Below are 72089 nucleotides of genomic sequence, written 5' to 3'. Positions count from 1 at the left end.
ATAAGAATTTCTATCGAATAAAGAAGTTATCTTTCAAAAGGGTTGTTTTCATCATTTATATGTTGTGATTTAAATTATGTGAAAAAACACTATGATTAAAAGGATTAACTAAGGAACTTGATTTTTATGTGTACAACTTAAATTTTTCTTGTAAGTAGACAACTAAAACTACCCAACTAAGGAAAGCAAGAGGGTAATATCCTTGATGAATCTACCCTAAGCTAGGGTGCTCTTGGTAAGTCAAGTCCTTCTCACAAATTCAATACATTAGAGTATATGAAAAATTTACTCTTAGAATTAATTAGAACCTTGACTCTGTATCGTTTTAGGGGAAAGAAGTGAGACTTTGCCTTACGAGAAAAGGGGCAATGTAATCATACTTCCCCTCATTTCTCACTCTCCTTAAACCAAGTGTGATACGAGTCAGCTTCAGTTCAAGCAATCTAGCACTAGTTGCTCAAATATTGATTCTAGTTAACCCCAAATAGGATACTTTAGCTTACTTAGAAACTGAAACTTAGGTCTATTCTCGTGGGAACGGCCAAGATCTTCTATTGTTGCAAAGTGGACTTGAGAGAGTCTAGGCAGCAATACTGGTGTTATTTGAAAGAGTACCAAGCAACATTGCTTAGAAAATCATCTCGACGAACCATTAAATTGTGTTGCTAAATGGATGTCTCAAGCATGCACATCATAGCTAATTTGGCCTTTTGTAGCGCGTGAACACACACACACACAAAAGAATATATAAATTGTTATGACTTTGTAATCTCTTGTTTCGCTAAAGACAAGTATAAGTAGTAGAAATTAAACCAAATGAGAACAAGTAAGAAATTAACATAACATGCCTAACAATGAAACCAAGGGAAAGTGATAGCATAGTTGTACTTGCCAAAAATTACTCACTCTAGAAATTTGTCGTTCATTAATCTAGACTATCCTAAAGCCTTACTTTTGAGAACGACTAAAGAAAATAAATTGTGTTATACTAATAGAGTTTGCTTCTAAAAGAGAGCATGGCATGGACAACATTAATACAAATAGCTCTTCCCAATATGGCAAAAACAAAAGTACTCTTTGCAAGAGGAAGTCATGAAAATACTCCCCCTATTGCTACATAAACCACCTCTATGAGGCCACATCTCATTTACCCAAAATCAACCAATGTAGCTTTAGCCATGTCTTGAAGATGGAAGAAGATCTCTATTCCACCTCATCGCCACCCCCTATCTCCTCCATTTTGATAATTTCCTCTTCTCCCTACCATGGTGCCTTAGTTCTTGACTACTTTTTTCTTCATTTTCAACCTCCTTATTGCCTTAAGCTCTCTATCACAAGCCTTGTTTCTTGACCACATTGTTTCTTCATCTTTGATCCCCTTATCACCATACACTCTATATCATTAGCTTTCACACATATCTTATGAAGCCTCACTTATGAAAGTCTCTATTTCTACACATGACCTTTTAGACACCTTTGAAATAAAGTAAGACCCAAAGAAAGAAATAAATAAAACATTAGAAGTGGTTGCTTGGATAGGCACAATGAAATGAAAAAAGCAAACATGGATTATTGCACTTTATGGAATGCTTGTTAATGGAAACTATTAAATTCTACTTTTGGAATGGTTACTTTTGTTTGTGAGTACAATAACTAACCCTAGATCGATGGTCATGATAGCTAAACAATTGACGGGATATTACAGAAAGGACGGTTGGGATCCCCACCCCAATAACTCATGAGTACCTTGAGTGATGCCATAAACTCATCCAATAGTATGAGGGATGAGAGTCTCCACCTTGTGGGGTGAGCATTTTTTAGACTACTTGAGTATCTATTAAGGTAGAGGACTAAGTGGTACTACCCCATAATGAAGAATAGCTCTAGAGATGCAAGAGACTTTAGCTTAGCTTTAAGCTCATAAATCTTCCATGACCTTCAAAGCCTAACCGTGCAAGGTTAGAAGGTTCTATTCTAGGCAATATATTTTTTTGCACTCTTGCAAGAGTGGTGGTTTTATTATAAAATTTTGTTAAACATGTTTTTGAAGTGTTTGAGTAATATGTTTTAATCATGTCCACCCATCCATAGATACCAACCATGGGAATTGGAATCTCCCACTTCCTTGACATATTTATTTTCATTATCTAAGTATTACATGGTGCTGGATTGTGAGACATATAAAAGTAGTCACCTTTTAATTATCCTGTTAAACAAGGTTCAAATAATTAAAAGGTGACTACTTTTATATGTCTCACAATCCAACACCATGTATTACTTAGATAATGAAAATAAATATGTCAATGAAGTGGGAGATTCCAATCCCCATGGTTGGTATCTATGGATGGGTGGACATGATTAAGTCAATAGCTTCACTAGATACATTTGTTAGAGCATGACCCCTCCAATTGGATAAAACTCAACTTAATACCACTTCACGTTAATGAAGAATGGTTGAGTGGTATTGGTGTCCTAATGGCTATGGAAGTTAATGATAATGCCACTCACTATGAACTAAACACTATATTAGCCACTCTTAGTAGAACCAAAACTCCCATGCTCAACTAAATATGTTATTTCACAAGGGGAGATTGGATAATGATGAATGTGGACACCATGCATTTTAGTTGGCTACTTGAGGACTCCTCTAGGGTTATAGCGGAGGAGCCTCTCATAACTAGCTATCCTTGATGGCCTAGCTAGATAACCACTAAGGATGGATAGGATCAAATGCTCTCACATCCTTTTTACACTAACATGGATCTAGATGACCGAGAGAAGGCCCCTTTATAAGAGTTACATAGATGCACAAAACAAGAATCGTAGATTACATGTTAGAATCCTTACATCTCATTTTGGATATATGGTCTTTTACCATGTCACTATTGCAATAGCTATAGATCATACCTATTTTACTTTCAACATCACTTGTCGATATGGTTTGACCCCAAAAAGGAGATGCCCTTAGTAATACCAAACATAACATTTTACCAAAGAGACAATAAAGTTAGAGCATAAGTCTTCTCGACTATTCTTGGTGTAGGACAACAAGGTTGAATGGAAGGTATTCCAAGAGCCCATACTCCATACCCCTATGATTTCTCCAACAACATGGCACACATATGCTACCTTGCTCTACTAAATGCCTAGATAGCATCCTCTCTCTTGAACACCAAAAAGTAGACCACTCCTCCAACTTCTTTAGCACAATTATGGTCTAAGATGCCATTGAAAATCTCCAAAATGGTCAAGCTCAAGACCATGAAGGACTAGTAATAGATTACGTCTTGCATGCGAGGAACATGTTGTTGGTGCTTTTAGACCATATGTTCAACAAAACCCTTTGTGAAGGCTTCCTTTCCACTTGGTCCAACTAACATTGGAGGACCAATCTTGAAAGCTAGAGATACTATGGTGCCCATTGGCTATAAGACCATCATGGTTGACCAAGCTTTATGGATTTGTAGTAGAGTATGAACTTAGACCATATGTTCAACAAAACCCTTTGTGAAGGCTTCCACTTAAGCTAATCCCCTTCTTCCAAGAACAAGCTATCTCTAAGCTTAAGCAACCTCGGTACTTACATACATGAATCAATGTATGCAAAAATATATTATTGAGCAATCTAGAAATCAATTAAACTCCCTTAAATCTAGCCACTATTGTGGATATCCAAACACTTCAAAATCAAGCTATGAAATCCCCCAAACTAAGCCTCCATGGCTCGCTTAATCGAAGCAGCTATTTGACTTCAATGAGAGGTCAAATTTCTGCATTACAATGAAGCTTGACTCCTTGAACTCATGACTAAGCTTGACTCCTCATGCTCCTCACTTCAACCACAATTCCCCATGAATGACATTCTAATACTAATTAAGAGAAAGTGATGGTGGGATGCAAAGTCAATGGAATGAGAGGTGGGGGGGAGGGCAAGAGAGAGAGAGCAAACAAGGAAGAGAGCAAAGCACACACAAGATTTGATGGATACTCAAATTTACCCTTATTCTTCATTATCTTTATGTATATATGGCTATACAATGTGTACTAATACACAAGGTGCTCACTCGTTCATTGGTCATGGACCTTTGCCTAAACATTTTGGACCTTTGGGACATGATTTTCACTAAACAAGAAAGAAATATTCCAAAAGTAGTTGGGTAGAGAACTTTTCATGAGGTATCCCATGCATCTTCTTGATGAATCACATATGGTCCAAAACATTAGCTTTTCTCCTCTCATCTCAGAGCTAGTAAAATGAGAAGAATATCTCTCCATACCTTGTACACTACTTTGCAAAATGACTTTGAGGAGTAATGTTCACATGTCATAGGGTGGTTGTTCATGCAATCTCTTATAGAGAATCCTTATTGCTTTAAAGGACATGAAATATGATATATGTAATTCAATATGTGAACCTTGTCACACTTCCTGCTAGAGAAAATTGAACTATTAAATGGCATTTGTACACTTAGTACCACTAAAAATTGGTATAATTGATATAATAAGATTCAAATGTCTAAAACATGGCAAAACCCAAAAAATAATATAGGAACATCCAACATTGAACCCAAGAAAAGGCATTCGCATAAATGCATTTGTCACAAAATGTAACTTTGTGATTTATTGCATGTAAATCTTATACTACTAGTGCCCTAGACTAACATTACATGAATTAGATAGGAATGCACTTTGCATAGGGTTAAATATTGAGAGGTTTTGAGACAAAAAAAAGAGTGGAGGGGGGAAAATTCAATTAGATTTTGCAAAAATAAGGAGAAGGGTGAAAATGCTATTGGTTTTTAGATACACAACATACAAATGCTAAAACTCAAATCAACTTTTCCAATTTTGGGAAAAAGCACGATAACTATTGCAAAAAGCATGTGGTGCTCTATGTTCTCTCTTCTCTATATAAGCATACCCCATTAGTCAAGTTCTCATAAAGAGTGAATCATCATGTGCCATATCTTGGAGATTAGGCAAGCTCATCAATGGTCTCAAATCAAAGCCTTGCATAGATTGGGACATTCTTCTCTATATAAGCATACCCCATTAGTCAAGTTCTCATAAAGAGTGAATCATCATGTGCCATATCTTGGAGATTAGGCAAGCTCATCGATGGTCTCAAATCAAAGCCTTGCATAGATTGGGACATTCTTCTCTCTCTTAGCATCTCCTAACATGGCACCCTATTGCTCCCCACTTCCCTCCAACATCTCTCTGAACTTTTCACATTACACCAAACTTTAAGGTCCCTCATGCTCAACTTTCTCCTCCCCATTTCTCTAGCCACTACACGGAAAGTTTGGGAGGCCATTGGGATGGGTAAACAAAGCCAATTTTATTTCCAAACAATCCAATGTTTTTGTTGAAGTCTAGGTCAAGCCAATGTAATACCAAAATGATGTACAAAAGTAATATTTTTGCACACGTATAAAAGGCATCTTGAAAGCTTCCATGACAACGAAGCAACATAGAAATAACATACAAGAAATCATCAATAAGAGGCCCATGGCTAATATTATAGGACAAAGTAAAGTGGAAGCACAAAAAAAGGAGGTTGTGGAAACTTCGCAACCCAAAGTTGTAACAATGGTTGGCCCAATGATGTCAATCAAGCCGAGGAAAATTAAGGATTAATATTACTTCACTAAAATCTAATTTTATCTTCTCAAATTCCTCACTTGATTTAAAAACATCAAACTCGCACAAATTAAGAAAATGAAGGATTATGAATATGACAATGAGCACTATTGGGCCATGATTTTGGAAGTAATCATTGGCATGGTGATAAGAACTTGAAATGACTAAAAATTTGGTTGAGCTCCTCCATTTGTATCTTTTTGAAGTCAATCTTAGTTTCTTAGGCTAGGAAGGGCATCTAAAACATAGAAATATTTCAGGTGATGAGTTACTTTGCTATCAACACAATGTTGAAATCATTACAAATAGCTATGGATCATGTGGTAGCAACAAATCCCAAAATACATAATACCATCCCATTTTTACTAAACTACATAAATTTTTTCTATGTGAAAAGCCTTTGGTATTCCAACTTTTGAGCATAATTAATGTTCAATATTTATTTCAAGAACAACAATGGCATCAATGAGGGGCATGTTGGAATAGAGATCATTTCTTGAGAATCAATTGCGTGTTTGCTAGGATAAGAACATAATATTGAGAAAGTCATCCATTGGAAAATTGATTGCATTTAATGTTGCAAATGTGTTTGTATTGAATAGAATATATAACCGTGTCATGCCAAAGTACATGACAACATTATGTCAAAGAATTCAATAATTATGTGTTAGGTTACTCCAAGCTTACAAAGGAATTGAATCTCTAGGACTATAGAGCTCAATATGTGCATCTAAAACAACACAACTACATTTGTAGTTTCCTACTTTTACTTTGCATTGTTTGGTTGGTATTCTACAAGGAGAGGAGTCTATTTTGTTGGATTAACATTACATTACAACTTGAGTTTGTTATGGTTTGTACTAGAGCTTTGGATAGAACCTTTAGAAGTTTCAAGATTTGTTATGCATTTCTTTTAACGATGTTAGGATGAAACCTTCCTATGGTCAATCCTTCATTCGCCCATGAAAACTAGTTTGCATGTCTCCCAAACATACTAGATAAGTAAACCTAAGGTAGGGACATTACTTGTTATCTTGAGAGCACAATGATATTCTACATACATTGCATGATTTAAGTTGCACAAATCATGTGTTGTTTTTGTTCAATCAAAGCATTCACATATCTTATTCCAATGAGAGCCATCATTTTTGCTTTAGGTAATGTTGCAAGGGCATTGTATCTAACACTATAAATTACCTTTCCATGGAAATTGGAATTCTTAGGTATATATACTCTCATTTTGTCATGTAAACATTTGAACATTTATTTACTCTATTTTCCTTAGATTGATATGAGAAAAAATAATGTCCATTTTTTCCATTTCATTTGGTTTTTAAGTCTCATTAAGGGACCTTTACTTTGGCACATCAATTTTACGTATATTAAACACCTCATTCAATAACAATCAACATATGCAATGATAGTCTACAAATATGATTGGGTACACTCAAAATGCTCATTATATACTTAAGAAATGGCCTCAAGGTCGAGTCCTTTGCTTATGTATTAGCAAGTTGCACACGTTAGTTTCTCTTTTCATTTTGTCCAGTTGTTCACTAGTTCCAATGATGTCACCTACTTGCTTTACTTACATATTGAGCAATTGAGTCTTTCTCGTTATAGAGTTGACTTGGTGTGATGCCCATCTATCTTATCTCAAGGAGACGAATGTGATTGAGTTTTCCTTGCACATGTTACATGTAATAGTTGATAGTAACATAAACTAGCTAGAAATACATTTGTGAATGATGATTTAGACTAGTACCAAGTTGGGGTATTACATTCTATACGAGTTGTTATTTTTCCATTGATTCAATTGTTTTTCATCTTCACATTCTGATGGCATCACATCGACTCTTTCTTTCATTATATAATGAGCATCATTGTTCTCAATAGGTTCACGATTAGAGGATAACATGGGATTACTCGCACACTTTAGTTGCTTTGTTTATTTCAATAAAGTGTTTGCACCATCTATTTATTGGTATGAAATTAGTTAGTTCTACACTTGAATATTGCATATTGTAGGAACTTTCCCTAAATACTTGAAAGCTATCACTTGCACAAAATATAATAATAATTTTTAAAATATTGCACCACTTTAAAGTATGTGTAGCTACCTTTTTCACTAGTTTTGAGTACTTTTTTAGACATTGCACTACTTTTGAGCACTTCAATGTACTTTTTCAAACATTACACTCACAAACCATTTGAACACGACTCTTCGAATTTATCCACCCACCTACCTGCCCAAATATATGTATATATACAATGCCCAAATGACCCAAGTGACTACCTTTCAAATCCTCACATTAGTCATTACTAGATAGTATACGAGATACCTTTTTGTCTTCACAAAGTATTTATATAAATATCTATTGAAACATGAACCAACAAACAAGCAAGCCCTAATTTTTCATACTCTTATGATCATGGCATCTTTAGAGCAAGAGATAGTTTGATGACTATTTAATGTAGTGTTGTGATTATATTAGAAAAATAAGTTTCATATACAATATTGAGACATTGGCTAGTTCAAAAATCTGACCAACCTAGCCAAGCCTTCTTTTTATTCATCCTAACGCATAGAAGAGATCTTAGGATGTTTTTCTATTACCCATATATATCATATTGAACTAATATATGAAATGTGAGGTGTCTCCACAATTACTTGGGCATGCAATATCTCATTCTACTTTACAAAGTATAGTGTGAGACCATCACCCCTAGCAATAGTCTAATGTCCACCTAAGAAACATTACTTTGCAACCAATCAAAGGTGAGAATGGACTAACGCTACGCTTAGTTCTTAAAATGTGGAGTTGTCTTTTAAACTTCCACAGCCATCAAGACCGATACTCAATTGCAATGTGTAATGCCAGAAGGAAGTTAATTTGATTCTATCTAAGCAAAAGGTAAAGGTGGCATTCTAGTAGCTCTATCAAGTGTAGGAGAGCTATCCCACTTATCAAGTCCCCCAACCATAAATACTTAAATCATTGAGATTGAGATCTCCAACTTTTCACGACATATTCGTTTTAATTATCTAAATAGCAAAGCATACCACCACATTGTAATAACATAGAAAACCAACTTCCTTTTACTATTCTGTTACACAAGGTTTCTTTACTCAACTTTCATGCATAACATAAATGCTTTTAAAACCCATTATACATCAATTGAATAGTTTTTTACAAAACCATCAATCCCATAAGAGTGGCCAAAACTATCTTGCCCAGGACCTTCCAACCCTGCAAGGTTAGGCCATATGTGATCAGACTTCTTCCATAGTAACACACGATTTATGAGCTTGGAGGTCTCCTAAGCTCTCCTACGCCTCATAGCCATCCTACATCACAAATCAATCTATTTCTCTAACAAGTACTTAAGACATCATCCAAAAAAAAGTAAACACCCATCTCCTTGCAAGGTTTAAGATCCTTATCCTACAAGAGTTTCTATGGCATGCCATAAGATATGCATTTCTTGAGAGAGAATGAAATATTAGATCATTTGCATCATTTATGAACTACTAAAAGCTAGCATAAGCGATAGAATTTAATGTATGCAGCTAAAGCATGGAAACATCCAAAAAATAAAAATGGGACATCTAACATTGAAACCAAGCACAAAAACTTGTGTAGATGCATTTTGTCCAAAAAATAACTCTCTATGATTTTATAGCACATTAATCCAATACCAAAGTATCCTAGACTAATCTTACAACAATTAGATGTCAACATGCTTCTCGTTGCATTAAGTATACAAACGTTTTGAGAAAAAAAGAGTGGAAAGGTGAAAATACATTTAGCTTTTGGAAAATAGGGAGAGGTGTAAAAGATACAATTGACTTTTGGGTGCACAACATATAAAGGTCTAAATTCAAATTAGCTTTTCTGATTTTCGTATTAAAAACAAAGTAATTTTTTAAAAAAACATATAAAGCTCTCTCTTTCCTCTTCATTATGTGAACATATCGCATAAGGCAAGCCAATTAGCATGTGGCCTTCCTAGTGTGTAACTTCTCTCCAACATCCCTCCAAACTTTCCATGTTACATCAAATAGTAAGCCTCTTCATACTCAAGTATCTCCTCTCCACTTAGGATAGCCACTATTGCTAGATAGAGACTTTGGGATGCCATTAGGATGAGTAAATGAAGCAAATTCAATCTCCAAAAATTCAACATGGTGTTACAACCCTACTTAGGCTAGGGCAATCAATGTAAGAATATATGATAAACCAACAAGAAGCAGCCAATGGTCGATGTTGTAGTGTAACCAGAAGTGGAAGCCAACCCAAGGAGGCATGGAAGCTTTGCCAACCAAAGTTGTGCCAATCATACATCAACCCAAGGTAGAGTAATTCCATACAACAATTACTAATTGGACAACGATAACTAGGTCAAGTTAAATTAATGATTAATATATCTCTACTAAAATTCACTTTTATTTTCAAATTTTCCACTTGGAGTAAATACCTCCAACATGCACGAATTAAGCAAGTACAAAAAAGCAGTCCCAAAGATATTTGTTTAAAAAATAAACTATAGTATCTAGAAGTAATAACAATTGAGAACTAAATAAAATAAGACCCAAAAGCATCAATAACCAAATTTAGAAGTGTTTTTCTTTTCTAGGAATGATAAAACAAAGAGAAGCATGTCATGGTCTGTCTAGGTGATTGATCATTTCTACTTGTATAACTATTTTGTTGTGAGCCGAGTTAACTTACCCTAGATCTACACTTCTAACAACTTGATAGTAAAGGACAGCATGGCAAAGACAATTAGGATCCCAACACCGCCAAATCTTACGCATATTGTGAGATGTCAAGAAAACTCATTACATGAGATGAGGGTCCCACACCTTGTGAGATGATCGGTGCTTGCTTTTTACACCCATATCATGCATCTGTAACACATTCTATGGATAGACCTAATTCTACATTATATAGTGCACCTTCAAAATTACTTATTTACCCATTAGTGCCATTTAAGCTTTCCAATGGATCAAGATTATATTAAATATAAAGGACCAAATTTCAAAACATCACTTCAAATGTGAGAGAGGAAAGAAAGCAACTTCAAATAAAAGTGAAGTAAGTGGGCAAATATCCCTCTTCTAATGAGCATGGATCTCCTGGTACACTTGGTTTGAAAGTTAGCTATCAAAAATTAATTAATATTTTACAAATAAATGACATCATGGTGTTGGAGCACTCTAAGATCTCATGTTTTCGAAAAATTTGAAACCTCCAATTACATCACCAATGTACATTTCATCCCTTTGTGGGCTTCTTTAGTGTGGATCGAGAGGTGGTTTCGTTGTTATAAGGGCTCCAAGACAAGTGTGGGGCTTGGGGCACCATGGGAATAAATACAAAAAATTAAAGGTCAAGAACTATGGAAAATGAAGGTTCACTACAATCCAATCCAAAAAGTCATGGCAATGAAAGATTGAAGTGTCATGATAAACGTTCACAACACACCATTAAAGGGGGCAAACATGATTTTGAAATTTCAAGATGCATACCTAAAAGACAGTTCAAAAGTTAAGTCAATATGATCATACATTCCCCCACATGCACAATTCCATCATTTTGAGATGGAACACCACCATGGTTCAACATTTAGAAGATATGATCACACACATGCACATGCATGTAAAATGGACAGCATAGTGATAATGTAGTCACACAAAGTAACATTCCTCGATGTCCCTCCATTGGGGCTTTCTTATTTTAATATCCCGCTTGTTTCAACTTGAAAACTAAAAAGGATGCTTAGATATGCTCAGCATCAAAAGCACATTGTAAATTTCAATTGAGCTTAGGATACTATCCATGATTATGAAATGTACTATAACTCTAAAATATCATTCATGGCAATTCAATAAATGTATTTACTACATGAGCTCTTACATTGGTGTTCCATTCCCTATTTAGATAAAACCTTGTTCATCTCTTTGCAATTCCTTCTTTTACCTTCCACGCAACTACATTACTTTGTGCAACACTCAACTGTTCTTCCAATTTTGTTGTGGTTAGGATTAAGCTGTGTAATGGAAATTTCAAAGATAGGCATCTGTAAAATTAATCCACCTCGGCATCTACACACTCAATCCTATCACCACCCTCTCATGCTAGCACAACCAATCCCCATCACTGGTCATCGTTGCTTCCCTCTGCAATTGCAGCCATAGTCAGCTGGTGATGACATTACTTCCTATGCATTTACCGCCATGGTCACCCCTCACATTTCCTCTTCCCTCACACGCCTTAAGCACCTAGACATCAGGCTACAGAAGGTACCTGGTGTGGGTGTAAGCCCACCCAATGAAGGACCACTCACCAGCTGGAGTTGTCACGCTACAACGAAAGATGACCGATTCACCAAAGACTAGCATCAATAAAGTGAGGTCAAGAAGCTCCCCAACAGCCCCACCCAAAAGCGAGGACTTAAGATGGGCCCCACTCTTCCCCTATCATTCCTACCCATAGCCCTTCTCCACTAGGTGACAAGTTTCAACCCTTGGTGGCTCAACCCTCCACACCAAAGAGAGCCCCTCGTGTTTAGCGGGAGGTTCCATACCATCTACAACCAACACATTCCCTTACCACTCCCAGCTTCTTCCATAACAGTCCTATCTTTGTTGGGCTCCATGAGATCTGTCAATCACAAAGAGTTCGGGTTCTAGTGGAGGTGTAAATTTTCATGATTTGCAAATCTCAAAAACAGCAAGGTGGACCCTCTAGAAAGGGCAAACTACTCAATCCTACAGACTGCCAGTGAGTGGGTCTCCACTAGTGTTTCCGTACTCCCTATGACCTGACACTACTGCTATTCCATCTTTACCGTTTTGCAGCACGAGATGCCAGCCTCAAAGAATCTACTATACTCCACAATAAACCTCTTCATAAAACCATGTCTACTTTATATCCAATGGCTGTTAGATTTTCTTTATATATTGGGCTTCTAGATTTTCCACAACAATGTATATTAGTAAACCACTCAAGACTTGCTCAAGCTCAAGCAGCTACCAAGCAACTGCAACCAACTGCTTTGACAGATGCCTCATTTATGACCTGAAGGGCCAGAGAGATTTTCTAGCTACAACATGCACAATACCTGCACCATGAGCAATATTCCAGTATTCCAAGTGAAACTCCATCAATACCCTATTTCAACCAGTATTGCACCACAGAACATTTCACTTTCAGAAACACTAAGAACTTTCGTAGTTCCAAACAGCATGCCAGCCATCAGGCATTCAGAGTGCAGCTCCAGTCAACATCACCATAAAATGTCAGTCAAAGCGAGTCTCAGTATTCTTGGCCATAGTGGTAGCCATATCATGGCTGCAAGGTAGCACAACTGGGAATCAGCCGTATTCATTGTGGGCAAGGATGAGTTTGGTTATAAAACAATCAGAGGGACCCCACTCCCTATTACGAAACCAGAAGCCAGCCATGATGCATTCAGAGTGCTTCTTTTTTCTTTCTTCTTTTGTTTTGGGGGGGTTTTTTTGTTGACAAATCGTTAAATGTCCAGGCATTTCCAACCCAAGATGAAAATCAGAAACAATGACGTGTATTCATGGCCATGGTTGTAGCCGTATCCTATGTAATACAACCAAGAGTCAAACAGCATTCAGTCTGGGCAAAGGCTGCATTCAGATACAAAACAATCAGAGTCACTACCATGAAATGGTTAACGACAACCCATATTGAAAGCAAAATATTTACATTATCAAACAGCAAACAGAGCACAAGATACAAGATTCCATTTACGTCGTGTTTAAACGGAGGGTGGGCCTACAAGTAAAAGGGGTGGCTTCTTTGTAGTTGGTTCAGGCTTTGAGTCACGCATTGCAGCCCAAGCTCGTAGAGAAGGCTCGAAAGTTTTGCCAGGAACATCTGGTGGAGGCTCATCATCACCTGGCAAGGACACCAAACCATTTTTCCGGAGAGAGGAAGGCTCATTATAGCATGCTTGCCACAAGGAATCTAGCAGTGCACGCTCTTCCTTCACTGTAACCAGCTCTTCAGGCGTCATAAGTTGTATTTTTTCAATTTGGGACTCCAAAGCTTGCCTGAGCTGAGCACTATTTTCTGAACCAGAACCCTCTAGAGTGGCCTTTCCACTCTGAGCAATCTCCATGAGACTCTGTAATGCTCCTTGGCGAATATCCGCATCAGTGTTGTTCACAAGACTTGTTAGCAACCTGAGAAAACCTAGCTCCGTTGCAACACTGCTGTCATTAGGATTTTCATACAAGAGATAATGCAATACTTGCAGGCCTTTCCTGCATTGTCAAAAAAAGGATAAATCTCCCCAAACACTCCACTCCTCATATGCTAGCTCAATAACACAAACAAATAAACTTCTCTTGATCTCCACAAATATGTGAAAGAGAGGAGTACAGCAAAAGCATAACAACCATATTAGAATCCTTTCAAAAGCAACCAAAACAAATGATTTTATACCACTTCTCACATGCTAGCTCAACAAGGCAAATAAATAGACTCTGCTTGCTCTCTCTAAATTTAGCAGACAGAAGTATAGATAGAAGCCTACCATTGAGTTTGGAATCCTTTCCAAAACCACCAGACAAATTATTTCAAATAACAATCTATATGTAATATAAACACAGGCACATGGACTGCCAACACATTCCAAAACCAACAAGGCTGATGCTTGCTCTCTACATATAAGACAGACAGAGAAATGTAGCTAGAAGCAAAGCTTGGAATCCTTTACAAAGACCATCAAACAAATTATTTTAAACAAAAATCATTTCCAAAGACTATGTAATATCTTAAATAACAATCTATATGTAGTACCAACGTATAGGCACATGGACTGCCAACACTAAAAATGCTGATGCTAAAAAAGACACAGAGGAAAAAAGAGAGGCTATGTGATTGTACAAGATTAGGTAGAGGGTGCAGGGTGCACAACAAATAGGATTAACTAAACATCTTTTAACAGGATCAATCCTTTGCGAGGTGTGCTGCCACCATACTTTGCTGTGTGCCACAATATCTACTGCCCAGTGTCTACATCAATGTGGAATTTGCTAAAAGTTCACACACAAAGGAGATCTTTAGGCATAGGCCACAGGGCTCAAAACAAATTAGATGAATAAAGTCCTTTTAATAGGATCTTCCTTTAAGGTAAGGAAACTCTAGGATCCGACTGCAGAAAGCTGCACACAGACCCCTTCGCATGTGGTCATTGCCACATAAATGGAGGCACTGGACTGCAAAGACAGGAGCAAATAAATTGAACCTAAAACAATTTGGAATCATCCCTAATAGCTGAAAGGATTAACCTACTTAAACAGACGGACGGGGAAAGATCAAACTTAACTTAGGTTTATTAATTCCCTATACTTACTATAATATTTTAATCATAATACTCTAAAAGCTGTAACACACTTGGAAAACAGTACTATGTGATTGCGCATGTCAAGACAAGGGTCTTTAGCAGACAAGGTCCATATGATAGCTCAACTGTAGTGCTAATCGCAAGCAACAGGCCGATATGCTAAGGCATTGACAAGATAAAGGGTTCAAGGGATAGCCTACATTGGGGGCCCAAAGGTATTATTGAGCTAAAAATGCATTAGCCTCACTTAAACAGCCCCAAAACATGCTTAATTAAGGGAGAAACCTTGTTTATTTAAAAGAAATGTGTTCCTAGAGAGTGTCTGCATCCCATAAGCACAAACCCACTTGGGAGGGCCCAAACTTTCTATAAATAGGTATGCTTCCCTCCACTCAGCCTCAATCTCGTTTTTGCAGATTTCAGTGTTTTCACCTTGTTGCCCACACCCCATTCGCGGAGAATATTGCAGCCCAAGGTGTCCATTGCAGTCTTCACTCATCTGGTGCCTGTTTCCAGCCCTCCATCATCATTTTGCTGCTGTTTCCAGCCAGACCACTGCTGTTGTCCACACAACCAGCTGTCGTACAGCCTGCCACATCAGCATACTGCCGCGTTTGCACGCCCCAACTGCCACCCTGCCAGATTTCTCTCCTCCAACTGTCACCATCACCATCTCAACCTACGTTGTGGATTTTCTCTCTCCTCAGTCTATGTTAACTGTTGTTCAACACTCGAAGGCTGCCTTGCTATGATTCGGGATCTATTCAAAGTACGACACACTCTCCAACTCATTACCCATGCCCTTATCCTTGAGATACAGGAGTTTGAGGTTCAATATTCATTCACTACATAGTGTGTTTATTACATGAGCATTGTATATTTAGTAGTCATATCACTTCATTCATTCTCTATGTTCATGGTCTCTGAGTTACCCTAACCCTAACTATGTTCTTCTATCAGTCTGTGCTTTGTCGTGCGGTGTTATTTGTGTCTCTTTGTTAGGGTATTTCTTCACATAGTATCAAAGCTGAGTTCTTTGAAAGAAACCTAGGCCTTGATTTAAAAGCTCTACACAGGAAGTAGGAACAACAAAAGAGTAAATGACTTCAAGCACTACTTCCGCACCACTTCACATCTGAGCTAAATCCATCGAGGAACGAGTCGAAGTGGACCTCATAGCTTGCTTCACAAGCTACCGACATGGCCGAATAGACATTGGACTACCATGGAGTTCCACGACCATACAAGATCACTGCACGACCATACAAGATCACTGTAGTTGAGTATGAACTCATTTTGATGCATAGAGCCCAACAGTAGATAGAAAGTAAGTCTGAATTTCACCCTTTAGATTCGATGCATCGATCACCTGACTATGCACGAAGGGCAGAATCTCCACTTATGACTAGCCATCCACAAGTGGAAACTCGCATAAAGGACACTCCATTGCCTTCATACTTATTCTCTCCAATGCCAAATATGTTCACCATTTCACATTCTATTAATGATGATTCCCCTTCTCCTATTGCTATGGATGGTGAATGATGTATGTAAAACAATTTCTGGTTTATAAGTAATGAGGAAGATGGATATTTCTTTATGAACTCAAGACTAGATAAGCAGTTGAAACAAGAAACTATGAGTACTCATTCTCTTTCTTTTCCTTCAAACAACTTTGTTTTCAAAGGTCAAAATAAAGTTGGTGCATCTTCATCATCATCATTTCAATTTAATACATTTAATGAAGAAAAGGAACCCACAATATTTTCCACATCTACACCTATCACAAATCTATTTAATCTCCCTCCCATCCCACCCTCTTATTCCGCTGCCACATCCTTTCAGCCTCCATTAAGTGCACTACATCTTGCATCTCATGTAGGATCATATGTGTTTTCATTCACCACACCGAGGGGTTCTTCAAACTTAGGCAGAGTCATTAGGACCTCATCTCTTCCTCAACCGCGTAGTGTTCCACATTTTCCTCACACACTTTCGGGATCATTGCAACCTAGATAATCCCCCTAATCTCTCTGGGGTATAGATCAGTTTATGCTACAGTTTGCCTCCATGAAATTACCTAATTAATGAACCCTTTGGTCATTATATTTTGTCTAAGCAGACATTTGAACAGGGCTTACGTATCCCAATGCCTCCAACTCCACCGGCACCTTATGGAAACATTCATGTTCCAATGTCTCCACATTAATCGATACTTGTTTGACACTCACAACCTATTTTTACCTACCCACCTCTTTCCCCTTCTTTTTATCAGACACCACCACCATCTTATCCTCCACATCCATCTTACCCCACATTCCCAATACCTCATTTTTCTACCTCATCTTCCGCCAAGCATACATTCAATGACAAGTCTCGTTTAACGGATGAAACTTTACAACTTGGTCGAACTTGATGAGACATGTCCTTGACTCACATAACCTATGGAATCTTGTGCAAGGACTGGAACCCCAATCCGATCCCGCACTTATTTCAAACGAGTTCGTCCACTCATGGAAGGCTATGAGTGCCTCCGCTATTATCGAGCTAATACAAGGCTTATTGTCTGAGTTTCATTCTCAGCTCCAACATTTTGACTTAGCGTCAAAGCAATGGGCACACTTGACTGATCGCTGTGTGGCTTGGGATAGAACCAATCGAATAAATCTTGACCATGAGCTTCAAAAATTCAAAATCTCTAACAAGGATGACTTGAAAGTCAAGTTGGCTAAGTATCGGCGTCTCCTTGCCAAATTCTCCACTACAAGGACTCCTAAGTCCTCTGACAATTAAGTCACATTGCTTCTTAACAAGTTGCCACATAAATACTTCAATTTTGTGCAATAGGTAGTTTCTCTGTCCAATTTATCCACATTCTATGAATTTGAGTATCAGCTATTGTGTTATATACGACTATTCGATCAGTTTTATATGAATAATCCCTCAAAGGGGGCTCTTATTGCTCATTCTCAAAAGGGGCACCAAGGAAAGGGTAAACAAAATCAAACTTCAAATCAAATCAAAATCAAGTAGGGGAATCACAAGGAAACTCCCAATCTCAACTCAAACCTGGGTGGCAGAATGTACCTAAGAAGAATAGGTATTATCAACATTGTCAAAAGGTTGGCCATTTTAAGGAGGAGTGCCAATCAAAGACGAGGCACAACAACAAAACCCAAGTCACAAACCCCCATCTCTCAGTCGGGCAACCCCCATCAAGGGAGGTAGGGTGATGGCAAAGGGCAGTAAAAAGGTCAAATCCCCACTGCTATCAGTCAGCTATCTCAATCAACAACGTTCTCAACTCCAAAGGGCTTGTTTGACTACTCTACACAGACCCACATCATCTCCGTAGAGACATCCGATGCAAGTCCTGTCCACATTTGTGAGTTGCCTCCTGAAGAGGTTACCGCAGAGACCCACTCGTCACAGCCGAGCACATCAGTACATATTTGGATTGTGGACACTAAAGCTACACGTCACATGACTTATATAAAGGACATCTTCCGTACCTGAGCCCCTGCAACCGAGTGGGTCCATGTAAAAAACAACTCCTCGATCAAGATCCAAGCTCAAGGTTGCATTAGTTTTACCACTAACAAGGGTCTGGATCTAGCTTTGCTAGACAATGTATACTATATCCCTCATCTTGGCGTGAACTTGTTATTTGTTCAACAACTTTGCCAATTGGGACAAGTAGTTTTCTTTACATTGACCACTCCACTGTCAAGATTCTTGATTCTCTAACTAGTTTAGTAATTGCTCACAATGAGGCACAGCCTAATGGCCTATATCATATGACCCATTTTCTTACCCAGCCGACAATCAAGGGCTCCGTATTCCATCACTTCCAGGCATTAGCCACCTATCGGGAGCATACGAACAATTAGTGTCTTTGACATTTCCGCCTAGGATATCTTGGCTATGAATCTCTTTATAAGTTATCTCGTCGTGAGACGGTTGAGGGCCTTTCTCACTTGAAGCTAGCTCCATATATCTATAAAGTATGTTAGCTCGGAAAGCAGTATTGTAACCCATTCTCTCAACAATCTACGCATTAAAGCTGAGGTGCCACTTGGATTGATTCACGTTGAGGTGCCACTTGGATTGATTCACGTTGATCTTTGTGAACCAACATCCACTATCACCTTGAATGGCGCATTGTACTTCTTTTTTGATAGTGGATAATCATTCGAGTTACACGTAGGTGTACTTCCTTGAGCATAAGTCCAATATTTTCACATATTTCTTTGCTTGGATACTGCTAATTCATAACAAGATGAGTCGCCGTGTTGGCTGCATGAGGAGTGATAGCAATGGTCAGTTCATCTCCCACAAGTTTTCTGAGTTTCTACAACAACATGGCATCTCTCGCCAGCTCACCTCAAATCACTTTCCCTCTCAAAATGGAGTCGTAGAGCATAGGAACCGAACAATCATGAAAATTGTATGCTCTATGTTGTTCGCAATAAATCTCCTTGAGCACCTTTGGGTTGAGCCTGCTAACGCTATAGTGTACATACTCAATTGGTACCCAACTTTGGCTCCTCAAAAGATCCCATACGAGGCATTCTTTGGCTCTTTGCCTATCATATCCCACTTCAGAGTCTTCAGGTGTCGTGCATACATACACACACACACACCCCTAATCATCAAATAGAAAAGCTCACTCCCTGAGCTGATCTCCTTATCTTTGTCAAATATTCCCCCAAAGCGAAAGCCTACCACTTGTTCAATCCTCAGACGAACAAAGTAATTGTTAGAAAATATGTCATCTTTGACGAGAGGGATATCGTGAAGTTCTCTGCACTAGATTCCAATCCGATTCCTCCTTCCACATCATTGGACATCGTGCCTACTGAGCCTAGTGTACTACCTAGTTTGTGTCCATCTATCTCTCCCTTTTCTCTCTACAAACTTATTTTCTCTTTGATCCACACATCATGTGCACCTTGAGGCATCATCCTCCATAGCTAAGATTTGAGCTTATGAGTAGTGGACACCACGTTCTCTAACATGCATGTCATCATGACCCTTTGATCGAGTCTTTGCTCAACCCAAATACTCTACTCCAACACAACCACACATGAAGATTATATTTCCTTGTCTTCAATTCTGGGGCTATTGGCATAATTGGATTACTGTAATCGTTAGAAGAGACGTCATCTTTGATGAGAGGGATATCGTGAAGTTCTCTGCACTAGATTCCAATCCGATTCCTCCTTCCACATCATTGGAGATCGTGCCTACTGAGCCTGATGAACTACCTAGTTTGTGTCCATCTATCTCTCCCTTTTCTCTCTACACACTTATTTTCTCTTTGATCCACACATCATGTGCACCTTCAGGCATCATCCTCCATAGCTAAGATTTGAGCTTATGAGTAGTGGACACCATGTTCTCTACCATGCATGTCATCATGACCCTTTGATCGGGTCTTTGCTTAGCCCAAATACTCTACTCCAACACAACCACACATGAAGATTATATTTCCTTGTCTTCAATTCTGGGGCTATTGGCATAATTGGATTACTCTGAATGCTTTTGTTTGTTATTTCGTATCTAGTGTTCAAAGACACATTGATAAGCTGAAAGATTTGCTGCATTAACAATTCGATCTTATTCAGCACACTAATCTTCTTTCCAAGGAGAACTTTGCCCCTTACAGTACGGTAATTTTTGTTTCTTCTTTGCCATGACTTTTGCACTCTTTAAGTCATGTGACTTTCTATAATCTTGTAATCATCTAATATAATATAAATTACTCATTACTGCCTCACAAGGAAAAGAGGGGAAGGGAGGGGAGGGGGATTTTATTTATTTATTTATTTTAGAGAGAGAGAGAAAGAGAGAGAAAACAAGTCTTAAAAACCCTAATTTCCACATGATATGCCTATGACAAAAGCCAATGCCACAAACAAAGGATCAATATAGACAATGTATCTCAAAAGCTCCAAGCATCCTCACTAAACTTTGTGAAGGCTACCAAAGAAGAGATGAGCACAGTAGAAGACTAAAAAATACATGTCTGCCAACAAATTGTATTCTAAGGATGACTTGACCCAATTAGTCAACTCTAAGTGGTCTAAGGATAGAAAAGTAAACATAAGATTCATCAATAAGATTAGAACCCAAATCAGCTCTATTTTAGGGGACTATGATGGTGACTATACCCTATTCAAGAGAGAAAAGAGCATCGCCATCTTTGCATTGTTGGGTGTAAAGGCCCTTATGCAACTCCTATGTATATATTACTCTACGCATGTGAACACACCCTTGTGGGTGTAAGTGTACCATACCCTAAGTATGAATATATTCTTTTATTCTTTGTGTGTACCACACTGGTACACACCCATCCCTCGACTCTTCACTCTCTCTCACTACACTGAACAACTGCACACACCTTGATTGACGTGCACATTATCTGAGTGCTTCCTCTCACACTCTTCAAACTCGTATTAGAGCATTGGAAAACGTGTCTACGCTCTCAAGAACCGAAACAAGCAATCATTGTCAATCTGACCAACAGTTGTGACCAGCAAGTATAGGCAACAAGAAGTTATAGCAATCAAGACCAATACTACTGCTTATGCAGTTTGGGAGAAACTCAAGGCTACGTATGAGAATACAAAACCTGCCAATTAGGTACGTCTCATGCAAAAGTTGGTCAACTTAAAGCTTGATGAGTCTAAGCCCGCCTCAAAGCATTTAAATGCTTTCACTGGTATTTTGAGTTAGTTACAGGATGTAGGCTTGCCGGCTTTTGATCCTAACCTGAGGGCTATCTTCTTGCTCATGACTTTGCCCGATTCATGGGAAACATTGATCATGTCATTGAGCAACAACCCCAACTTGACATTTGATGGTGTGCATGGTTCTATTCTCAATGAAGAGATTAGACGCAAGGCAAGTGGGAAAAACAATGGACCAACCTACAATGTAAAAGAAAGAACTTAAAAATATCAAATGCTGCAAATAAGAACAAAAACCGCAACAAAAGCAAGGAAAAACAACAAGATGTCACTTGTTATCAGTGTGGACGCAAAGGGCATAAAAAGCCGGACTGCAGATACTATAAAAAAGAGCAAGAACACAAGAAGCACAATAATGCAACAAGCAAAAAAAATGAGAAGGATGGCAGCTCTACCCCTAAAGAAACAGAAAAGGAAAATGTGGTATCTAATGTTGTTATTGAGGAGATAGAAGAAGATAAAGATGTTGATTTGTTGGTTGCATCTTCAGATCCACATACTATGATAGTGAAAGACATGTATATCACTAAAAAGGATGTGACAGATGCCTTGTTGTCAGCTCATGATGGTTAGTCACAATCGTGGATTGTTGACAGAGGTGCTTCATTTCATGTAACTCCATCTTTTGAGTGTTTTTCTTCTTATGCAAAAGGTAACCTTAGGAAAGTCTATCTAGGCAACAACGATACATGTGATATTGAAGGAATGGGCACCATACACCCGACTCTTAAAAATGGTCTGGAATTGATCTTTCTTGATGTAGGTATATACCTGGCATTAAGAAGAGCTTGCTTTCTGTTGGGTAGCTAGACAACAGGGGTTACTTCCCTACCTTTGGTAGTGGAATGTTGAAGATACAGAAAATGTCTATGCTAGTCACTAGAGGTAGCAAAAGGAGAACTCTATATTATCTCTATTGTAAGGAACTTCTTGGAAAGTTTGTTGCAGTTGCTGAAGTGCAACCCCACATGGAGTTATGGCACAAGCGTCTTGAACACATGAGCCAAAAGGATTTACATTCACTTGGAAGAGTTGATGTGAAAAACTCAAAGCTTGACTTTTGTGATGACTGTGTTTTAGAAAAACACGTAAAGAGTTCATACTCTCATGGAGCTCTAGGAAGGCATGTATCTTGGATTTAGACCATTCTACCGTATGCACCATACCAATAAAAACTCACAGTGGTTTTCGTTATTTTGTATCTTTTATTGATGACCATTCTAAAAAGCTATGGGTTTACTTGCTTAAGCAGAAAAGCGAGGCATTGGACGCCTTAAAAAAGTTTTATGCATTTGTTAATACTCAAAAGGATTTAAAATTAAAATACATAAGAACAGACAACGGGGGAGAGTACGTATCAAAAGAATTCAATAAGTTTTGTGATGTCAATGGGATTAAACAGAAGCTTACAGCTCCTTATAATTTGTCATCAAATGGTGTGGCTGAGCGAACGAATCCCACGTTATGTGAGAGGATTCGGTGCATACTGTCAACAACTAATCTCCTGCAACCATTTTGGAGAGAGACACTTAAAACCACGGTGCATATTTGCAACCGATCTCCACACCATACACTTGAAAGTGGCATCCCTAAAGAGATTTGGTTTGGCAAATCTGCTTCATATGACCACTTAAGGATCTTTGGCTATGAATGCTATGTATATATACCTATTGATAGCAAAACCAAACTTGACATGAGATCCCATGGAGGCATCTTCATGGCTTATGGAGATGAAGTGAAATGGGCTATAGAGTTTGGGTTCCAAGAATGAAAAAGGTGCTAAGTAGCCGAGATGTGGTATTTAATAAGTCAAAGCTACTGAAAAATGTCACATCTAATGACTTGGACAAAAAGAAAGTAAAATTTTAGTATGATCAGCCACTTGAACAACCATCAACCACTGAAAATTCAGCTCCATTTGATGTTGGTTTTGATAATCAGCATATCATTATTGAGCCACATGACAATGCGCAACAAAGAGATGCTGAAAATTAGCTTGGGCAACAAGATCAACATGCTAAAAATGAATTACAGCAGCCTGAAAATATATTATAGCAACTTGAAAATGCAATTCAACAGCCAAATAATGAGGTCATTGACATTCCTTTGGATGTGGATCCAGTACCTAATAACATAGATCATTGAGTGAGAAAGTCTACATGTGTCAGGAGACTTATGCAGAGGTTTGATCCCTCCTTGGACCGCATTTTACTCACAGATAAGGGTGCGCCTCTCATATATAAAGAGATATTATCATGTGAGTTAAAGAAAAAGTGAAAGCTAGCTATGCAAGAAGAAATGAAATCATTGTATTAGAATGATACTTGGGATTTGGTTCCATTACCCAAAGATAAGAAAGCTATTCCTAACAAATGGGTCTATAAAATCAAGTGTGTCGATGGCAAACCCAAATACAAAGCCAGGCTTGTGGCTAAGGACTATATACAAAAAGAGGGGATTGACTTTCAAAAAGTATTTTCACCCGTTGTCAAAATGACCACTCTTTGGGTATTGTTTACTATTGTAGCCTCTATGGATCTTGAACTTGATCAAATGCATGTTAGAACAACATTCTTACATGGTGACTTGGAAGAAGAATTGTACATGAAGCAGCCAAAAGGCTTTGTTATACCAAGAAAGGAACACTTGGTGTGTAAGCTTAAGAGAAGCTTGTATGGTTTGAAACACGCTCCTACAAAGTGGTATAAAAAGTTTGATACCTTCATGCTCTCACATGGGTTTAAAAGAAGCAATACAAATCACTACTTATATATAAACAAGGCTGATGATGGAAGCCTTATTATACTCGTGCTTTATGTAGATGATATGCTTATTGCTGGTAAGCATAAAAGCCAGGTTAATGCATTGAAAAGACAACTGAATTCAGTCTTTTTCACGAAGGATTTGGGTGCAGCTGAACACATTTTGGACATGAGTGTGACAAGAGATAGAGAGCAGTAACTCTTATTTCTCTCACAAGAAAAGTACATCGGCAAAGTACTTGATCATTTTTCTATGGCCGATGCTAAGCCACTTGGTGTTCCTTTACCACCATACCTTAAGCTTAGCAAAGCAAATTGCCCAAAAGATAATAAGGCAGCCAACTTTATGAAGAGTGTTCCTTATTCTTCAGCTTGTGGTTCACTCATGTATACTATGGTTGCCACTAGACCTAACTTTGCTCATGCAGTGGAAGTTGTGAGCAGGTTTATGTCAATTCCTGGCAAAACACACTGGAAAGCAGTGAAATGCATCTTACGGTACCTAAAGGGCACACAAAAAAAAAGTACTTGCTATGGAAAGGGTGCGTTAGATCTCCAAGGATATTGTGATGCAAACATGGCAGGTGACTTGGATATCACAAGTCTACTAGCAGGTACATATTTACCTTAACTAGAGGGGCACGTTCTTGGAGCTCTAGATTGCAAAAGACAGTAGCACTTTCTACCATCGAGGCTGAATATATTTCAACCATTGCAGCTTCGAAAGAAGCTATTTGGCTTGGTCGTTTGGTCAAGGATTTTGGGCTGACCACCAAAACACCTATACTTGGATGTGATAGCCAAAGTATCGTATGCCTAGCTAAAAATGCCGTGTTTCATGCACGTACCAAACATATTAATGTGCGGTAGTACGTCACACGTGCATGAAACATGGCATTCTTAGCCACACATAAAATATTAATGTGCGGTATCACTTTATTAGACAGATTCTAGACGATGGTCTAGTCACACTAACTAAGATCAAAACACAGGATAACCCTACAGATGTTCTCACTAAAAGTCTTGCAAAGGCTCAACATAAGCATTGCATTCGACTAGTGGGAGTTGGTTAAAGGTTCGCTTGGGGGGGGGGGGGGGGGGGGGGGGGGGTTGTTGGATGTAAAGACCCTTACGCTACTCCCGTGTATATATTACTTTACACGTGTGAACAAACCCTTGCGGGTGTAAATGTACGGTACCCTAAGTATAAATATATTCTTTTATCTTTGTGCGAACCACATTGGTACATACCCATCCCTTGACTCTTCACTCTCTCACTACATTGAACAGCTGCACACACTTCGATTGACGCACACATTTCCTGAGTGCTTCCTCTAGCACTCTTCATGAACCAAGAGCAAAATTGGTGGTTCTTGACTCTTGTGGGGCCCTAAGTCATCTAGCTTGAGCTTCAACCACTTACTAGGCGAGCCCCCTCAATAGGTCAAGAGCAAGTACCTCGAATTAATTGTGAGTTTACCCCTTATAATTTTCTTCAATATAGTATCATTTAAGAATGTGGAGTGGCACAACACTCTCATTGAGATGGCTCGATCTTTGCTTGATCATTCTCTTTCAATTGAGGTAGTATCCACACAGCACATATTTGTAACTAATGTCATATTGAGATGGCTCAAGCTTATACTTCAGCACAATGACCTCCTCATGCTCTTTTGGTGGAGTTAGTCTCCACGACAGTACATATTTGAATTGATTTACTACAATAATAGTTGGAAATACAACTATTTATTTTGTTGCTCACTTTTAAATGTGATTATCACATTTATACATAGACTCAAGGGTCAAAACAAGTTTGATGCTAGGTCTAAGACTCACACCTATGCATAAAAGCTCCATGGCTTAGAAATGGGGCAAGAGATGCATCAACAAAGATGTCACATTTTTAAAGGACCTACCCCCTCCAACACCTTCGTCCAAGTCTCGGTCATGCCTCAAAAGAGGGACAACCTGTCAGAAGTGGAGCAGCGGTGGAAGCATAAACATGTGCTGAAATAAACTGCTGAAACACAAGACAAAAAGAGAAAAGAAAAAAACACGATACAGATGAGAACTCAGATGTATGCACGGGAAATGGAATCCATATATCTGAACACGAGACAGTCGCATACAACAGTGAGTCACTGGCTGCGTGGGCACTGGCACTGGCTCCTCTCTCCACAGAGTCTGCAGATGGTGAAATGAAGTGACTGACTGAGGAGGAGCCACTCAGTATAAATAGGCTGAAAAAGTGGGGAGCAATAATGCTGGTCGGACAGCATTAATGCTGGCCGACTGATACATAAAAATGCCCCAATGGCATAAAATGCCACACTAGAAAAAACCTAAAATACCTAATAAAAATGCCCAGCCCAGATCAAGCTCAGACTCACACATGAGCTGACAAATACTCTGCTAACACCCTCTCTCAGATCATGAGTGATCTGATACAATACAATAGTACAATGAAAAGGGATCAGAAACTATATAACATAGAACCACCAAGTAGAACCATGGATACCCAAGCAGTGGGTGATCAAGCCACCACCAAGGTGCCTCGAAGAGAACCTGATGTCGATGTCGATCGTACCAAACACCTGAAAATAGAGAAGATCATAGCATGTCTCTGTATCCATCACCAATGTCTCGCAGGAGCATACAAGACCAGCCTGTCAAAAATGCCTCTGAACATAGGTGACCATGGATTCTCCGCCTTTGGCCAGACCACCAAAGTGTCCCCTCATGTGAGCTCCAGACGAAAGCCTCCCACTCTCTGTCGGATAACCAGCTCAGCATGAACCTGGATGTCAATCCCAGCTCCAGGATTTGATTCCGCCAGATTGAAGTCGATGCGTCAGGGACGTCCCTCTCTGGAACCTGTGCACCTGTATAAAAATATAGATGAGGCGTGGCTGCCCCATCTGAACACCCGCTCACACTCCCTCTCTGGCACAAGAGAGTCGTGAGGGATGACCTCATCACCACCACTAGAAAGCAGCCGAGAAAGGGGCCACCAAGCCCTTCCCGCGATCCGAAGAAGAGGAGCCCTTCCGCACCTTGGACTTCACCTTGGTCGGAGGAGCGGAGTCGGAGTCTGATGAAGGAGAGGACTCATCGGTAGAGTCAGCATCCCGCTTCGTCTTCTGCTCCTTCTTCCCGGAAGCCGCTAACTTCTTGCAGTCCTTCCGCAAATGTTCCTTCTTGCCACAGTGGTAACACTGGGCCTTCGACTTCTTCTTCCTGTCACCCCTCTCTGAAGCTACATAAGCCTCACCTCCATAATGTGCTGGAAGCCGCCCCTGTAATCTCAAGGATGTCTCATGCAACTTAGCATCAGGGGAAGTGCACGGAGGAGCCATATGGAGAGGATAAGAAGAGAAGTAGAGAAGAGATGGAATTTAGAGAGAAAACACAGCCAAAACACAAGCACAGACTACAGAAAAAGAGAGTTCACATGCAATATAACCCAAAATCTGATCAATAGAAGACAAAATCTGCTGCAGAAAGTCAAAAAATCAGTCAAAAACTGCCAAAAACAGAGAAAACGGCCTGAAGGAACAGCCACCCAGCCACGAGAGATGCTGAATCAGCAAAACGCAGGCTGTAAATTGGAGAAAACAGGTAGTAAACTGTCACTAGCAGCTGCAGATGAAAAACGCAGGCAGCAGAGGGTGCGTAGGCAGCAGAGGGTGCGGAGGCAGCAGGCGATGGCAAAACTGCAAAAAACGCAGGCTGAAAACAGCCCCAAAACAGGGCGCCTGGCTGCAACAGCAGTCGTCTGATCAGCAGGGGTACAAAACAGTCCTGAAATCAGCAAGAAACACAAATCCTGAAAACTGATACCATGTCAGAAGTGGAGCAGCGGTGGAAGCATAAACATGTGCTGAAATAAACTGCTGAAACACAAGACAAAAAGAGAAAAGAAAAGAACACGATACAGATGAGAACTCAGATGTATGCACGGGAAATGGAATCCATATATCTGAACACGAGACAGTCGCACACAACAGTGAGTCACTGGCTGCGTGGGCACTGGCACTGGCTCCTCTCTCCACAGAGTCTGCAGATGGTGAAATGAAGTGACTGACTGAGGAGGAGCCACTGAGTATAAATAGGCTGAAAAAGTGGGGAGCAATAATGCTGGTCGGACAGCATTAATGCTGGCCGACTGATACATAAAAATGCCCCAATGGCATAAAATGCCACACTAGAAAAAACCTAAAATACCTAATAAAAATGCCCAGCCCAGATCAAGCTCAGACTCACACATGAGCTGACAAATACTCTGCTAACACAACCCTCTTTTAGCCACTTCCCATGTCACATCTTGATCAAAAGGCACTAGAACCTAGGAGATGTAAAAATTGATGTCACAATTTAAAACAAGGGCTATTTAATGGACCAAGAAATAATCAGCTATCATTGCTCTTTCTTTTACAAAGGTGAAATATACAGCTGCATGAGCAGCAACCCAAGATATTGCAAAGATTGAGGACACTACTCAATTTCCACAACAGCAACTGAAATTACTTTGGTGCATGAAGTAAAATTATTTTTCCCCCAACTGAAATTACTTTGGTGCATGAGGGGGCAAGAGTGGCGTTGGCATTACTCCTATGCGTGGATGGGATAGCTCCCAAGCCAACTGAAAGTACAACTTGCAAACACTAGGATCCTCCTCAATTACCCACCAAGGTGGAAGACCAATTGGGGATGTAAGAAGCTCTTCCTACTAGGGGCAGTGGACAACAGCCATATTTTGGCCCAACCGACAATATCCTTTTTGGGGGTAAACTTTGTATGTGATCTAAATAGACTGCCTTTTCATACACTTATCAATCCTCCTCATGCCATTCCCGGCCAGCTATTCTCTCAATATTTCATCCTCAGCACCATCACTGCCTCGTGTGCATATGCCCCTCGTGCAAGGGATGATCACTGTGATCATATGTTTATCATCTATGAAATCCTCTATTGCCTTACATCAAATTTTCATTTCACTTGCCTATCATGCTTCTGATTGCACTAGCATTGAGCAACATTGAGCGATAGAAACTAGATCATCACAGGTTGAATTAAACCAATTGTCCGAAATTATCAGCTCTATTCACTTGAGACTGCTTAGTTTCATAACTTAGCCCTCCAAGTTAGACTTCATAGAGTACCAATAAATACAACCCATAATTAATGCAAGAGTCTGCTAAATGTCAGCGGCACTCATGATGAGTTACTGTAACAAAAGAATACTATGGTTCAACTCGCCATTATGGAGCATGAGGCTATTCCAAACTCCTACCTAGATCTTTCAAAAACTCCACTATGTTGGCAATGTCCTTAACGGCTACTCGCTAACAACAAAACAAAGGTATCGTATACACTGCAGCCTATCACTAGAAGAATCTTTTAGCAACAAAGATAACTTCCCTAGTGATCCCTTAAGTCAAATTAAGAGGTTCCATGTACAAACCGTTGCAATCTTGGGTTTTCAGACACAAGAGCTTCTTTAAGACCAGCATATCCATTTGCCAAGCGAAAGGCTGCAATACCAGGTTTGTTGTTCCGGAGAAGAGCTGAAAAAGAAATTATGCATTTATTGTATTTTTAATTGATATAAAATTGGGCTCATATCGACTCAATGCTTTTGCTACATGTTCCACCCTTTCAACAGAAAAAACATACAACCTACTGTGATGCTTTTACCAAAGATTCTGCTATGCCAAAGATAAGAACCATATTACATACATGATAAGGCACCAAGCGACTTGGTGCGCACTGTTGGGTCAGAATCTGACATGAAATTGGACATGATGGATTCAAAGCCCTTGCAATCCATGATAAGCTGCTGACATTGAGGGTTGTTTTGCACCATAGTGGCAATAACTTCAGATGCTCTTGCTCTGATCGAAGCATTTGGATATTTCAAGTAACTTAGCAAAGGAGTTAAACCTCCTATAGCATTCAGATCTGTGTGCAACACACAACAGTTAAAATGTTTTGAATAATAAAAGCAGCAACACTGAAAAATCAGAACACGTGCATTGTCAACAAAAAAGCTTTGAAAAATATGCATAACAACATCTCCGGAGGTCTCAATTTACATTCCAAATTTTGAAGATGTCCGAACTTTTATTACTTAAGTTTACAACAAGCAAACATTTTCCATCAACCACGTGATAATGTGATACAAAGGAAAACTAAACATTTAGAGACAGTAACACAATCTTCGTCACGCTCAATTAGACACAATACTTGTGTACCATTTGACATATCAATAGGCTCCACATGAGTCTGCAACTCCTCTAAAAGACCTGCAAAGTAGTAGTAGAAACTTTAAAAAAGGTTCTCATGCTCCCCCATGTCAAACAACCTACAAAGTCATGACCTAGACTTATTATGCTTGCCTTGCAAATCTTCAGCCGATACACCTTGAGCTTCAAGCACTTCTTGAGGCATGCTTATCACCATTGTGATTTCCTTCATCCGTTTAATAACATTAAGTGCCTGTGCTTGCACTGCTTCCATAAACCATTTCCTGTCCTCCTCACTATTCGATATGAAAAGACAAAAATTAAACAAATTTTTCATTTCTAGAAATATGTCAGAAATATGATACTGCTAGTAACTACAATGCCCCCTATAGTCCATAATAAAGAGGTCTGACTCACTCAGTTAATAACATAGTTACGAAAGATTGCAAAACAGAAACTGAAATTGCAAAATGGCAACAGAAACAGCAATCTTGGAGGAAAAGGAAACAAACACCACATCATCGAGAGATGCAAAAGATTGAAAATAGGAACGATAATCCACAAAGCAGTAGAATCTAAATGTGTAGCTGTAACCTACAAAGCAGTAGAATCTAAATAATAGAACACATTAAACAGGAAAAAGTATAATCCTTGTCTTACATAAAGAATCTTTGAAATGTGAGACTAAACCATTTCATAGAAAGAGCATTACCACCTACACCGATGCCCCGACTGCTTTGGAGTGGGACCTTTCAAGCATTGAAAAGAGGGTGGAGACCAATTCTCATTTCCCATAAGGTACAACCTTTTTGTTGAGCTAAAAAATGTGTTACAAACTTAAACCATTCAATTAGCTCTTTTAAAAAGCCTCAAAACATTAAATTACCAAACTTTCCTGGAGAATTACCAAAGTGTCCATGTCCCATGAGCCAAAACCCTAATTTTGGGAGGATCCACATCTATAAATAGAAGGCTGCCCACCACAGCCCCCACCCGACCTTGTCTTGCAGATTATTTGCACCCTATTCACACCTGTCTACAACCCTCTCTAGGCAGATACCTCAGTTCATGGTATTGTCCATCAGCCAGGCACTTGCAGCAGCCGCCTCCACTACTAATTTGCTGATCACAATCAGATTCAGCCGGTTCGACACAACCCACTGCCTGGCAACTGCAACAAAAGTTGTGTTTTCAGTCCAGCCGCTCCATACATCTGCACGTTCATCAGATCTGCTGTTTCCTGCATCTAAGCCTGCTGCATTTTCATTCCCTTGCTTCCACACTGCCTCCAGAAGCTGCTGCCTGTCTCAGAACTGCTGTGCACTTCATTAGATCAGTCCTCATCAGGTTCAGCCCTGCGGTTTTGGACAGAGCAGGCTGCATTGCTGTTTACAGTGGCTGATCACTGTTTGAAGGCTGTTGGCTACAATCTGGGATCCATTCAGAGGACAACACAATCTCCCACTCATCTTTGCCCCAATTCGTTCTGAAGTCACAGGAGTTCAAGGTTTTGTATTCACTCTTGCATAGTGTGTTTACTACATTGAGCATCATATTATTGAATATTCGTTCTTCGTTCTTCAGTCTTCATTATCTTTGAGTTACTCTTCACCTGTAAGTTCTATTCTTCTCACTCTATGTTTTGTCATCGACTTGTATTCATCTTCTCTGTTCAAGAATTTCTTTACACTTTTGGGCCTAAGAGGGGAATGCTAAGCCACTCAATTTAGGGGTTTTCATCAACCCATAATTAAGTCTATTTAAACCAGCCCCAAAAGCACATTAATATTGAATTATTGAAATTACATGGCTTACAAGTCGAACGTGCCCCCAATCCTCTATGAATAGAAGCTTGGTCAGCTACCATCAGCTCTCCTCAAGCCCACTAATGTCTACATCCCTTCATTGTCAACAATCTTCCTCCAACTGGATGACCTGTTTTCAACTGTTACCTGCCTAATTTGTGCTCGCCAGAGCTGATCAATATCATCCACAGCCTATGTTTTCAGTTTCCAGATGCCACCTACCTGTCAGAGCACTCCCACTACTATGATCACATCCGCCTGTGTTTTTTGCAATTCCATAGCACCCAAGCAATAGGACTTCAACTGCTGTCTCAACCCTATGTTTGGAGATCAGTTTCAGCAGCTGTTCATCTGCATTTTGCTGCCCAACAGACCACTTGCTGCCACCCATCAGAAGTGGGTGCAGCAATGGAAGCGTGAGAATTTGTTGTATTAGACTATATAACAAGAAAGAAGAGAAAAACTGTAAACAAAGGTGTAACACTACAAAAGAACTCAAAAGAAGAATACTTGGGAAATGGAATCCATGTACCAAGAGAAGAGAGAATACAACTCAACAGTGACTCACCAACAAATCTAGGCATTGGTACTAGCTCCCTCTCTAGCAGGACCTACAAGTAATGGAGTGCTAAAGATGTGTCTGAGGAGGGAGCCCTAGCCATCATCATGGAAAAGATGGCCACATCTGGAGCACACAATAAATCAGTCAACCAGTCAAAATAATGACATTCAGCCACAACCTGCCCCAAATAAACTAGTGCGAACAATCACGATTGGAATAGAAAGCCCAAGCCACCAATACAACACACATTCACACATGAACTAGCTAATTTGCTAACACCCTCTCTCAAATTATGGGTGACTTGGTACAACACAACAAACACCAAGGTGCCACGGAGAGAACCTTGAAAACAAAAAGGACTCGTAGCAGCTCTCTATGTCTGTCAACAATGTCTGTGCAGTAGCCTACATGACCATGTATACCCCAGACGATCACAATGTCCCTCCATATGAGCTCCAACTACGAGCAAACTTAAACCAATCTTCCTTCTTAGATAGGGTGGTAATATATGATTAAGCACTTAATTACAGCAATGAGTTAATAAGCATAAATTGAAATGCACACTTTACCTTAATAATCTTGGACAATAGACACCTTGTTGGCCCCAAAACTAACGCCCCTTTCAGCATTTCTTTAACTTTATTGGCTAATGGATTGAGTACAAGCTGAGATTCCATAATCTACTTGGCTGATCCAAAAGCCCTTTACTATACCAACAAATAGCAAACAATTCAGGCCAACTATCCCTTGAATTTCACAAAAGATTTGCTCTAATGGAACCCCAATTAGCCAAATGCTGCCCCAAATTCACAATGGATGGTCTGGCATCTGAAATCCTTGACAATTCCTTGAATTTCAAGTGCTGATTTCAATGTACGATACGGTTTACTAATGGCACGGGTCCTGAGGTGGCTACCAAACCCTAATTTATAGCAAAAATTCTCTTGCTATCCACCAAATCTGACCATGATCTTCTCCAAATGGCTGAGATTTGCTGAGGTAACCTAAGAATGGGCTGGAGAAGGTGAGAGAATGCCAAAGGAAAGAGAAATTTTTGATTTCCACACGAGAAAATACTGAATTCTGATTGTTGTATGTACCAGACTGCATTAGATGCAAACCTACATTCACCTGCAACAATCAATGCTGTCGCTAGCAGCTCCTGATGCCACAAATGTTGTCCCTTGCAACTCTAAGCCTCTTAGCTATTGTCTACTACCTCCAATGGCTGAAAACATACCTGATATCTGATCAACCGCACCTTCTCTCTCTCTTTCAAGCTGAAAGCTGAGCTGAATGACTCGAGCCCAAAAAAACGTTTCCTCAGTTTGCATGGGTATTTGTGCCAAGTGGTAGCCTTCTAAACCCGATTTTCAACATTATCCAACCATTAAATTAATGTTTTGAATTAATTAATTCTGAAAATTAAATTCAGCCCTTTCCTTAGATTGGTATTAATTAATGCTAGTACCTAGAACCACCACCATTGACGCATTGGCTAAACAACTATTCTAGAGTCAAAACTGCCACAAGCTAACCATGCAAACCCAGCTGATATAACTTGCCACAACTTTTGCCTTAAACACCCATTACATCCACGGGGTCATTAGCCTGTTACCATGAAATAACTGCCATGTACAACACGTGTGCTAAATAATCTTGCACATTTGATTTAGTAACTTAATCAAATGTTACTGGCAAGATTAAAGCATCTCAAAAATTTCACATCCCACATACAAAGCCCCCCCTTGAAATCCCTGCAATCATCCTTGATTGCACTACACTATGCCAAAGCAAAAGTATACTGCGTTGGAATTTCCATCAAGGATCAAAATCAATCGATTGGCCACTCCTGTCTAGCCATGCCATATGCCCAAAACTTGCTGAAAATTTTCAGCTAGCATAAAAATAGTCCAAAATTATTACTAGAAAACCATTGGATGCATCCATAACTCATGTTCCTCAATCGTTCAAACTTCACAACCATAGTAAAGCATTTTCTCAACATAAACCATGGTTGTAACTGTCAATGGCATTCACTAACATGCTATTGTTCATGGAACCTTCTGTAAACCATTGAGAATTGAGGCATAAACTCATCATTTTCTGATCCAAGAACTAATCACAAACTACTGCAAATGTGACCCCGGATTGATCACAAGCTGACTGCAAAAACTAATGTAAAACTAATCCCAAAGTGATCATAAATGGTTCTCAAATTGATCAAGCTAAGCTGAAACTCATTAGAGATTAATCCCCAAAACTAGGGCAAAAACTCATGCTAAACTGGCCATGAACTGATCGCAAACCAATGCAAAAGTATAGTCCCAAAGCCACAACAACCACCATACTCATCTACATACATCTCATAGTGGCTAGCATACTAAATAGTGAGCTCATGGCAAATATACTCTTAGCACTGTACCTTGGATGTATGATGAATACATCTAAGATCCACAATATACGAGAGCTGTCCAAAACTCGAGAAGTGGAAGTGCTACCTCCCCCTTGAGCATCAAGCACGGCTCTCGACCCTTATTCAACTGAACTTAAAGGAGCCCCGGCTCTAACTGAAAGGCATCTAGGCAAAGTTGCAACAACTAAGTGGTCTACCAAGTCATCCTCTTCCATCAAGCAAGACGGTTCACCACAGTCTGTCAACATGACATAATCAGTCACATTGTTTGTACCAGGAACAAATTTGTTAGGTTGTCTAGTAGCTCTAGACGATCTCCTAACCCAATGGTCATTGTTTGCTAGCTGGTCCTGCAAATTTCCATTTTCAACATACTGTCCTGGCATTTCAGCCTGCAAATCAACAATAACAACTTGTTATCATGGCTGTTCCTGCACATGTAGTGGCTCATTATCGTGGGCAATAGCTGGCTGATCATTTTCAGCATCATTTTCTGCATTTACAGGTTCATTTACAACAGGTATTTGCTATTGTACAGCGGGCACATTTTGCTGTCCAAAAAGTAGTTCTTCCTAAAAACCCTACGGACCTCCTCGGCCTTTTCGAGCTGTTTGTGGATGCGATCTTCCCGGAAGATAACATCATTGCTACGTACTACTTTTCTTTTCTCAGGATCCCATAATTTATACCCCATTTCACCCTCGTCACCATATCATAGAAAAATACATTTACAAGCCTTTGGCTCAAGTTTGCTACATTTTTCTTTGTGAATGTGCACAAAAGCCTCACAGTCAAACACTTTTAGGTAAGCATATGAAGGTGGCTTGCTTGACCATGCTTCTGTAAAGAAAAATACCCTAACATAGATGCATAAACGAAAACCGTACAACAAAGCACAGATTGATAAAAGAACACAATTAGGGTTAGGGTTTGAGTAACTCAGAGACAATGAACATAGTGAATAAATGAAATGATATGACTACTAATAATATGATGCTCATGCAGCAAACACACTATACAGTGAATGAATACTGAACCTCAAACTCCTGTATCTCTAGGATCAGGGCAGGGGAAATGAGCTGGAGAGTGTGTCGTACTCCGAATAGATCCCGAATCGCAGCAAGGCAGCCTCTGGATATCGAACACCAGCAAATGCAGCAGTGAGAAGCTATATCTGATGCAGACAACAGTGAGGAGAGAGAAATACTAAAAACGAAGCCTGCAGGAGAGAGAAATACTGAAAACGCAGGCAGGATAGCCTACAGGAGAGAGAAAGACTACAGCAACTGCAGACAGGAGAGAGAAAACTATCACGGCGGCAGTTGGACCCTGCAAACGCAGCAGTTTGTTGGCATGGCAGGTTGTACAACAACAGTGCAGATGAACAGCAATCAGTCGCCAAGCAGAAACAGCAGCAATCAGCGTGTGGAGCGCTCGAAACAGGCGCCAGACTGTAGGGAACAGTGATGGACAGCAAGGGCTAAGATGTCCTCCATGACCGGGGTGTGGGCAACAAGCTGGTAACACCTGCAACCTGCAAAAATGAGATCGTAAAAGAGTGGAGGATTGGCTGCCAATTTATAGAAAATTAGGGTTCTAGATCCTCTCCCACTTAACTTTCTCGATGCGCTCCCCGTTTTAGGGTTTTGGATAAAATAAGCCTAAAATAAGCATGTTTTGGGGCTATTTAAGAGGCTAAGTGCATTTCTTAGCACAACAGCTTCTTGGGAAACTTCCCCCCTCCCAAAGAATTGTTTGGTGACCAATTCATTAAGTGAACGGCTGTCATAACAGCCTCTGTCCAAAAAACCATGGGATAATGCAGGATGAGACAACATCATACGGACGTTATCCTGTATGGTCTGATTCATACGCTCTGCAACTCCATTTTGGGGTGGATTATGAGGGGCAGTGAGCTCCCTCTTTATCCCTTTGCTATCACAAAATGCCTACAAAGCCTTGGACACATATTCCCTACCATGATCTGAGCAAAGACAAGTACTTAAATGTCTTATCTGTTTGATTTTCAGTCAATGCCAAGAATTTTTTTAACTTGTCAAGCACTTCATCCTTGCTATAAACCCATACCTTTCGTCTAGCATCATCGACAAAGGTAACAAAATATTTCTTTCCCCCTAAAGATAATCCTGGCATCTGACATACAACTAAATGTACTAACTCCAGAGGGGAAGATTTCAAAGAAAGAGACTTTTTATGAGACATTTGTGCATGTTTACCATAAATACAATGATTACAACGCTCAAAATCAGCATAACGAAGACAAGGCAAGTAACCCAAACGAGAAAGCACTTTCATTTCAGTTTGACTCATGTGTCCCAACCAACCATGCCACAAAGAAATATTTGACTACTCGATCACGGCAACAACATGGTCACGCACACTAGATACATGAAGTGGATACAAAGTATCACTCTTGCAACCTCTGGTATAACTCTAGATCCCTTATAGATATTTCATTTTCCATCACCAAAGGTGGTATGAAAACCATCATCATCTAGCTACCCTGTCCTAATCAAGCTCTTCTTGAGCTAAGGTACATGCCATACATGCTGAAGTGTGAACACAGAGCCATGCTGAAACTGCAATTGCACACTGCCAATACCTGCAATGTCACATGCATAGTTGTCCCCAAGATGGACAACACCATATCGACCCCCTATATAGTCAGAGAACCACTCACAATGAGGGGTGACATGAAAGAAAGCATCTAAATCTAGAATCCAAGTATGCATATCATCATCTGTATCTGCAAGTAAAGCATGTGCACCAAAGTGTGAAGAGACAAAGAGCATGTCACTCCCACTATCACTGTCATAAGTGACTACATTCATCTCTTCAATTTTGACACTACTCTTCTTAGGCTAACCGTCTTTCTCCTCTTCCTTGCTATCATCTATCTTCTTACCCTTTCCTTTCTCTTTCTTCCATTTGTAGCAGTCGCGTTTAAAGTAACCCTTCTTGCCACAATGATGACATTAAACTTCTTTACCACGTGATTTACTGCGTCCCTTGCTATCATATTTGCCTTTCTACTATAATATCCCCCTAGTATGCAAAGCACTGGAAGACTTACTGGATGCATTGTTCTACCAATTCATTTCTTCCATAAGTAGAGCACTCTCTACATCAGCATACAAAAGGATCACATTGGAATTGCTCATAGCAGTCCTGAATGTATCCCAACTCTCTGGTAGAGTGCAGAGCAAGAAAGTAGCCTTAAATTCCTCATCAATCAACCAGCTAGCTGAAAATGGAGCTAAACTCACTCAAGTGAATAGACATTGTTGTACTCTCTTTCATACGCAAATCCATAAGCTTTTTCAGCCAATACACTTTGCTTGTAGCACTCTTCTGTGCATATTGTTTTTCCAATGGAGTCCATATAGCATATGCAGAATCCAAACCTTCAATGTTAAACAACAAGGCATCAAAAATCGATAGCTCGAAGGTTGAGCGTGCAAGCTCATTTAATTCATCCCAATCTTCATGTTCAATGTCTGCAAGCTTTGCCCTTTTGGTTTTAATTGGCTTTGCCTGCTTCTTTTGCAACAAGATATTGTAGCACTGTTTTTTGCTAAACTGCAAAGTTATGTGTTCCTTCAAGCTTCTTTATGTGCATCAAATTACTGCTGTCATTGCTGCCAGCCATGATTTTCAGCCTAAATGTGACCAAAAAACAGCAAATGCAAGCCCAAAACTGCCACCCAAGTGACCAAGGTACAAACAAGTACCAACCAACAATAAATAACCACATAGAAGCACAGATTTCAGATGTGTAATTAAATTTTCAGAAGCACCAAACCATGTGCTACAGTATTAGCCAACTGATTACAACTGTTCCAAGGGCATATGCATCACATTACATGAGAAATCCCAAATTTTAGCTGCAATTTCTCTTGTACATGTACCCACGAGCATAAAATTTGGCGCACACAGTCAAAAGCCCCAAAATTTTTGTGCTCAAAGCATCAACCACACATCTGCATTTTCTATGTCATGCATAGAATAGGTCAATTTTGCCAAAATAGAGCAATTTCAGCAAAACCCCCAAATTTTACCAAGTGTTGATGTCCAAATTGCATGGAATTCAACCTGCATGTACATAAAATGACCAAATGTTGCATAGATTTTGCCCAAACTGCAAAAGCCCCAAATTGCGCAGGGTCCAATGTGCATCAATGTCGAAAAATTGGTAAATTTCAGTCCAATTTATGCATGTACATGAAAAGCCCCAAATGTTAGGGACAAAATGTCACAAATTCCTGCAATTTCTGAGACAAATTTGTTTGTCCTGCATCACATTCCGCAAATCTAGGAAAAGCCCCAAATTTTTAGACGACAATTGCACAAATCTGACCTTTTGTGCCTAGCGCGTGAAACCCCGTCAAGAAAGGGGGGGTAGAAGTTGAATGTATTTTTTTTGTTTTTCTTTTTTTTAAACGATTTTGAAATAAGGTGTGACGGGGTCCGTTGACCCCCGTGCAGGTTGCCGACTGGATGTTGCCTATGCCTACCCGCCACAAACCCGTCGTGCAACTGCTGCCCCTGTCAACTGATGCACGCGCTGTCCGCTGCATGTCATGGCCTGCCCGCCGTGACCTGTCTCCTCACTGAAGTCTCACGTGGCCCCTGTTCACAATGCCTACAGCTATCGACTGTCCTCACTCCCTACGACTACCCACAATGCCTACAGCTATCTCTTGCCAGCTCTAATACCAGTTTGTAGCTACGGGTTAGGCACGAAGATCGAGACAACAGGTGTTCCTTAGTCGTGGAGAGACAGAGAGAGTGAGAGAGAGCAAATCAAAGAGTGTGCATGTTTTTTAGGTACAATGACGAGTGTGTACCTTTAGGTTTTCAAATCGATATATATGTGTAAGTACAAGTGCTAAGGGTGTGTTCACACCCGAGCACATTTAAAGGCACGAGCGCCTTTATTCCCAACACAAATGTGGAAGTGAGGCAATTCCTATGCTAGGCATTGTCAATTCTCCTTTAACCATGTAGTAATTTCTTTTTTTTTGTGAAAAAACAAAAAAAAAACTGATGAAATTTAGATCTCATTTCTTCTTCTAAATGGCCTTTAGAACATACATGTTCTACCATTTAAGCAAATCTGCCCCCTTGCTTGTCACACCCACCCGAGAGAAAGAAAAGACAACTGAACTGATTTGCATTAAATGCCATTGTTTGCAGTCATGCATTCTACTTTGCCCCCTCTCTCTCTCAAATCTATTTAGCGTGCATTCTCGCACACGCAATCTTCTTATTTTCGCTTGTCTTATACATTTCCCCTTACCATTATGGCTTCCCATAGTGTATCTCCTTTCAATGCATCCATTTTCACTAAACCTCAACACATGGAGAATGCCTATCTAGCTTCTCCCAAACCCAAACACACACACATAAGCAGCACCTCGAAGCCTCTTGTTCTTTCAAATCCGACAGAGATTTGTTACTTGTGGTGATTCTCCAAGCTCAAGTCAAAGAAATGCAATGACAATTGGCCAAGCTATGCATTCCCAATTTTCCATCCTGCCCGTAGTCATGAGGATGTTGCCTCTTCACTTCCAACCTGATCCCTTTACAGGGGAAAAGGAGGAATGTGATGAGACAGATATCGATTCGTGGCAAGCCAAATAGGCGATGAATTGTGATTTGTATTGTTTTGATAACGCTCACCATATTGGGCAAGTAAAATCATGGTACAAGGAAAGGCGTATGCTTGGTGGACAAGACTACGCCCCAAGCCGACTACACCATAAGCTGATATGGGCTGATTTTAAATTTGTTTTTCAAAAATATTTAATGACCAACAATTGAATTGAAAATTTTCACAAATTACCTAAGCTTGAAATGGAAAAGAAGAGCTTAGATGCATATTCGCAGGAGTTTAAAGATCTATTGCATAAAACAAAGGCCTTGGACAATCCTTAAGAGCTACTATACATGCAATACCTTTTCGGATTGCTTCATTCACTCAAGGATGTCTACAAGTATGCAAAGAATTTTGATAATACTTTGGCTATGAGTAGGGGCAGCCAATCAATAGGGGCTTCCATCGAGCTGCCTCTTGTTAGCCTACCCTATTTTGTATGTCAATCTGTCATCTCCTAATTGTGAGCTCATGTCAAGGTCAGGCAAGAGACACAAGAGCTCTATCAGTTTAGTATATTGTTGTTTTAGTGTCCATTTCCTTTACGGATTTCCTTTACGAGTGGCAATCTACCCAATTAGGGCATTTCCTATGCAGTTGGCCCATTTCTTGGGCAGTTGACCAATTTGGGGCTGCCACCAACAGGTTGGCCAAATCTAGATGTGGGGGGCTATTTATAGCAGCCTCCCTAGTCACTCTCACTTCTTCTTGCAAATTCAGCACACACTGCTCCCTCTCCTCTCCAACATTGGTGCTGCCATCTTTTCTAGCTTGATCTAGTGCCCTCACTAAGGCTCCGAGCTGCATTCAAGGACTGATCAGTCCACAGTTTTATATTCAGTGTTCATTTCAGCCAGTGCAGTATTTCTTCCTTCATTTTCTGCTCTCCCTCTCTCTCTCTCTCTCTCTCTCTCTCTCTCTCTCTCTCTCTCTCTCTCTCCGTGTTCCTTCCGTTGCGCACTCTCACATGGTATCATCGCCTAGCTGAGAGCACGGAGGAGAGCTTCCATTGCAAAGGAGGACACCAACCATCAAATCAGCCCTTTCTCCATCCATTGCAGCCAAGGTGGTGCAGCTCCAAGCTGAAACACAGCCTCTACAACCTGCGTTTTACTGATATGAAGCTCCTGGTGGTGGAGGCGACAGCTATTTTGGTGGTTACAGCCTATGTTTACATCAAACACAGCTATCTGAGGGTTTGCAACAGCAATTGAAGAGAAGGCGACTTCATCTGGAGGACAAGCAGCAGCTTTTCTCTCTAGGCGACAGATTTTTCTCTCTCCTCTTGCATGCGACAACATATATTATGGTCTCCCTTGAGCAGGCGGCTCATTCTATTTGTCTTCTATTGCACATTGCTTGGTAATTACAGATTTGGAAGATGTCTTACCAGTTTTCAAGCTTTGATGACTTGAAGGAGGAGCTTCTATTCCGACACTCTTCTAAGCGGAGACGGGAATATTGGGAGTTTTGTGATCGATGACGGGAGGAGTCTCTTCGACCCCGTCCCTCTTCTATCCATTTATCTCAGAGAGTTTCATCTATTGTGAAGGCTACGACGAAGAAAACCCCATCAAATGTTCATATGCCTTCCCTGATTAGGAAGACAAGTTGGATGGTTCCAACTATTCCCTCTAGCTGTGCAACGTGAACTGCATCCTCGATACGTTTGACCTATGGCAGCTGGTTTCTTCACCTATTGATCGTCCTGTGGTGGATCCTTCTGATGGGACCACCCTAGACCGTGTTGCCTTGTGGGATTGGCTCAACTCTTGAGCTCGATCCTTTGTCTTTATGAGTCTACATGGCTTTGTTCTTGTTCATGTTCACAGATTGAAGACTGCGACGGAAGAGTGGTGTTCAGCTCAGAGGTGGTGCATGGATAGAGACACGCAATGCTTGATAACAGTAGAGAGATAGAGAGAGAGTGCAGAGTAGAGAGCCAATGGGCTCGACTTGTGTGTGCAATAACGAGAGTGGTGTTGGGCTCAGAGGTGGCGCATGGATAGAGACACGCAGTGCTTGATAACAGTAGAGAGATAGAGAGAGAGAGAGTGCAGAGTAGAGAGACAATGAGCTCGACTTGTGGGTACAATAACGAGAGTGTACCTCTTTAGGTTTTTAGATAGATACACACACACACACACACACACACATATATATATATAAGTACAAGTGTACTAAGGGTATGTTCATACCCGAGCACATTTTAAAGACATGAGGGCCCTTTATTCCCAACAACCTCTCACCTAAAGGCAATGTGCCTTAAGAGGATAAAAGAATCAGTTAAATCTAGGTATGTACAAAGCTGAAATACATATATCTATCCAACTCCCATCATCTATCAGCAATGAGCAAACCGCTCCACTGGAAGGCCCTTCGTGAGAAGGTCTGCAGGATTATCATCTGTATGCACTTTGGCAAGCCCAATACTCTTGCTTTCAAGTACATCTCTAATGAAGTGGTACTTCACCTATATGTGCTTTGTCTTTGCATGAAAGACAGGATTCCGTGCTAGCATAATAGCACTCTGACTATCACAATGGAGAACATGTAACTTTGTAATGCCAAGCTCTCCCACCAAACATGAAAGCCATAAAGCCTCCTTTCATGCCTCAGTACTCTGCCTCTGAAGTAGACAATGCAACACACTTTTCTAGCCTGGAGATCCAAGAGACTACTCCTCCTGTAAAGGTAAACACATACCCAGAAGTGGACTTTCTGCAATCCGCATGACTAGCATAGTCCGCATCCGTAAAGCCAACAACAGATGCCTTCTGCTTTCCAAAGCATATGCACAACTCCTTTGTGCCTTTGAGGTATCTCATAATACCTTTCACTGCTTCCCAATGCTTTTTACCAAGGTTTGCCATGTATCTGCTAACCACTCCCACTACAAAGGCAATGTCAAGACGTGTAGCAACCATAGCATACATTAAATTGCCAACAGCTGAAGTATATGGTATCTTAGCCATTTTAGCTGTCTCATAATCAAATGTAGGATTGTCCTTTGCACTGAGTTTCACATACGGAGGCAATAGAACCCCAATTGTCCCCCCCCCCCTCTCCATATTGAAACACTGCAATACCTTGGAGATATACTCCTACTGAGATAGATAGAGTAATCCTTTTGACCTATCTCTGAGTATTCGCATACCAAGAATGTGATTTGCATCACCGAGATCCTTCATGTCAAAGCTGCCATGAAGGCTTTGCTTCAATGAGTCCAAGGCATGAGTATCCCTGCCAGCAATGAGCATGTCATCAACATACAAAACCAAGATAATCAAGCTGCCATCCGCTGCCTTCTTGGTGTCCAAGCAGTGATCCACTTGACTTCTATGAAAGCCTTGAGACTGCATGAATGTATCAAACTTATGATACCATTCTCTTGGTGCTTGTTTTAGCCCATACAAACTCCTTTTGAAATTACATACCATCTTCTCTTTCCTTTGTTCAACAAACCCTTCGGGCTGCTACATACATATGTCCTCATGCAGATCACCATGTAAGAATGCAGACTTTACATCCATCTGTATGAGCTCCATATCTTCAGTTGCAACCAAGCCCAAAATGATTCTCAATGTAGTCATCTTGACTACAAGAGAGAAAATCTCATCAAGTCAATTCCATGCTCCTGCTTGTATCCCTTTGCAACCAATCTTGCTTTATACTTTGGTGAGGAACCAGAAGTGACCTTCATCTTGTAAACCCATTTGCATGGAAGTGTTTTCTGCCCTTTAGGCAACTGCACCAAGTCCCAAGTGCCATTTTTCTCAAGAGATTCCATTTCTGACAGCATGGCTTTAAACCATTTCTTGTTGTCCTATCTATCCATTGCTTTCTTGAAGCAAGACGGTTCACCACAGTCTGTCAACGTGACATAATTAGCCACATTGTTTGCACCAAGAACAAATCTATCAGGTTGTCTAGTAGCCCCAGACGATCTCCTAACCCAATGATCATTGTTTGATGGCTGTTGAGCATTTTCAGCTGGCTGTCCTTGCATTTGAGCCTACAAATCAGCATTAACAGCTTGTTGTCCTTGCTGTTCTTGCACATGTAGTGGCTCATTATCATGGGCAATAGCAAGCTGATCATTTCATGCATTGTTTTCTGCATTTCCAGGTTCATTTACAGCAGGTCTTTGCTACTGTACAGCGGGCACATTTTTCTGTCCAAAGGTATTTCTTCCCAGAATACAACCCTATGGACCTCCTCAATCTTTTCGGGCTGTTTATGCATGCAATCTTCCCGAAAGATAACATCATTGCTACATACTACTTTCCTATTCTCGAGATCCCATAATCTATACCCCATTTCACCCTCATCACCATATCCTAGGAAAATGCATTTACAAAACTTTGACTCAAGTTTGCTGCGGTTTTCTTTACGAATGTGCACAAATGCTTCGCAGCCAAATACTTTCAAGTGTGCATACGAAGGTGGCTTTCCCCACCACGCTTCTTGGGAAACTTCCCCCCCAAAGACCTCTTTCGTGACCGATTAATCAAATATACGGCTGTCATAACAGCCTCTGCCCAAAAAACCATGAGGTAATGCAACATGAGACAGCATCGTACAGACCTTATCCTATATGGTCTGATTCATACGCTCTACAACTCCATTTTGGGGTGGATTATGAGGGGCAATGTGCTCCCTCTTTATCCCTTTTGCTATCATAAAATGCTTGAAAGGCCTTGGATACATACTCCCCACCATTGGCAGAGTGAAGACACATAAGTGTCTAATCGGTCTAATTTTCAACAAATGCCAAGAATTTTTTAAACTTGTCAAGTACTTCATCCTTGCCACAAATAGGATAAACCCATACCTTTCGTATAGCTTCATCAACAAAGGTGACAAAATATTTCTTTCCCCCTAAAGATAATCCTGGCATCTGACATACATCTAAATGTACTAACTCTAGAGGAGAAGATTTCAATGAAAAAGACTTCTTATGAGATATCTGCACATGTTGAACATAAACACAATGGTCACAATGCTCAAAATCAGCATAACGAAAACAAGGCAAGTAACCCAAACGAGAAAGCACTTTCATTTCAGTTTGACTCATGTGTCCCAACTGGCCATGCCACAAAGAAACACTTGGCTGCTTGATCACGGTAACAACATGATCACTCACACTAGATACATGGAGAGGATACAAGGTATCACTTTTGCAACCTTTCGCAATCACTCTAGATCCCTTACAGATCTTCCATTTTCCATCTCCAAAGGTGGTATGTAATCCATCGTCATCTAGCTGCCCTATGCTAATTAAGCTCTTATTGAGCTGTGATTTGCCCCTAGTATCCAAAGCACTGGAAGACTTACTGGATGCATTATTCTGCCGATTCATTTCTTCCATGAGTAGAGCGCTCTCTACATCAGCATACAAAAGAATCGCATTAGAATTGCTCATAACAGTCCTGAATGTATCCCAACTCTTTGGCAAAGTGCAAAGCAAAAATGTAGCCTTAAATTCTTCATCAATCAAAAACTTCAAGGCAACCAGCTGGCTGAAAATAGAGTTCAACTCACTCAAGTAAGTAGGCATCGTTGTACCCTCTTTCATACACAAATACATAAGCTTTTTCAGCCAATACACTTTGCTCCACAAGCTTTTTCAGCCAATACACTTTGCTTGCGGCACTCTTCTGTGCATACAGTTGTTCCAGTCAAGTCCAAATAGCATATGCAGAATCCAAGCCTTCAATGTTAAACAGTAAGGCATCAGAAATCGATAGCTCAATGGTTGAGCGTGCAAGCTCATTTAACTCATCCCAATCTTCATGTTCCATGTCTACGGGCTTTGCCTCTGTCAGAAGTGGAGCAGCGGTGAAAGCATAAACATGTGCTGAAATAAACTGCTGAAACACATGACAAAAAGAAAAGAAAGAACACGATACAGATGAGAACTCAAATGTATGCACGGGAAATGGAATCCATATATCTGAACACGAGACAGTCGCATACAACAGTGAGTCACTGGCTGCGTGGGCACTGGCACTGGCTCCTCTCTCTACAGAGTCTGCAGATGGTGAAATGAAGTGACTGACTAAGGAGGAGCCACTGAGTATAAATAGGCTGAAAAAGTGGGGAGCAATAATGCTGGTCGGACAGCATTAAAGCTGGCCGACTAGTGCATAAAATGCTCCACTGGCACAAAATGCCACACCAGAAAAATACCTAAAATACCTAATAAAAATGCCCAGCCCAGATCAAGCTCAGACTCACACATGAGCTGACAAATACTCTGCTAACACCCTCTCTCAAATCATGAGTGATCTGATACAATACAATAGTACAATGAAAAGGGATCAGAAACTATACAACATAGAACCACCAAGTAGAACCATGGATACCCAAGCAGTGGGTGATCAAGCCACCACCAAGGTGCCTCGGAGAGAACCTGATGTCGATGTCGAGTGTACCAAACACCTGAAAATAGAGAAGATTATAGCATGTCTCTGTGTCCATCACCAATGTCTCGCAGTAGCATACAAGAGCAGCCTGTCAAAAATGCCTCTGAACATATGTGACCATGGAGTCCCCGCCTTTGGCCAGACCGCCAAAGTGTCCCCTCATGTGAGCTCTAGACAAAAGCCTCCCGCTCTCTGTCAGATAACCAGCTCAGCATGAACCTGGATGTCAATCCCAGCTCCAGGATTTGATTCCGCCAGACTGAAGTCGATGCGTCAGGGACGTCCCTCTTTGGAACCTGTGCACCTGTATAAAAATGTAGATGAGGCGTGGCTGCCCCATCTGAACACCCGCTCACACTCCCTCTCTGGCACAAGAGAGTCGTGAGGAATGACCTCATCACCACCACTAGAAAGCGGCCGAGGAAGGGGCCACCAAGCCCTTCCCGCGATCCGAAGAAGAGGATCCCTTCCGCGCCTTGGACTTCACCTTGGTCGGAAGATCTGAGTCAGAGTCTGATGAAGAAGAGGACTCATCGGTAGAGTCAACATCCCGCTTCGTCTTCTGCTCCTCCTTCCTGGAAGCCGCTAACTTCTTGCAGTCCTTCCGCAAATGTCCCTTCTTGCCACAGTGGTAACACTGGGCCTTCGACTTCTTCTTCCCGTCACCCCTCTCTGAAGCTACATAAGCCTCACCTCCATAATGTGCCAGAAGCCGCCCCTGTAATCTCAAGGATGCATCATGGTTGTCCTCATCAAAGTCTTCAGGAAGAGGAAAAGGACGGAGAGGTCGACCAATAGCTCCAAAGACGATGTACCATAGCCGCGTCTGCACAAACCAAGCTTTCATGACAACACTCCATGTGAGATAATTAGGTCCATGTAACTTATCATCAGTGGAAGTGCACGGAGGAGCCATATGGAGAGGATAAGAAGAGAAGTAGAGAAGAGATGGAATTTAGAGAGGAAACACAGCCAAAACACAAGCACAGACTACAGAAAATGAGAGTTCACATGCAAGATAACCCAAAATCTGATCAATAGAAGACAAAATCTGCTGCAGAAAGTCAAAAAATCAGTCAAAAACTGCCAAAAACAGCAAAAACGGCCTGAAGTAACAGTCACCCAGCCACGAGAGACGCTGAATCAGCAAAACGCAGGCTGTAAACTGGAGAAAAACAGGTAGAAAACTGTCGCCAGCAGCTACAGATGAAAAACGCAGGCAGCAGAGGGTGCGTAGACAGCAGAGGGTGCGGAGGCAGCAGGCGATGGCAGAACTGCAAAAAACGCAGGCTGAAAACAGCCCCAAAACAGGTCGCCTGGCTGCAACAGCAGTCGTCTGATCAGCAGGGGTACAAAACAGTCCTGAAATCAGCAAGAAAACACAGCAGAAACACAAATCCTGAAAACTGATACCATGTCAGAAGTGGAGCAGCGGTGAAAGCATAAACATGTGCTGAAATAAACTGCTGAAACACATGACAAAAAGAAAAGAAAGAACACGATACAGATGAGAACTCAAATGTATGCACGGGAAATGGAATCCATATATCTGAACACGAGACAGTCGCATACAACAGTGAGTCACTGGCTGCGTGGGCACTGGCACTGGCTCCTCTCTCTACAGAGTCTGCAGATGGTGAAATGAAGTGACTGACTAAGGAGGAGCCACTGAGTATAAATAGGCTGAAAAAGTGGGGAGCAATAATGCTGGTCGGACAGCATTAAAGCTGGCCGACTAGTGCATAAAATGCTCCACTGGCACAAAATGCCACACCAGAAAAATACCTAAAATACCTAATAAAAATGCCCAGCCCAGATCAAGCTCAAACTCACACATGAGCTGACAAATACTCTGCTAACAACCTCTTGGGTCTTAATCGGCTTTGCCTGCTTCTTCTTCAACAAGATATTGTAGCACTATTTTTGCCAGACAGCAAAGTTATGTGTTCCTTCAGGCTTCTTAATCTGCATGAGATTACTGCTGTCACTACTGCCAGCCATGATTTTCAGCCCAAATGTGGCCAAATTTTCAGCAAATGCAGGTCGAAACTGTCACACAAGTGACCAAGGTACAAACAAGTACCAACCAGCAATAAATGACCACATAGAAGCAGAAATTTCAGATCTGTAAGTAAAATTCCAGAGGCACCAAACGATGTGCTACAGCACTCCACAACTGATTACAGCTGTTCCAAGGGCAAATACATCACATTACATGAGAAGTCCCAAATTTTAGCTGCAATTTCTGTTGTACATGTACCCACGGGCATAAAATTTGACACCCATGGTCAAAAGCCCCAAAATTTTTGTGCTCAAAGCATCAACCATACATCTGCACTGTCTCTGACATGCATAGAACAGACCAATTTTGCCAAAATAGATTTCAGCAGAACCCCCAAATTTTTCCAAGTGCTAGGTGTCCAAATTGCATGGAATTAAACCCGCATGTATATAAAATGACCAAATGGCGCACAAATTTTGCCCAAACAGCAAAAGCCCCAAATTGCACGGGGTACAATGTGCATCAATGTCGAGAAATTGGGTAAATTTCAGCCCAATCTTGCATGTACATGAAAAAACCCCAAATGTCGAATGCAAAATGTCACAGATTTCTGCAATTTCTGAGATAAATTGTCTTGTCTTGCCTCACAATCCCCAAATCCGGGAAAAGCCCCAAATTTCCGGGCCAAGATTGCACAAAAAATGGAAAGTGTGCTTATGCACGTGAATGCCCGGCAAGGGGAGAAGGAAAAATTCTAGGAATGACGAGAAAAAAAATGTCACGTCTAGCGCCTGTCCATGTCTGTCGTCAATGCTCGCTGCCCATCAAACGCCGCACACCACCTGCCACGTTGGTTCTATTTGACATTGGCCCTTGACATTGGCCCGTCAGATCTAGTCTGGTCGCACTAGCATCTCCAGCCTGTCGCATGGCTTCTATCCCGTTCGTCAATGCAGCCATGAAGTTGCCTACTAGTCCCGCCGTCTCGTCAGCTGCCGTCGCCTGCTCCGTCCGACTGGCGCGATGCTTGCAGTGACTATCACCTATCCACGATCTATAACACGCCGTCCAGCAATCCATCGACTTGGACTTCGTCAGTCCTATCGCCCATGATGCCTACAACCCAACCTACAATTTCGACTCTGTCATCTGACTCCTGCGCGACTGATGGAGTATTTAACACGTGCTCTAAAACCAGTTTGTTGAACTCGGAGGTGGCACGAGGATCGAGACACGCAGTGCTTGATAATAGCAGAGGGACAAAGAGAGAGTGTGTAGAGTAGAGAGAGAGTGTGTGTGTAGAGTAGAGAGAGAGTGGGCTCGACTTGTGGGTACAATAACAAGAGTGTACCTCTTTAGGTTTTTAGATAGATAGATATATATTTATATATATGAAAGTACAACTATGCTAAAGGTGTGTTCACACCCGAGCACATATAAAAGGCACGAGGACCCTTTATTCCCAACAAGTGGAAGAAGCTTGCATCTTTGTACCAGCACAAGATTTTTGCCCACAAGATTTCCCTTGAGAAGAAATTGCTCAATCTTGATGGTTCTTCTTCCATGAAGAAGCACATCACGAAGATGGAGGACATGAGAGGTAAGCTTGCCTCTCTAGGTCAAGTTATCTCTTCTACGGATATGGCGATGATTCTCTTCACTCAGCTACCATCTCCCCACTTCGACACCTTCTACACCAACCTCATCACCTCAAGGGCCCACGAGAAACTCTTATGGGAGGAGCTTTCGTTGCTTATCTTGGAGCATGACAAGCAACTCGAAGAGGTTGGGCTAGTGACTCTAGCTCTACCAAGGCCTTCACTGCAGGTACAGGTGGCAATAAGAAAAAGCAGCAACAGAAGGAGAATGCAATAGACAAGGAGGAGGAGGACAAAAAGGATTCGAAGGAGAAGCAGCCCAAGTGCCCACATTGTGGGAAGGGCACTCATCTCAATGACAAGTGTTGGCAGAAGTACCCCCATTTGAAGCCAAAGGAGAAAGATTCAAAGGCGCGGCCCTAGCCATAACAGAGTCCGCATTTGTGAATGTCTTTGTCGAGGAGGATACAACCCTGGCTTCTACCACTCAGGAGAAGCCTTGGCTTGTGGACAGTGGAGCATCTTCTCACATGACCTTCAGGAAGGATTGGCTTGAGAATGTACGTTTTAGAGGGGGCACTGTCACCATTGGTGATAATTCTATTGTCCCTATTCGAGGCGTGGGGACTTTACCTTTGTTCTCAACCACGTCATCTTCTTCCACCAAAGTTCTTTATGTACCTGATTTGGGTTTCAACCTCTTGTCTGTCCATGGTCTTACACAGCTAGGTACCCAAGTCATTTTTACCCAAGATGCAATCACTTTGGAGGATGCTTCTACAAGTGCAACTCTTTGGACAGGTACACAAGAGGGTGGGCTCTACAAGCTCACAGCCTTAGCCGCGAGGGCTTCTCACAAGCTTGGGCTACTTTGGCATGCTCATTATGGGCATCTAAACCTTGATGCCCTTTGGCAGGCTTCTTGGAGGAAGAATGAGGGACTTCCTCATTTCCCTCCTCTTCACACTTTATACCCCAGCTGGTTGAGGGGCAAGCAACGTAGGCAGCCTCACCCACACGTTGCTTCTAGGAGGGCTTCTTCACCGCTGGAGTTGGTTTATACCGATCTTTGCTAACCTATGGGCACGACCTCCCTTGGGAAGGCCAAGTATCTAATGCTGATTGTTGGGAACTTCAGTCGTTATGTGTGGCCGTATTTTTCGGAATACAAGAGCAAGGTGTACTCTCAATTCTACAAGTGGAAGGTGTTTACGGAGACGCAAACTACTTCCAAAGTTCGTAGTGTACAAGCTAATCACGTTGGCGAGTTTACTTCTCACCTCTTCTCTCAATTTTGCAAGGATCACGATATAAGTGGAGTATTCCTATCCGAACACACCATCAAAGAATGGTGTGGTGGAGCATGCGAATCCGACCATGGTGGAGATGGCCTGATCGATATTGGAGCATAGGAGTTCCTCATTCCCTTTGGGGTGAGGTGGACACTACTACGGTTCACATCCGCAACCATTCTCTGACTTTGGCCTTACACGACATGACTCCTTATGAGGCTTTTGTTGGGAACAAGCCTTTTGTGTCTCAATTTGACATCTTCAGATGTGATGCCTATGTCCATGTGGACAATAAAAAGAGGCAGACGAACCTCAACTCGAAGTGGAGGAGGCTTATCTTTGTGGACTATAGCACAACGCAAAGGAATATCAGCTCTACGACCCAATGACACAGAAGATTGAGGTGAGCACAGATGTGATCTTTGATGAGACTGCAGCTTCCAAGGATCCTATTGATGGTTCTCTTACAAGTGATGATACTTCGTCATCAACTGACCCTACCCCACCTTCTATCGCTCTTCTTCCTTCCAAGTTGCTTCTTAGCACTCCTTCATTGTCTTCGGCTCCTCCCCCTCCTACCCCTCCTCCTTCTTTACCCTCCACCCCCACTTCCCTTCCACCTTTGACGGACACAACTACTACTTCGTCAAGTTCTACTACCCCTTCAACCTCTCCTCAACAGTCTTCTAAGGATACTCAGCCGTCAGATACGGAGCCTTCTTCACATGAGGAGGACCTACCTTCCCATGGTGAGGAGGAGTCCCTTCCAAAGACAGGTGCTTTGCAAGTTCTAGAGGCTACACGGTCTCCCTCGCAGCAAGAGTCTCTTAGGATTCCTTAGTGGTACATGCAACTTATGCAGGATTCCGATGTTTCTCAATTTCCTACTAATCCTTCCAGTCCACACAGATCAGCCAGATTACAAGCCCAGCGGGTTCACTCTTTGTGAACTATGCCCTTATGTCTCAGATTCTTCTGGATTCCGAGCCTTCTACTATTGAGAGCGAAATCAGACTTGAGAGCTTGTACCGCATCTCAAGAAGCGAAAGGTGATAGGTGTGAAGTGGGTCTTTAAGACCAAGTATCTTGCAGATGGTTCCTTGGACATAAGCTAGGCTTGTTGCCAAGGGTTTTGCACAGCAGGCAAGATTGGATTATTTTGAGACCTTTGCTCCTACAGCTCGAATGTCTACTATTCAAGTTATTTTGGCTCTTGCAGCTCACCAACGCTGGCATGTCTATCAGATGGATGTCAAGTCAACCTTCTTGAATGGCGTCCTTGAGGAGAAGATTTATGTTTCATAGCCTCCAAGTTTTCTTGTGCACGGGAAGGAGAATCATGTCTACAAGTTACAGAAGGCCCTTGACGACCTGAAGCAAGCTCCTCATGCTTGGTACCAGCAAATTGACCTCTTCTTGGTGCAAAGTGGTTTCCGCCGCTTCGATCATGATTTTGTATCTTGATGATCTTATCATTACAAGGAGCGATACTCAAGAGGTGGATCACACTTAGACTATTCATCGATAGGAGTTTGACATGACGAATCTTGGGATCCTCCGCTTCTTTCTTGGATTGGAGATCTATCAGATAGCACAAGGTATTTTTATCTCGCAACACAGGTACATCTCCAAGCTTCTTTCGGAGTTTTCGTACAGCAAAGTGTAGGACTATTTCTTGCCCCATGGACCCTGAGTCCAAGCTTGTGGCAGATGGAGTTCCCGTTACTGATCCCACCCGTTGCCGGTGCCTTATTAGCTTTTTTATCCAACTTATCCACACTCAACTGGATATTTCTTTTGTGGTGGCTTTGTTGTCTTCTTTTATGCAGACTCCTACACAATATCACTAGAGGGCTGCCTTGCGTGTCCTTCGGTATTTGCAAGGGACTCAATCTTACAGGATCATGTATGGAGAGAAGGTCACTCTTTTTGGATGAAGTGATTCAAATTGGGTAAGTGATGTGGCTTTGAGACGATCCACTACAAATTATACTTTTTCCCTGGGATCCAGAGTTGTCTCTTAGAGCAACAAGAAGTAGCCTATTGTGGCTCTTTCTTCTACAAAGACTAAGTATCGGACCTTATGTTTGACCACTATGGAGGCCATTTGGCTCCGTCGTATGATTAGTGGAGATTGACTTTCCACAAACAAGACCTACGGAGCTACGTGTGGACAACCAAAGTGCCCTTGCTCTAGCTAAGAACCCGGTGTTTCATGCTCACACGACGCACATTGAGGTTTAGTACCACTATGTTCAAGAGCGAATCGTGGATTTGGAGTTGGCGATGGCCTACTGTCCCACGGCGAACAATGTGGTTGATCTCTTCACGAAGCCTTTGTCTCAAGCTTCTTTGCTTCATCACATGAGATTGTTGCGTCTTCAGACCCTCCTAGGATTTGAGAGGGGGTGTTAGCCTCCCCTATTTTGTATGTTAGTCTGTCATCTCCTAGATGTGAGCTCATGCCAAAGTCTAGCAAGAGATAGAGGAGCTCTATCAATTTAGTGTGGTGTTGTTTTAGTGTACATTTCCTTTTTGGGTGGCAGTCTACCCAATTAGGGCATATCCTACGCGGCCAGTTTGGGTTGCCGCCAACAGGTCGGCCAAATCTAGAGGTGGGGGACTATATATAGCAGTCCCCCCTAGTCACTCTCACTTCTTGCAGATTCAGCACGCACTGCTCCCTCTCCTCTCCGACATTGGTGCTGCCATCTTTTCTAGACTGATCTGGTGCCCTCATAACGCTCCGAGCTACATGCAAGGTTTGATTAGTCCACAGCTTTGTATTCAGCATTCGTTGTAATCAGTGCAATACTTCTTCCTTCAATTTTTGCTCTGTGTGTGTGTGTGTGTGTGTGTGTGTTCTTTCTTTTGTTGCGCACTCTCAAACCTCTATCTTTAAGTCGAAGAAGTTAGCTATTCCAACAACTTATCAACCATCTTCAAAGTTGCATAAAAAGAAGAACGGTAATTGCAAGGTCAATCACAATAAGAATTGCTTAAAGGAATATTGCTTCACTTGCCATCAAACGGGTCACTTTTGCAATGATCTAGAATGTCCCCAAAACAAGAAGACCAAGCCTTTTCTTCTAAGACTTCAATAAAATACACTTGAAGCTCCAAATATATCTTCCGGAATTTTATTCAAAGATTGTTTTGTTAATGCTACTAACAACAATCATAGTTCTATTAATAAAGCAATTTTTAGCACGTATGACCTTTTAAAGGTCACTAAGTATATAAATGGCCATGAAGTTACAAATTTGTTCGATAATGGCTCTAATCGTAATTTTATTTCCTCTCATTTGGTGGTACAGAAGTTACAACTCCACATAGTACCTGCTAATCAAATTTATCATATCCGATATGCAGAGAGATCTACTATGGATCGTTGGGATCAAGTGGTACCAGATTTGGATCTTTCGATCCAACAATACTATCAACTTATGGAATTTTCACTCATGAGCCTTGATCATGTCGATATGATTTGAAACTAGCCTTCCTTCCATGGATGGGTAGTAATTCCCTAATTATAACTTAATTATAGCAGTAACATTTATTACAAAACCAAGAAATGCAAATTAGCTTACAATCTTGGACAATAGACATCTTATTGACCCCAAAACGGGTCCCCCTTTCAATATTTATTTAACTTAATTGAAGAAGAAGTTGATGTACAATGGGATTCTCACAATCCCTTTAGGTATTTCTACTCCCCTTGCTTTCCAAAATGACCAGCAAGTCTTCAATCTCATTTGCCCGTTGATATCGGCAATCAATTGGCCTTCATTCACTTTGATGGAAATGAAAAATGCCCCAAATTCATTGATTTGTTGGTCCCTCCACCTAAATGAAAACAACTTCAACCCTATTGAATCCAAGTCTTAGAGCTTCCAATTTCTAGTACGCTTCCCGAGGCTACTTCTAAACCCTAATTTCTATTGCAAATTAGGGTTCACAACAGAGAAATTTGAAATTTCTCAGCCTCTGGTGATCTCAATGCTGTAATCTTTGAAGCAAGGCTATAGAAAGGCTCGGAGATGACAGAGAATGCTGAGGAGAGAGAAAATTCAGACTTTCTTCGCAAAGAACCTAAGAAAATCTGTCATTTGCTACTACTGCCCTATCTCAACAACTTGAAGATGCAAAGAATCGAAGAAAGTTGTTGTCTTGTCTCAACAACCTATAGATGCTATCACCTGCTGTTGATTGGTCTTCTCCTATCCCTAGGTACCACAGAAGTTTCTTCAATGGCTGCAAATCGGACTAGCAACATCTCCTCCCTCTCTCTTGCACGCTAAATACACTAAAATGCCTCTCTCCAACCTCTAAAGACGTTTTTTAGTCTTGCATGGGCATTTTTAATAAGTGGCAACCTTCCCAAATGGTTTTTTTAGCATTATCCATAATTAAATATTAATTTTTAATATTTAAATATTGAAGATTAATCTAATAGTTATTTCGATGCCTTGAAAAATAATCGCATTGGTCAATAATTAAATTGGCTAGGCAACTTCCATTCTTGAATGTCTTTGTGTCATCTTTAACCATCAAATCGACGTTAGCTACCATTAAACACCACTTTTCTAGTGTCACCAACTAACACTTATGGCCAAATGAATGACCTAGACCAACAACTTGCACCAAATACCACCAAGTACTTATGTAGCATAACTTATAGCAACTTTTGCCTTTGACATGCTATGATTTTCTCAAGTCAAGGTTCGTAAATTTACTCTAACCCTAGATACACCTCACATATGTAGCATTTACTTAACCATGTGATTAAAAATTAATCCACATGTTAAGTGAGGTTTCAAAAATACATGTCCTCATAACATATATTAACATCAATGGCATCATAACACATGTTGTTGTCCATGGAACTAGATGTAAACCATTGAAAACTTAGCATAATCTAATCTAAACTGATCACTTGTTGATCTGAGAACTAATCACAAACTATTGTAAATGTGACCCCAAACTGATCACAAACTCATTTCAAAAACTGATCAACAATCAATACAAAACCAATCCCAAAAGTGACCATAAATGGTTCTCAAGCTAATCAAAAATTGACCTGAAACTTATCAAAATTTTTGTCTCAAAATTGAGGCAAATTTCATGCCAATTTGATCATAAGCTAATACAAAAGTATAGTTTCAGTGCTCATACTCATCTGCATACATCTCACAATGACTAGTACGCTAAGTAGTGACCTCATGGCAAACATACTGTCAGTGCAATACCTTGGATGCATGCTAAATACATCCAAGATCCACTACATACGACAGCTGTCTATAACTGGAGAAATGGAAGCGCTACATCTCCCTTGAGCATCAGGCAATACTCCGGACCCTTGCTCTCCTAAACCTGATGGAGTCCGAACTAAAGTCAACTCTAACTGAATAACATCTAGGTAAAGCTACAACAACTGAGGATGATCTGCCAAGTCATCTAGCTTCTCAACCTCAAGCTAAATTTCAGTAGACATATCCTCTAGCACATCACCATGAAAAGGCCTCAACAAACTGGCATGAAAGGCATTATGTATCCACCAAAGTAGAGGTAATTTCAGCCGATATGCAACAATGTTGATCTTCTCCAACATTTGGAAGGGCCCATAGTATCTCATACTCAACTTCAGATACAATTTTTCTCTTCCTTTCATCTTTGTCAACCTTGTCTTTTCAAAACACAACAATACATAATCACCCTTTGCAAATTGCAAAGCACGTCCGACGATCAACTGTCCTCTTCTGCTTTTCTTGCAATCTCTGAAGTGCATATTTTATCTTTGCATAGGCTACATCCAAGTTTTCCACATAACGATCAGCTTCAAAGATCTTATCCTTAGTTTGCATAATAGGCGGTACCTTCTTGCCACCCTTAACCACCTCAAATGGAGCTTTGTCTATAAAACTATGCACTGCATTGTTGTAAGCAAACTCAACCAAGGGCAAATACTCCTCCCACTATGTCTTGTGTCTGAAACATAGCACCTCAAAAGATCTAACACTATGGAATTTGCATCCTCAAACTGACCATCTGTCTGCAAATGGAAGGATGATGAGAATTTCAACGTAGTACCCACATTCTCAAACAACCCCTTCCAAAATAAATTGATCATCTAAGGATCTCGATCACTAATGATCAACTATGGCCTACCATGATACTTAAAAATGTGCTGCAAAAACAATCATACAATATGATCAGTCTTTATTTTTTTCCTCACAAGAATGAAATAGGCTTGTTTGCTAGACCTGCAAATGATAGTCCATATCCCATCATTCCTTGTAGGTGTCTTAGAAAGCTCAAAAATAAAGTTCATTGCAATGCTTTACCAAGGCCTATCTGGAATAGACAAGGGCTGCAACAAACCCGATATCTTTTGCCTATCATGCTTTGCTTTCTAGCATACGATGTATGTCTTAACAAATTGTTCTACATCATGCCTCAAAGCTAGCGAATTAAAAAACTGCTTCACTACCTTGACCATGGCATCAATACCTTTGTGGCTTGCATACAGAGAAGCATCACTTTCAGCAATGACTCTAGGCCAAGTACGAATTTTTTCATAAAGTTGTTAGATCTTCATCATGTTATCTCAATTGATGGCATTTCAATTGATCTCGAAAAGATTCAAGTAGTATTGTTCGGGACCATAAGGCAAGTAAAATCTTTTTATAGATTTTACTAGATTTTTTTAGAAATTCATTAAAAACTATGCTCACTGAACCATTGACACCTTTGCTTAAGAGTATCTGAAGCAAAAAGAAGCACGTTGTCGTGCCGCTACGCATACACCGTGTAAAACAAATCTAAAGTGTGGCTTTCTTATTGATTTAGAGAGCCAATACCATTTTAGACATTAGTGTTAGTGTCCATGGTTCAAAAATATTAGATTTTTGGACAAGTTTCAGTTAATTTTTGATATTTTAGATATTATATCTTGTCAAAATCCATAAAACTGTAGACAACTTCTAGATTATGATAACATGTAAAAGAAAGCATGTAGCTTTCAGCTAATTTGAGAGGATTTTATGTAAAAAGAGAGATTGGCAAAATCGCGCAATGCACGATTACTGTTTTCAAGCAGTGAACAGCACTCTGAAGTGGGAGATGAAGGAGTGATCTGGCAGAATTCTGGTCAAGTGTCCTCGTATTTTACCCCCCTTTCGGAGCCAATGGAAGCATCAGATTGGCGATCTGAGCAGCATAGAGAAAGGTATTATTTTATACACGTTTTTGTCTATTAGAGTTTTATCTTCTCAGAATGCAAGAATAAACTGGCAGGCTTCATCTCTATTAGTATTCTTCTACATTTTCTAATTCTTTTTGGGAGTATTCTTTTACATCTTCGATTTCTTCAAACCCCTTTTCTTCCGTCTACTCCTCTCCCTGAATATGCCTTCACCCTATTGTCTCTTACCCCCGTAGTGGACTTTCAACACCAAACACTCCAACACCATGTTAGGGAAAGTTTGTGCTATCATCAGAGGTGAATTCCGAAAGATATTTGGGCTGATTTGGGGCTGATATCTTCAACCATATTCAAAGAATTAGCTACAGCAATATTCTTTTAATTTATTTATTACTCTACATAAGACATCTTGTCAAAATATGCAAGTATTATGTGCCCCTATGGCAAGGCAATGTTTGTAAATCATTCATAGATGTTTTGAGTTAAATTAAGAGGAGCTTTTTCTCTTATTTCTTGGCTGTGGTAACTTATCCTTATTAAAAACTCAATTTGAAGCTCTCTTAAAGCAAGTCTCTTTGCCCTACAAGCCTTGTAATTGGCTCATAAGCTTTTGTCCCTAACAATCTACATTGAATGTAATCATGCAAAGTTTATTCATGCTGTGGCATCATATATAAATGATGGGATACAGAGTTGTTTATGATGCATGACAGCATATTATACTTGATTTTATAATTTGTGATTGCTCTTACAGTCAAGAAAACAAGTTTGATTTGAGTTAGAACTTATGAGCTAATACTCTTGTGATCTTTGCTAAGAACATGCAATTGGAAGCTCTATTAGCATCTTCAAGAACTTGGCTTGAAACCTTTAACCCTTCTCTTATCTCTACCATCTCCAGAGTCTAAGCTCTTGAACCCCATACATTCTTCTCTCTCAAACCCCTGTGATTGACCGTGAAGTACCTCTTGAACCTTTAAACATTCACTGTAATCTACTTATCTCTTGAAGGCACATCTCCATCTATCTTGTCCAGTTTTCTTGCCAAACCCTTGTGGTGACCTTCAACCCTATGCATTGCAACAACGTTAGTCCACTAGTAGTTTGGACTAGTGAGCCCAATCAATGTTTTCGAACATTGACATAGTCGATTGCCATTGCATCAATGTTGCGGATTATCAATCTGAATAAACCTTTTGAGGTTCATACGAATACAAGTGACTATTGCTTAGATGGTGTTATTTATCAAGATGGCGAACCTGTTGTATTTTGAGGCCCATAAGCTCGCGAGTGCCCAACCACATTATACCATCCAAGAGAAGAATTATTGGTGATCATCCATGTGCTTCAACTATCACGTCATTATTTGTAAGGCATCCGGTTTATTATTTGGACAAACAATGAAGAAATACCCTAATACAAAAACATCAATGAAAGCATATGGCAAAGCATAAACTCAGAAAAACACAGTTACAATTAGAATAACTCAAAGACAATGGACGCAGTAGAATCTAAATGAATGACTAAATACTAAATATACAATTTTTCATGCAACAAACAAACCATACAAAAATGAAAAGTGTACCCCGAACTCTCATGTCTCAAGGATTGAGGCAAAGGTATTAAGTGGAAGAGTGTATTGTACTTCTGACAAATCCCAAAACGAAGCAAAGGCAGCCTCCAAATGTTAGACACCCACAAACTCAACAGTGTATGTTGCATCTGATTGCAAATGGGCAATGTGGAGAGAGGAAACTGCAAACACAACAAGCTAATAATGGCGTGGCTAGTTGACTCTAGCAAGGATGACAAGCATGATTACATGGCAATCCGTACAACAACCGCATAGCATAAACGCAACAATTCAATAGGTCACCAACTATAGCGATATGGCTGATCAACAAACGCAACAGAAATTGATGTAGACTATGCAATGAAGGTTGGGAGCAAGCACTCAATGGATGTAGACACCAACAGAAGCTTTGGTTGAGATGTCCTCCACGAACAGGATATGGGTAACAAAGCTAGAGGACCTGAAACCTACAAAAATGAGATTGTACGGAATAAAGGGCCATATCTATTTATAAAAACTTTCGAGACCTCATATTGTGCACTATTTTAAAAACTCTCTCAAATTGAGCACCATTTTAGAAATAATTAAGCATTTTTGGGGTTGTTTAATAGCTAACTCAGCATGTAATGCCTATATTAGCTCAACACCCCCTCTCAAGCCCAAAAACTAAACTAGAAAGAAAGGCAACCCAAAGTTTTTTGTTTTTATGGGTTTTGTTTACCCCAAGCATCCCACCCCAAAGCAACCAAGGTTTCAAACAAATGGTGCACAAGGGCTGCACAATAGCCTATGAAGACTACAAAGGCGATTGTTATCTTATCAAAGAGAGTCCAAATGGTCACCCCAAAGAGGCCAGCATTTGATTGACACTCATTGTCAAAGTGACTAGCCTTCTGACAATGTTAACAATACAAATTTTTCTTCGGTACATTCTACTACCCAGGCTTTAGAGATGACTAGGAATTTCCTTGGGTCTTACTAGTTTGATTTGGATTTTCATTTTAAGTTTATTTTTTTATTTTGATTTAATTTTTATTTTATTTATCCTTCCCTTGTTGCTGCTCTTGAAAACAAGCAATGAGAGTCCCCTCTACAAAGGTCAAACTATGAAATTGATCAAACAACCGAGCATAACATAGTAGCTAACACTCAAACTCATAGAATATAGACATAGTGGGCTGTGAGATCACCTACTACAAAAAATGGAAGAATTTTCTCAGCAGCTTATTTAGAAACAATATGACATGATTGTCCGAGGACTTAAGAGCCCTAATAGTAGAGAACTCGACGAGAAGGTGATGATACTCCGTGCACTTGACTTTCAAGTCATCCAAGTCAGTGATTTTAAAGTTTTGAAGCTCATGATCCAAATTGATAAAACATGTCGTATCTTGAGCGACATAGCAATCAGTCAAGTGTCCCCAATATTCGAACACTAGGTCAAAATGTTGAAGCTATGAATAAAATTCAAGTAATAGCCCTTGCATTAGCTCGACAATAGCAAAGGCATTCCTAGACTTCCATAAGCGTACACCTCATATAGAACAAGTGTGGGATCAAGTTGGGATTCCAACCCTTACACAAGATACCATAGATTCTAGAAGTCCGTGACATATCTCATCAAATTTGACCAAGTAGTGAAGTTTAACCCGTTAAAACAAGTCTCATCAAATTTGACCAAGTAGTGAAGTTTAACCCGTTAAAACAAGTCTTGTCATTAAAGGCATGTTTGGTCGATGAGGAGAAAGAACCATGAGATGTCAGATAATGAAAATAAGATAGAGACAATGGAGGGGGATAAGTAGGAGAGCAAGGTGGGTAGGTAAAAATAGGCCAATAATCTCCAATGGATGCTGATTGATGCAGAGGCATTGAAACATGAGTATTTTCACAATGTGTCGATGGAGGTGGAGGCACCGCAACATGTAAGCCCTGTCCAATGGTCAGCTTTTACTAGAAAAAACTATACTCTTCGAGGCTAATGGACCGATTTTTAGTTTAAAGAGTTTCTTCATCATAAGCATCACTAATATCATGCATAAAAGAAAAAGTAACCTCAAAAGATTAAGAATTGGTAGCATGAGTACCTGACATAGGAGTGCATAAAGGTGAAGAAGTGTGTGGAAAAGATGAAAGAGATGAGGATGGATATGATGACAATAGAGAGGAAAATGATTTGTACTCCGTGCCAGTTTCCACATCAAGATAGCCAATCCATTGTGAAGCTTCCGTCCTTCCTACAAAATCATTAGACCGGTATACCGAATCTAAAGAGAAAAACTTAAATATACCTTCAAGCTATTGTTGAACTTGATACACGAGGATGAGATCATATTTGGCTTGTCAGAGCTCCTATGGTCTATGGACTCCACGGTAGTCTGAACACTCTCCAACCATGTCACATAGAGAAGCAAGCTGTGAAGCCCACTCCATCATGTGTCTCATGCTAGACTGGAGAGCATTATGATGATATGGTGAAGATGTGTTCAAAGCCATCTTGCCCTCCTATTGTTCTTGCTTCTTTCAAAGGGCTTTCAAATTAAAAGCCAAGGTTTCATAAGAAAAAGCCTTGCTCCGATACCATGTAAAAAAATACCCTAACACAGAAACATAAACAAAAGCGTACAACAAAGCATAAACTCAAAAGAACACAATTACGGTTAGGATAACACAAAGACAATGAATACAATAGAATCTGAATGAATGATTGAATATTGAATATAGAATGCTCATGCAACAAACGAGCCATGCACGAAAGAAACCTATGCCCTGAACTTTCATGTCTTCAGAACTAAGACAAAGGTGCTACGCAAGAGAGTGTCATACTCCCGACTGATCTTGAATCACAACAAAGGCAGCCTTCGAATGTCAAACACCACCAAACACAGAAATGGCAACCTTCGAATGTCGGTATCTGCTAGTGGTAGACAAACAATGTGGAGAGAGAGAGAGAACTGCAAATGCAGCAAGCTAATGTTGATGTGGCAAACTAATTGCAACAAAAACGCATATATGATGACTTGGCAAGCTAACAACAATAAAAACGCAAATATGATGACATGGCAATCTGTCTAACAGCCACAAATCACAAGCATAGCAATTCAGCAAGTCGCCAGCTATGATGTGGCTGATCAACAAACACAACAGAAATTGATGTAGACCATGTGACGAAGGCAGGAAACAAACGATTGATGGAGGTAGACAGCAACAAGCAACTTTGGCTAAGATGTCCTCCACGAACGGGGTGTGGGCAGCAAAGCTAGAGAGCCTAAAACCTACAAAAACAAGTATGGGATGAATGGAGGACAGCATACCTATTTGTAGAAAATTTTAGGACCTCATACCGTGAACCATTTTAAAACTCCCTTGAACCGCGAGTCATTTTAGGGTTTTCATTAATTAAACATTTCTGGGGCTGTTTAAGTGGCTAATTCAGCATATAATACCTATGTTAGCTCAATACAAACCACCATATATTGAAATACATTTGTGATCAGCCCAATCTCCATGGCCTCAAGGCAAGATGGGCATGTTAGCTCAGCACAAACAACCATACATTGAAATACCTTTGTGATCAACCCGATCTCCATAGCCGCAAGGTGGGATGGGCGGAGCTTATGCAAGAGTTTGACTTCAAAATTCACTATAGAAAGGGGCAACTAATATTGTTACCAATGCTCTTAGTCGAATTCCTGAAGTTAATGCCTTATCCTTCTCCAAAATCTTGACTAGTTTCTATCTTTCTCTCAAAGGGCGTTGCCAGAACAATCTTCTGTTCAATAAGATATGGCAACTAGTTCGAATAGACCTAGTAGCTCAAGAAGCTTTGGCAATCTAGATGCCCAAAAGCTAGCTACAGAGAGAAAGATGGCAAAAAAGTATCCCGTGCATAATAGATTGCTTTTTAAACAAGGCAAAGTGTTTGTGCGCGATGATCAAGATATCCACAAGAAAATTTTATATGATGATTGGTGGACACACTGGCATACACCGGACTTTGGCCTTGGTTACTCGTTACTTTTATCGGCTGCATATTAAGACTATGATCGAGTCTTATGTGCATGAGTGCCCACAATGTCAACTTAATAAAGTTGAATGACACAAACAAGCAAGGATATTGTATCCTTTACAAATTCCCGATAGAAAGTGGAGTAGCACTTCCATGGATTTTATAGAAGAATTGTCTATAGCAATCGAGATTACAATGCAATCTAAATTGAGATCAACTGATTGACGAAAATAGCTCCATTCATTCCTACAAAGATGATAGTGAAAAGCCACAAGTTGGCTTGTCTCTTGGTCAAACATCTTTTAGACTTTACGGTTTGCCCAATGAAATAGTTAGTGACAAGAATCCTAAGTTCATTAGCCATTTCTGGTAAACAATCCTCCAAAAACTGAAAACTCAATTGTCCATGTTGTCCTCAAATCATCCTAAAACCAATGGATAGACCGAAGGACAAATCAAACCATGGAGAATATGCTATGTGCATATGTCTCTCGTAGGCAATCTAATTGGAAGTGTCATCTTCCTCAGATTGAGTTTGCTTATAATAGTGCTAAACATTCAGCTACTGGTTATAGCTCATTTAGGCTTATATATGGTTATAGGTCGAAACCATCGATTGTCACTAGGCTCCAAGTAAGGGATTGTTGTGAAAACGCGGGGGGGGGGGCCGCAAAAACGGAGGCATTGTTGTGAAAATGCAATCCATAGTCGACTTTTTGCACCATATGCAAAAGATATTGACGACTGCTAGGGAAAGCACTTAAAAGTCAAAGAACTCTAATTCAATGACTATGAGCAAGTGCTATAAATTATCTTTGAGGTATTGTGGTCATTTCTAGATAACCAAGAAGATAAGTAGTATATCCTATAAGTTAGATTTACCTTCATAAATTTGAGTTCACCCTGCGTTCCACATGAGTCATTTGAAAGAATGATTGGCACAAGACGAAGTGATTGTTCTAATTGAGAAGGTCCTGCAACTTGAGGATACTACTCATTGTGTTCCACTCGGACTCAAATTGGTTTTTAATCTTAGGATTGATTGCCATGTTTTATGCTAAACAACATCATACTCCTCAATAGCTCTAGAGGGGCATGAGGGTTTACCTTAAAAGTCCCAAAAGACTCTAATTCAATGACTACAAGCGAGTGCTACAAATTATCTTCAAGGTATTGTAGTCATTTCTAGATAACCAAGATAAGTATCATATCCTATAAGTTGGATTTACCTTCAAAAATTTGAGTTAACCTTGTGTTCCTCCTGGGTCATTTGAAAGAATGTTTCGTACAAGATGAACCAATTATTTTAATTGAGAAAGTCCTACAACTTGAGGATCCTACTCGTTATATTCCACCCAAACCCGCATTGGTTCTTAACCTTAGGACTAACTACTACATTTTATGCTAACCAACATCATACTCTTCAAGAGCTCGAGAAGGGCATGTGGATTTACCTTAACAGTCCCAAAGGGCTCTAGTTCAATGACTACATGCAAGTGCTACAAATTATCTTCAAGGTATTGTGGTCGTTTATAGATAACCAACAAGATGAATAGCATATCCTGTAAGCTAGATTTACCTTCAGAAATCCGAGTTCACCACATGTTCCACATGAGTTGTTTGAAATAATGATTGATACAAGATGGATAAATTACTCTAATTGAGAAACTCCTACAGCTTGAGGATACTACTCATTATGTTTCACTTGAACCCAATTGGTTCTTAACCTTAGGACTAAACAATTCTATTGGACCACTTATCCCAAGTATTTGGTCGAGTAGAAAAACCGCCCAAAGGCGAAGGCTACTTAGGAGTCAGTGCGTTTGTTGAAAAGTCATTTTGCTCACTTCAACCCCAAGGATATAGCTGAGGACAACGATCACTCATAAGGAGGTAAGTGTTACATCCTTGGACATCCTAATGGGGGCTGATAGCATTGGTCACAGTAGTCATGGAGTAACTTAGTACGAATGCACTAAGAACACTTCAAGGTTAGGACATCTGATCATATTTATAGGACTCAAGGCACATTCGTTGTGTGATCACCACTCTTGGACTCTTGGACTCATAATGTCCTACAACAATTTTAAAGTGCTATATTGAAAGATAACCTAATGCTCATAATCTATACAATGTAATGTAATGATCTAAAGTCATGGCTCAAAGTCCACATGCTCGAGATTCACATGCTCTTCCAATGTCATTAGAAGGAACCAAGTATTGTGTTAAGAGCCCTTGCATAATTTCATATGTAGTGGGTTACTCCTTGAAGATTGCCCTGAGTGGAAGGGCGCAATCGCCAACTCCATGGGAACTAATCAACTCATACTCATGCTGATGTGCAACAGCATAGCAATCAAAAGCTATACATTCCCCAAGACAGCATCCCCCATGCTCCGCAAGGTCAAACAAAGAAGAATAAAATAGTAACTGATACAAATACCTAGATATGACGTCCCTAGTCACCAAATACCTGAATGTCGATAAGGTCAAGGATAGCACTCATCTCTCTCACTGTCATGCGCCCTAGGAGTGTGGCTGCAAAAGCTTGAAAATTTTAGATTGCTCCGTGGCTGTCCAATGGAGGTATAAAAGCATACTCACCCTATTCCACCCTCTATTTTACAGAGCACCTAATGCGTGCTGGTCATGTTGCACCAAACACTTACAACACAAGGGCCTGGACTACCATAGAACACAACCCCCTGACAGAAAAGGTAAAGACATTGACAGGCTTCGTGTGGGAGAGAAGAGAAGGTTAATCACAGCAGCCCACTTTGCTAAATCATCTCCAACATGAAAGGTAGGCTGCACAACTTTAGGGTGGGCAAATCTCTGCAGAGGCAGTGCGTATGCAGGCTTGCAAGGAGGGTATCTCCTCTGGCCCACATGTTGGTTGCAAAGGAGAAGATGGCTGTTGATCCTCCACTACTGCCAGCTGTCACGAGATTCCATGTTCTCCTCCATTATCCAGTTCATTCAGGTCATCATGTTGTCAATCAGACAAAACACAAACCTCAAATCTTTAGTACCTTGAGCACCTTCTTGAGACTCCATCTGTATGAGTCATCATTGGAAGGTCTGCGACTGTTGGGAGGTCTCCTGATCACATAGATGTCTAAAAGCATAATATTAGAGTAAAGGGCGGTTTAGCAGCAATAATCAAGGCATAAGAGTCAAGAACTATCATGAATGACAGAAATCACCAATGGGATGAAGGCAGGAGAAGGAAATAACAAGGGAATGAATAACTATTGATAAATATGCACCTGCATCTGCGTCAAAGCCATTCAATAAACCAAAAATACACAGAACCAATAATCATTTTCCGTTCGTGTAAAATGAACCGCAAAAAGATCAAAAACCTTCAAGATTTACAGAAGAAGCTTTAAAAGCTCGAGCTTTATAAAATTTTCAGTTACTAAGACAGTAAGTACATGTAATATTATTCAAAGTCCCCTGCAAATTTCTGAATTAAAAGAGTTTTGTATTTGCTACTACAAGTGTGTTTGGTTAACTGTAAGCGTTCCAAGTTCCTACAACTTTTAATGCAAGTGTTAAATAAATGCAGGGGAGGAGATGGTAAAGTAACAGGAGCAAAACAAATGGCATACAAAACAACCATGTACCTGCATCTAGGTCGACAAAAGCCGCATCATAACACAACAGAAAAAAACCAGTGCAGAAGTCGGATGGGGTACAAACTTTAATCGCACAGCTCGTATGTGTGAGAATGATACAATCAGTCGTCAGTATGTGAGAGGTCCATACGTGAAAAGAAAGAGAGGAACCTGATTGTACGAGAAGACGCGGTTCCGTCTGAGTGAGAGAGACTCCATTTGAGAAGCCCCTGCCAATCAGGTCCGGAGGAAGAATTGCCCGCGGGCGGGAAGGAGGCGGTAGCATCTCCCGGCTCGTCTGCCATGGCTCCGTTAACAACGAAATGGAGCTGCTTCGTGCTAGCCTTCTTGCATTTAAACGACTGTGAGAGAGAGAGAGTGTGTGAGTGTGTGTGTGTGTGTGTGTGTGAGAGAGAGAGAGAGGGGGGACGAGAGAGATCTTTGGGTTGGCACGTAGGAGCTTTCTCCCTAAGGCCTAGAAGGGGAGAGTCCAGAGTCCACACCTCTCTACCGAGGCCCAAAGGTGTGACTTTTTCCGTCTTAAAGGCCTCGAACTTTCAAGCACATAATATTTTGTTTGCCACCAAAGTACATTCCTAAGGCCTCCATCAAGCTTAGTGCATTCATCAACTTATCCACTTTAGTCTTCACATTCCTCCTCATTTGTAGTTCTGAAGCTGAGCAACGAGAGAAACCCTGTAAGGATATCCCTGCCTAACAAGCCAGCCTTCCCACCACCATCACACACCAATCCTTGATCGTAGGTAATAGAAATAATTGAATACTTATGCCTATTATGAACCTACTTTGTAAAAAGGCCATCGTGACTATGGATTTGGAGCCGTGAGAGAGAGAAAGAGAGCGAGAGATCTCATAAAAAAGCTTTGAATATTTTAAAATGCATCTTAGACTTTACCTCATATGTGTCATACCACAATCACATAAGAGCAAGCACAAGTGAGTAGGACTATCATTAACCCCTCCTCACCTTGTTAAACTTGTGAAAAAGTATGATTCTCTAAGAAGGGCTAATGATGTAGGGTCCTTTTTTTTGTGTGTTGATAGCTGCAAAAGCTAATAAGAAAAATCAATCTCATTAACACAAAGGTTAAACAACAACTCATGCAAACACTGCCTTAGTGGAGTTTTGCTGACATTTTATTACCCCTGTTACAACTTGTGCAACAAGGCTCTAAGGGCTTGCTCACTTTACCTGCCTAAGCCTTAAACTTCCAAGTAGATGAGAATGTTTTCCTTAACACGGCATTGCATTTCCAAGGGGCTTGCTTCCCATACAAGAAATCTCCAACCAATACGTTGTTTGGTATTTCAACACAAAGAACAAGGCGATGTGATTGCAATTATGTGAGACATGTCAATTGTTAAGTGTGACCCTAATACTACTGACCTTTAAGTGTGACCCTAATACTACTGACCTTTTTATTATTGTTGAAGATAAACGAAGAGGAAGATGGCAAAAATGAAGAGAAAGAGGAGAAACAAGGTAATTAAATCACTGAAGCATGCCCCTTATGGAAATACCAATAGTTTACATGAGAAGAGATTAATAGTCTCATCCCAAAGGCGATGGCCTAGTGTTTATGCTATAGCTTGTGATCGTGAGGTTATGGGTTCAACTATTTCTAAGTGTGTCACTTAATTGGACATGTTTGATCACATGGTGTGTGTATAAATCTAGGCACTTGCCCACTCGAACACTCAATTGGTTCTTCAAGTCCCCAACAATCGAGCTTTGCTATTCGTTCAACTTACAGGAGATCTTATTTGCACATAACGAAGGAATGATATTATGGTGTTTGCACTCTCTCAAATAATATTTATACATTTAAAGGAGTTGCCCCTCTTTTCCACATTCAAGTGTTTGAGTATGTGCTATCTCAAAAACAAAAGTTAATTATTTTGCAAGAACGTATCACAAACGACAAATTCTTAAATGAAACATGATGTTGGCAATCCAAGTTACAAGTAGGTGACACCTCCATTTATCAAATGGTGTGGTGGTACATAAAACGGACATAAAATACAAAAGTTGTTATGACCTACCATGTTTAAGATATGATATCAAAGAAGAGTGCAAAAGTGCATGTGAGCATTGCTTTCATGGTATTTTTCTCTTGTTCAAGTTTGTTTGTGGCTTTGTTTTTTCAAAAGCATTGAGTGCTTGTTACTCATTGCTTGGGCTTGATTATTGCTTTTGATTGCTCGTTAGTTGTTGCTTATAGTGTATTTTGTGATGTTTGAAGTTGGCATAATCATCATATATTTTGTGATGCTCGAAGTTAGTAATGACTCCCAATGTTGTAATGGAATCCAAATGAATTTGCATGAGCTTCTCATGGTAATGGTAGTAGGATATCATGCTCGATGTTGGATCTATGTTTCCCATTACTTAGAATATGGGATGTATTTGATTCTCATGTGCTTTAGTATAAGGTGTTGATATCTATCTGTCAATATATTCTATCTATCTATCCATGCTATATTATGTTAGTTGTAGCTTTGCTAATCCCCAAATCTTCTTCCTTCTACCAAACCTACCATTTCAAAAATTTCACACTCTCTTTGAGCTAGCAAATTGATAACTTAAATTCAAAGACATGTCATTTCTCTCTCACTCCTTTTTTTTTCATAATCAAGTGGTTGCCCTAGTGGTAAGCCATTTGTTTTATTAATCCACTAATTGTGGTTCAAATCCCCTTTTTCTATACCTATATTAGATCACCGTGTGGAATGTAGGAATTGAACCCAATACCTTCTCATCACTACGTGTTTAGCTTAGCTAACAAGTAAAGTAGTAGCCAACATAACACCCAATAGTAAAAAGACGACACAAGCAACAATGTAGCAAACTGCAATGGCAATGGAGCTTCAAATGGTGGACCGTAGGTGTAGTGTTAGACAATGGAGGCAAAGAAGGGGTGGCAAGTGGAGTGGTGGCACATTGACCAACATTAGTGGTAAGAAGTAGCACCCCCATAAAGAGAGAATGATACTACATTACTACCTATTTCCACATAGAGAGAGAGAGAGAGAGAGAGAGAGAGAGAGGGGCATGTGGTGGGATAGGTGAAAGGGAAGTAAAGCAACAAC

The 72089-nt window shown here is 40.4% G+C and overlaps 1 protein-coding gene across 3 annotated transcripts; it reads right to left on the bottom strand.

Annotated features, from left to right (window-relative positions):
* Positions 1-12808: 12808 nt before the first annotated feature.
* LOC148010530 (hsp70 nucleotide exchange factor FES1-like) lies at positions 12809-69498 on the bottom strand. Of its 3 annotated transcripts, XM_087671976.1 has the most exons (9): positions 69150-69288; positions 33166-33282; positions 31505-32977; positions 30946-31088; positions 30802-30852; positions 30287-30508; positions 30012-30114; positions 13462-13948; positions 12809-13309 (listed from the first exon to the last, which is right to left on the bottom strand). In XM_087671976.1, exons 3-9 carry the CDS (start codon positions 31585-31587, stop codon positions 13283-13285), a joined length of 1116 nt encoding a protein of 371 aa, XP_087528102.1. In that variant the 5' UTR covers positions 31588-32977; positions 33166-33282; positions 69150-69288; the 3' UTR covers positions 12809-13282. The 3 variants fall into 3 exon arrangements, with proteins under 3 accessions (XP_087528102.1, XP_087528103.1, XP_087528100.1); XM_087671977.1 differs by lacking the exon at positions 33166-33282; XM_087671974.1 differs by lacking the exons at positions 31505-32977; positions 33166-33282 and having other exon boundaries at positions 12824-13309; positions 69150-69498.
* Between the last annotated feature and the right edge of the window lie 2591 nt (positions 69499-72089).

The sequence above is a fragment of the Lygodium microphyllum genome, chromosome 29 (genome assembly GCF_053477565.2).
Source record: "Lygodium microphyllum isolate KBCC chromosome 29, Lygodium_microphyllum_v1.1.10, whole genome shotgun sequence".
NCBI classification, from domain to species: domain Eukaryota; kingdom Viridiplantae; phylum Streptophyta; class Polypodiopsida; order Schizaeales; family Lygodiaceae; genus Lygodium; species Lygodium microphyllum.
The sequence above is the reverse complement of the archived record's forward strand: the minus strand, read 5'-3'. Positions and strand labels throughout refer to the sequence as shown.

What these genes read in the sequence shown, in the direction of transcription:
- LOC148010530 (XM_087671974.1), bottom strand. Translation starts at nt 69,283, where the DNA reads ATGGCAGACGAGCCGGGAGATGCTACCGCCTCCTTCCCGCCCGCGGGC. An exon ending in GTCGCTTGGTGCCTTATCAT is followed by an intron (nt 30,115 to 30,286) that starts GTATGTAATATG and finishes TTTCTTTTTCAG; the next exon opens with CTCTTCTCCGGAACAACAAA. An exon ending in GAAAACCCAAGATTGCAACG is followed by an intron (nt 13,949 to 30,011) that starts GTTTGTACATGG and finishes TTGACAATGCAG; the next exon opens with GAAAGGCCTGCAAGTATTGC.